This window comes from Lolium rigidum, chromosome 2, assembly GCF_022539505.1.
Source record: "Lolium rigidum isolate FL_2022 chromosome 2, APGP_CSIRO_Lrig_0.1, whole genome shotgun sequence".
In the NCBI taxonomy this organism is placed as follows: domain Eukaryota; kingdom Viridiplantae; phylum Streptophyta; class Magnoliopsida; order Poales; family Poaceae; genus Lolium; species Lolium rigidum.
The window spans coordinates 142,180,314-142,252,402 of NC_061509.1; the positions used below are offsets into that span (position 1 = coordinate 142,180,314).

Consider the following 72,089-nt stretch of genomic DNA (forward strand, 5'->3'; position numbering starts at 1 on the left):
GTTTCTCCATTTTATTGTTACTTGATCTGCAATTGAATTGGTGTTCATATGTTATGTCAAGGATTACCATATTATAATCTTTTATAAGATCAAGCAATTGTTCATTGAGTAAAGTGTTGTTGTGTTGATTATTAGTTCCATTTGATCTAACCCCTTAGATCAAATCATCTCTACCCAAACCAAGGTTTTAACAAATTCACATTGAGGTTTATAGTGCTTGACTTGATGAGCTACTTCAATTCCACCAAGGTCAAGTGAAACTTCGATTCTGTGTAACTGTTTTACTTTAAAGCGCGAAAATTCCCCAGATTTTCTATGCATGAATGCAATGCACACATCTGTTTTCTCTATTTTTTGTAACCCCATTACCTGGGATATTACAGATCCCTAGGCCTTGTTTCCAAATATCGAATCTCCGTTTATTTACTTGTTCTCTCGCATGTTTACTTGCTGCCATATTTATTTCAGATTGTTATTACCACTCATATTCATCCATATCACTTGCATTTTACTATCTCTTCGCCAAACTAGTGCACCTATACATCCGACAAGTGTATTAGGTGTGTTGGGGACACAAGAGACTTCTTGTATCGTAATTGCAGGGTTGCTTAAGAGGGATATCTTTGACCTCTACCTCCCTGAGTTCGATAAACCTTGGGTGATTCACTTAAGGGAAACTTGTTGCTGTTGTACAAACCTCTGCTCTTGGAGGCCCAACACTGTCTACAGGAATAGAAGCGTGCGTAGACATCAAGCTATTTTTTGGCGCCGTTGCCGGGGAGGTAAGGTAAAAGGTATTCACATCCTCCGACTACTAATCTATTTCCTAGCAGTGTTGCTGGTGTGTGAGTGCTCGAAGCTATTTCCTTTAGATCCTACAATTGCATCTTTTTGTTTCTTGTTTTTATTTCACTAGTTAGGCTTAATGGGAAACAACAACAAAATTAGAGATCTTTATGAAATTTATCTTGAGTTAGGACATGAGGTGTTTGAAGAGAAAATTAAAAAACCTATGGAACTTTATATGCATGCTAATGGCAATGTTATTAGTATGAATGCTTTGAACACCATTGTAGCTAATGCTATGGAAAATTCTAAGCTTGGGGAAGCTGGTTTTGATGAGCATGATATTTTTAGTCCCCCAGCATGGAGGAGAAAATTTACTTTGATGATAGTTTACCTCCCATTTATGATGATTATAATGATAGTGGTATTTTGGTGCCACCTACTATGGAGGATAAAGTTTATTATGATTATACCATGCCTGCAATTTATGATGATTACAATGATGGTTGTGATAGTTTGAGTAATGATACTTTTATGCATGTGAATAAGAATGCTTTATGTGATAGTTATATTGTTGAGTTTGTTCATGATGCTACTGAAAGTTATTATGAGAGAGGGAAACATGGTTATATGCATCTTAATAATATTAAGTTTCCCCTCTTTATGTTGAGAATCTTGAAGTTACTCGTGTTTTAACTTTCTATGCTTGTTGCGTTATGCTTACATGACTTGTTTATTTACAAGATTTATTTTCATAGGAAGTGGGTTAGACTTAAATGTGTTTTGAATTTGCTTCTTGAGGCCCCCTTTCGCTTCATTTTCTATCTTCCATGTGAGCATCATTAAAATTACTGAGCCCATCTTAATGGCTATAAAGAAAGCACTTCTTGGGAGATAACCCATGTTTTTATCTTGCTACTGTTTTGTTGTGTCTTGGAAGTTGTTACTACTGTAGCAACCTCTCCTTATCTTTATTTTATTGCATTGTTGTGCCAAGTAATGTCTTTGATAGTAGGGTTGATACTAGATTTGGATTACTGCGCAGAAACAGATTTCTTACTGTCACGAAATTGAGCAGCCCCGTCTGTAGGTAATTCAGAAAAATCTGCCAATTTACATGCGTGATCCTCAGATATGTACGCAACTTTCATTCAATTTGAGCTTTTTCATCTGAGCAAGTTAAGTGCCCCAGAAAAATTTGTCTTTACGGACTGTTCTGTTTTGACAGATTCTGCCTTTTATTTCACATTGCCTCTTTTGCTGTGTTGAATGGATTTCTTTGTTCCATTAACTTCCAGTAGCTTTGAGCAATGTCCAGAAGTGTTAAGAATGATTGTGTCACCTCTGAATATGTGAATTTTTGATTATGCACTAACCCTCTAATGAGTTTGTTTCGAGTTTGGTGTGGAGGAAGTTTTCAAGGATCAAGAGAGGAGGATGATACAATATGATCAAGAAGAGTGAAAAGTATAAGCTTGGGGATTCCCCCGTGGTTCATCCCTGCATATTTCAAGAAGACTCAAGCATCTAAGCTTGGGGATGCCCAAGGCATCCCCTTCTTTATCGACAACTTATCAGGTCACCTCTAGTGAAACTATATTTTTATTCCGTCACATCTTATGTACTTTACTTGGAGCGTCTGTGTGCTTTTATTTTCGTTTTGTTATTTTCATTCTCTGAATAAATTCATGCTTATGTGGGAGAGAGACACGCTCCGCTCGTTCATATGAACACTGGTGTTCTTAGCTTTACTTTTATTGTTCATGGTGAAGGTTGAAACTACTTCGTTCATTGTTATTTGGTTGAAAACAGAAAATGCTTCATGTGGGAATTGGTATATGGTCTTGAATAATTTGATACTTGGCAATTGTTTTGCTCAATAGATCATGTTTAATCTCTTGCATCATGTACTTTGCACCTATTAGTGGAGAACTACTATAGAGCTTGTTGACATTTGGTTTGCATGATTGGTCTCTCTAAAGTCTAGATATTTTCTGGTAAAAGTGTTTGAACAACAAGGAAGATAGTGTAGAGTCTTATAATGCTTGCAATATGTTCTTATGTAAGTTTCTGTTGTATCGGTTCATACTTGTTTGCTTCAAACAACCTTGCTAGCCTAAGCCTTGTATTGAGAGGGAATACTTCTCGTGCATCCAAATCCTTGAGCCAAAAACCATGCCATTTGTGTCCACCATACCTACCTACTACATGGTATTTTTCTGCCATTCCAAAGTAAATTGCTTAAGTGCTACCTTTAAAATTTCATTCCTTTGTCTTTGCAATATATAGCTCATGGGAAAATAGCTTAAAAAACTATTGTGGTATTGAATATGTACTTATGTATCTTATTTCTTATAAGTTGCTTGTTGAGCGGTAACCATGTTCCTGGGGATGCCATCAACTATTTCACCTTTGTTGAATATCATGTGAGTTGCTATGCATGTTCGTCTTGTCTGAAGTAAGGGTGATTTATCATGATCAAATGGTTTGAGTATGCATATTGTTAGAGAAGAACATTGGGCCGCTAACTAAAGCCATGATCCATGGTGGAAGTTTCAGTTTGGACATCAATCCTCAATCTCTTATGAGAATATTATCTGTTGTTAAATGCTCATGCATTAAAGAGGAGTCCATTATCTGTTGTCTATGTTGTCTCGGTATGGATGTCTAAGTTGAGAATAATCAAAAGCGAGAAATCCAATGCGAACTTTCTCCTTAGACCTTTGTACATGCGGCATAGAGGTACCCCTTTGTGACACTTGGTTGAAACATATGTTATGCAATGATAATCCATGTAAATCCAAGCTAATTAGGACAAGGTGCGGGCACTATTGGTAATCTATGCATGAGGCTTGCAACTTATAGGATGTCTTATACATAACACATATGCTTTATTACTACCGTTGACAAAATTGTTTCTATGTTTTCAAAATAAAAGCTCTAGCACAAAAATAGTAATCCATGCTTCCCTCTGCGAAGGGCCTTTCTTTTACTTTTATGTTGAGTCAGTTTACCTACTTCTTTCTATCTTAGAAGCAAACAATTGTGTCAACTGTGTGCATTGATTCTTACATACTTACTTATTTGCATTCATCATATTACTTTGTGTTGACAATTATCCATGAGATATGAATGTTGAAAGTTGAAAGCAATTGCTGAAACTTAATCTTCCTTTGTGTTGCTCCAATGCCTTTACTTTGAATCTGTTGCTTTATGAGTTAACTCTTATGCAAGACTTTTGATGCTTGTCTTGAAAGTACTATTCATGAAAAGTTTTGCTATATGTTATCTATTTGGTTAGCAACTATAGATCATTGCCTTGAGTCACTGCATTCATTTCATATGCTTTACAATAGTATGATCAAGATTATGTAAGTAGCATGTCACTTCAGAAATTATTCTTTTTATCGTTTACCTACTCGAGGGCGAGTAGGAACTAAGCTTGGGGATGCTTGATACGTCTCAAACGTATCTATAATTTCTTATGTTCCATGCTACTTTTATGATGACTAGCACAAAGCCCACGCGCGTTGCTGCGAAAGACAAAAATTGTTGACTTCAAAACAAAAAAAACACATCGGCAAGGACATGATTGCCATACCTTGAATTATTACTTATTGTCTTGTGGAGTGGAACTAAATGCACATGGCTGATTGTGCAGAAAGCATGATATCAGCGATCTACAAACCACCTTAATGTTATGGTAAATCATGCATTTTTTTTAAAAAAAATGCACATGGCTGAACAGGTCAAATATAAGCAAACCCTGAATGCATGACCCTGCTATGCCCAAAGAGATACACTATTATTATTAATTTTAAAATTTTCTGGAAGAACCCCGAGGAGTTTGGTACATCTAAGCTGGTATGATCGTGTCTTAGGTCCTCAAAATTTCATATCATATGTTTCAAACAGAAAAAAAATAGTGTGAACCAATGCTAGACGTCTAGACAGAACAAAATGGAAAAGAAACCATGGGCGTGTTACGCGGTGGGCTTGAGCCACACCCTCAGCGGCCAGATCTTGTGCTTCCTGAGTACATGCAACTTTTCACAGTGCCGCCCTTTATCCTGAAGACCCGATGCCTCGTTTTGCGTGGTACCCATCATCGCAATCGCCGGGATGGTAGCTAACGCGCACGTGGCAAGCCACGGCGACTGTTATCGCACCGCCGCAGGTTGCCGCTGATTCCCGGAGCCCAGCACGTCGTCGGCGTAGTAGACGCAGCCAACCTTCAGCTCTGAGTGCTCTCTCGTCGACAGGCACATTGCGCCGCCTCGCCGACAGTATCGTCTTCCCATCGCCGCTTGTGATCTCTCTTCTCTCCCGTCGTCACATCTGCAAGTCTCTCCCGGACCGGATCAAGCGAGTTCGCCCCATAAGGGTGTGCGTGAGCCTCCCATGGCAAGATCAGGACGGTGAGCAACTGAGCATGCCAGTGACACGCTGCGCCTGTAGGCGCACTACACAATGGAGCCGCCGGAGTAGTAATGGGTTAAGCACCGTCACTTCCACTGGCCGTCGTAACGGCCGACGGGGTGATAGCCCGTGATTTCCCACTCGCAGATGCCGGAGCGAAGCATGCGGATCCTGGTTCCCAACACCTGCAAGCTTGTTAAATGAATCAATGAGAAATCACAAATACATTAGTATATGTTTAATACTTTTTTTGGAGAAAGGGACAATCAATACTTGTTCACGTCAGCGTGTTCTCACATGGGTCCTCACATGGGCTTCTCAGACCTATCAGGGAAGGCAACATTTGGACGGGAGCTGGGCTAATGAAGGGCAGGCGAGAGATTCGTTTTCTTTTATCTTCGCGTTGTGGTGCTGTGTTGGTCACTGATTGATGATCGATTCGAACTTGCATCAGACTAGCAAAAGAGCCCGTGCGTTGCAACGGAAAAAAGTTCGAGAACCTCGATATCCTTTCTTAGTGAGAAACTCAAATTTATCAATAAACATTACCAAACTATTGCATCGATCCATAAAATAAGCATTGTTAATAAAAGAGCCTACATGAAAGTCAATTATGAATTAGTTCATTTAAGGATGGAACTCAAAACATATAACTTTGTTTAACGCAAAACAATTCATGGAAGATTGAATTGTTGTTTAAACAGTGCACAATGAAATAAAAACAACCGAAAAAATATCACTTGAGCATCAGTTTATTACCAGGACCGCTCTTATATTCTGTTATGAGCTGAAGTGCTCGACTTTGTTTGCTGGCATGTGACCTTTTTGTTAGTATTCTTCGGGTTTGATCAAATACAATAACAGGATCAGTCTTGTTGCTTCTTGTGCGAACGCCTTCTTGCTCTGCATCTTCTCTGCCAGTGCACCCGGCTGCCGTGGCCTGAATGTTCAAAGGATTGGAGTTGCTGATAATCAGAGAAGAAAAAAGCTGTTGCTGTAACCTGAATATTCAAAGGACAAGTGACAAAAATAACATAGACGCAACCGCTTGCCGCACAGAGCATAGCCCACGGGCCCCACGGGCAAGGTCCGCCAGGACGTCTCACCCACTGTGCTAGTGCATCCGGCTGGCCAAGAAATACCTCAAAGAACTCGCACTTGCCTGCAGTGACGGAGGTGGAGTGTTGAAGTTTCCATTGGAGTTCTCGAGGACAAACCTCATGTCACAGCCTCATAGGTGCTCTTAGAAAGCTGCAGCCAAGCTTAGATCAAGCATAAACATTTGGTTAGTAGCAGCAACACCTAGCTTGTTATGCTCAATGAATTGATCGACTTGATTCATGCTATGTGATATGGATTGATCAATTACCAGAGAGGGCGTAGGGAATTTCCTCTTCTAGCTCGGAGCAGCCAACAAGATGTATACAGAAAGAGCTGCAATTTACGGACATGCACTGGGTCTGAAGTATACTATGCGTGGACTGCACACGCGCATCTGGTGCGCGGTTCTTCATCTTGTCTTTCGGGAGGAGGTCGTCGAGTCCCGGTCTGGCGTACCTCCCGCCGCCGCAGGGGTCCGGTGCAGTTAAATCTGATTTTAAATCCATACCTTTTAGTTCTTGAGTCACCTTTTGCATATGCTTCAGACGAAGCTCTTGTAGTAAGCTCCCGCCGCCAGGGACTACATGGTGGCTGCGCATGTTCGTTTTTGATCTTTGAATCAAACCGGCTGCCCTCGTATGATAGAGTGCTAGCTAGATCGCTATAACTTAATGGGCCCAAGTTATTGATTCGGCCGATGCATCTCCCCTCTGGAGTCCCAATCTAGCGATCTCTATACATCATGGCAGACGGCTTCGCTTTTCAGTATGTTCGTCTTCACGATTCCGGCGTCGCAATGTCCAAGACTCCCAGGCCAGTCCATACCGCTAATCGAGCTTCACAATGGGGCGTAGTAGAGTAGATGGCGGCTAGGTCGGACTCAAATCCGGCGAACCAAATCGGCAAGCCAAAAATTCATTGCCGCATACTCCCATGGCGCAGAGGTGCTAGGAGGGTGCCAGCGTCGCCAAGCCCTGCACGCGTCCAGATCGGCGGAGTCACGTTGGAACCCTAGATGATCAACATATATATAGCTCTATAGTACGTTTATTTTCCATGAGGGACAGGGGACGGCAGACGAAAACGTGGTACCGACGAAACGGAACCGACGCTCGCACTCGCTCGATGGCTGGACTCTGCGAGAGTTACGGATGACGAGAGTCCGCGTGGAGGCCCAGGACGCGGCGTTCCGAGGCCCACTTCGCACGGCAGATTCTGAGCGGTCGCGAAACGTTATTTTGATGGCATTGGTGCATAATATGTGATTTGGTGGGAGGGTAAAATGGTCCAACAAAAAGTTGGACGAAAAATTTGGCAGAAACCTTAGCTCCTTTATTATTATATATATAGGAAATGTGCCCGTGCGTTGCATCGGGTTGATTTTTATTAAATATTTATGTAGATCATATGGACTTAACAAGTACATTGGAGAAAAAAACACCGGTACTTCTGATAATTTGATATTCTCTTATGCCATTATTAAAAAATGATCTTTTCAGATGAGCCTTGTATCACATCTTTAAAAAGCATATTGCATGGCAGAATAGAAACTTAATAGATACTCAAACCCTTTAGTAGACCATTGGGTGGTCATATTTTATCATATTAATGATGATTGTAATCATGTCTAGCTAATAAGATTAAGCCTAATTGGTCACTGGAAACGAAGCGAAGGACGACAACATAGGAATGCAGTAAAAGAATTATTACCACCTCGGCTGCCAAGCCTAGAAATTTTTCATGATATACAAGACAGACGAACATAAACAACTATGTACAAAACTAAACGAGCGAAGGAAACAACAACGAACGAAGAAACACATTTTTTGCAATCTAATTTGGCTTCTCTTTGTACACGACTCCGTCGACCAGGGCCCCATCTCTCGCACCGGGTGGGAGGCTTTTCCCAAATTCGTTTGATTGATTCCGTCATCGGGCCACCAGTTTGCAGTTCGTCCTTTAATCTGCGCTCACGCAAGCCAGCAGCGTGCAATTTCCTTCCATGTAACTCGCCCACATATTTGCTGCTGCTTGTTGTTCTAAGTCGGCTCGGTTTAATCCAAGAAATTTAGGCATATAAACTGGTGGTAATTGGTACATACGAGCGAGGTGGGACTATTTTAATGACAAACATCTATGCAAACCTCCCTATACTCGTGGCCTGGCCAGCCTAGCGGCCCATAAGAGAGCGGCCGACGAGCGATTCTGAAACGAGAAGTCCAGCCTTCCAGGATAGTCGAGGCCTCTCGGCGCGAGCTCCTCCTGATCTTCTTTCCTCGATGAAGCGCCACAGCAGGGACCTGAGTTTGGCAGCAGATCTCGCCGCTATGGAGCAGAGGAGGGATAGCGTAGAAGCAGCAAAGATGGGGAGGTCCGCGCCGGGGGTGCTGGTTCATTTCGCCAGGACGCGGCTCACGCTCCCCCAGCGCCTTACCTATTAGGCAGAGCTCAGCTCGCCGGCGACTTACCTAGCAGGCCAAGCTCAGCGAGCGACGCACGGCTTGAGCTCCCTTGCCGACGCGCACTGCCGCGTGGACGACGCTCGCTTAGCGAAACGGTATAAACTGAACCGGTACGGGGCAATTGACTGTATTATGCGATTTGGTGGGAGGGTAAAACGGTCCAAAAAAAGTTGGACGAAAATTTTGACAGAAACCTTAGCTCCTTTATTATTAGGTATATAGATTTGAACCGGCATGCAACGGGCCTAGCTCCGACCGTTTTTTTTCTCGCTGGCGAGAAGAACGCGATTCCATCCGGTTTTCCTCTTATGCCTAAAAGGAAAGCAACCATCAACGATCCGATATTTTTGACGTACCGAGACCGATCTTTTTGTTGTACCGAGACTTTTTCACCTAGGGACACCACCGATCGTGGGCCTGGTTATCCGGGGCGATTTAAGTGGAGGTTATATTGGGCCTACATAAAAAATACTCTTTGGTCCGTTTGTGACACCAGGCAGCCACCTATTGCAATTTAATAGTAAAGATACTCACATGTTTTATACACACTTTATGTCATTATTATGCATTTTCCGGAACTAACCTATTAACGAGATGCCGAAGAGTCAGTTGCTGTTTTCTGCTATTTTTGGTTTCAGAAATCCTACAAAGGAAATATTCTCGGAATCGGACGAAATAAAAGCCATACTTCCTATTTTCCACGGAAGGTTCCAGAGCACCGAAGAGGGACCAGAGGGGAGCCAGGGGCCCCACCCCACATGGCGGCGCGGCCAAGGGGGGCGCCCCCCTATGGTGTGGGTCCCCCAGGACCCCTCCGAGGCTGCCCTTCCGCCTATAAAGTCTCTCCGTCGCGAAAACCCTAAGGAGATAAGCCACGATACGGAAAACCTTCCAGAGCCGCCGCCATCGCGAAGTCAAGTTCGGGGGACAGAAGTCTCTGTTCCGGCACGCCGTCGGGACGGGGAATTGCCCCCGGAAGCCATCTCCACCGCCATCTTCATCGCCATCGCTGTTTCCCATGATGAGGAGGGAGTAGTTCTCCCCCGAGGCTGAGGGCTCTACCGGTAGCTATGTGGTTCATATCTCTCTCCCATGGTGTGATCTTTATGTGATCATGAGCTTTGTATCACTATTAATCTATGTGCTACTCTAGTGATGGTATTAAAGTAGTCTATTCCTCCTCCATGATGGAATGTTGACAGTGTGTGCATCATGTAGTACTTGGCGTAGGTTATGATTGTAATCTCTTGTAGATTATGAAGTTAACTATTACTATGATAGTATTGATGCGATCTATTCCCCCTTTCATAGCTGATGGTGACAGTGTGCATGCTATGTTAGTACTCGGTCTAAATTGCAACAGTCTATTATGCACTCTAGAGGTTACTTTAATATGAACACCGGATGTTGTGGAGCTTGTTTACTCCGGCTTGAGGTGTGCTTTTATAGCCCTACACAATGAATGGTGTCTGTTATCCAACAAGAGAGTGTGAGAAAGTAGCACAAGTGAAGAGAAGTTATTTATTTATGTGATCATTGTTGAGAGTGTCCACTGGTGAAAGTAGGATCCCTAGGCCTTGTTTCCAAATATCGAATCTCCGTTTATTTACTGTTCTACTGCATGTTTACTTGCTGCCATATTTATTTCAGATTGTTATTACCACTCATATTCATCCATATCACTTGCATTTTACTATCTCTTCGCCGAACTATTGCACCTATACATCTGACAAGTGTATTAGGTGTGTTGGGGACACAAGAGACTTCTTGTATCGTAATTGCAGGGTTGCTTGAGAGGGATATCTTTGACCTCTACCTCCCTGAGTTCGATAAACCTTGGGTGATTCACTTAAGGAAAACTTGCTGCTGTTCTACAAACCTCTGCTCTTGGAGGCCCAACACTGTGTACATGAATAGAAGCGTGTGTAGACATCAAGATACCCTTACTAACTCCACTGGAATTTGCAAAGCGTCTTCCAAACGCACTGGATTTGCATCGGACAGCTAACTGCATTCAGTCGTGTTGTCCGAAAGGCTATTTCTAGTGCGGGTAAAGATGGTGTTGGATGTCCGAAGACAGTTTCCGCTACACAGGGGTTGTTGCGGGCGTGACGGACGCACCGTGGAGGCGTCGTGGCGAGTCAACCATTTCATTGACACAATGGTTGTTTAATATTATCACAATTTTCATTTCCATTTCATTTCTCCCGCTGCGACTTTCGCTTATCCCGTCCGTGGCCACTCTTTCCCGGCCAAACCTCACCACCGCCGCCACAAACTCGTCCCTCGTGCCCATTGTGCCAAAAGATCCCAAGACAATATTGAAGAAGGCGGCTGATAAGATGGCCAACTAGGTTGCCGACAAGAAGGGTGCGAAGGCGCCGTTCCACATGTAGTGACATCATCCGGAGAACGAGATGCTAAGATCTTTTGGGGTCTCAAAGTTCCGCTCGACCTGCATTGACATGGCATTTTGTTCTCTACGAGTAGGCATGATGTGCTATGCGGCTCTGCACCTGAGCATGTTGTGCTGGGAAGGGGGAGGCTCTGCCCCCCCTAGTCCATACTATTTTTTAATTAACATCATTGAAATGAAAAAAACAGAGTAATCACAATTAAGAAGTACGTGCTTCCATGCATGATGAATGATTTAAAACCCTGAACATGCATTCATATGAGTTGTCCAGAATCTATATAGGCATAGAAGTGTTGTTTAAAATAAAAAAATGAAAGATAGGTCAAATCTGGCATATCCTAGCCTATAGTCGTGGAATCACCATCGGGGCAAAGGAAGATGGGAAGGGTGAGGAAATGAGATATTCATCCGAGATTTGGCAACGGAATGTGAGGAAAATTACCTCAGTCGGGAGGTCACGCTACCCTCGGGAGAAGCTGGATACAATGCCTTCCGCCTAGCCGAGCCTCCTAGCAGCGTTGCCTCCACCAGCGCCGAAAGCGCCCATGCCAGATATGACCCCAAGACCGTAGAAAGTCACGCACATCATTCAGAGAACGAGAATGCTGAGATTTTTCGGAGTCTCAAAGTTCCACCCGAGCTGCATTGCCATGGCATGTTGTGCTTTGTGCTAGGCATGCTGCACTCCACGGCTCTGCAACTGAGCATGTTGTGCTAGGGAGGAAGAGGGGGGCTGCGCCCCCCATCCCTAGTCCATACTATTTTTAAATTAACATCTAATAATTAGATTTAAATTAAAAGGCATAGTAATCACAATTAATAAAGTACATATGTACATGCATGATGAATGGTTTAAAATTCTGAGCATGCATTCATATGAGTTGTCTAGAATTTATATAGGTATAGAACTGTTGTTGAAAATTAAAATGAAAGATAGGTCAAATCTGACGGATCTTAGCCCATAGTCGCGGGAAACACCATCGGGGTCTCTCTCGGTAAACTAGAGCTTCGGGTCTAAAGGGGACAAAAGCGTGGGTTTATCATATTTAGATCATCTACTGTATCCATATATATGTACTCTTCATTTATCTCGAAGTGACCTAGGCAATTTTCCTTCAGATTCAAAATGCCAATATAATGAAGATCAATGTGAAAAGGTTTTGGCGCAAGGTATATTCTAATGTTATGACATTTAAGGTTTAAATTCCTTATGGACATGAGCATCATGTATCCGCAACATAGTCTGGGTTTAGAGTAAACATTGCTTGTTTCTTAGATTACAGCCACTGAAAGGAGGTTCAGAGTGATGGAAAATGAACTTGAGTAACTCATCACTACGGGAACCAGCCGAGGGGCCGACGGCCGGCGGCCGTCGGCACAGCATCACCTGCCGTCGGCCCACGTCTGTGCCGACGGCCGCCGTCGGCACAATATCGCTTCGGCACAGACTGGCTCGCCGTCGGCCCAGCCTTTGCCGTCGGCACAGACGCCAGCCCGACGGTCGAACGACGCCGTCAGCACAGTAGCCGTCGGCACAGTCGACGTGGGGCCGCGGAGCGTCTAACGGCCGTTAGGTCAAGGGAGGTACTGTGCCGACGGCCAAGCCGTCGGCCTAGACACTGCCATCGGATGACCAGCACCTAGCACGCGTCCACGCCCTGCTGCTGTGCCGACGGCCAAGCCGTCGGCCCATCAACTGCCATCGGACGACCACGGGCTGCCAAGCCGTCGGCCCAGGTCCTTCGGCCCAGACGCGCCGCCGCTGGGCACCACCTTCCTGTGCCGATGGCATAGCCGTCGGCACAGCCCCTACCATTTGGCACGTCCAGGGGGCTGTGCCGACGGCTATGACTTGACCATTTGGTTTCCCGCTTCGTTTCCTGGCCCAGCATAGCACGCACAGCATAAATAGCAGTAATATACATTGAAATGCATCACAAATGTTGCACAACACATAATCATCATCAAATGTAGCAACAACATCATCGTGATACAAATATGTGTCATGTAGCACACACAATCATCATACATCGTCGACACATGGCACACACGATCGACGCACACCCGCTAGACACCTAACTAAGGGAAACTAAGATCAGGGGGTCCAACCAAGTTCCCGACTCGTAAATTCAGGCGTCCGGCCTTTGTCGAGGTAGACCGATGTAGAACCATGGCCTGAACCATCGCCAGCAGGAGAAAACCCTGAAGCACCGGGAGAATGGCGGCCGGGGTGCATCGGTGTGCCCTCGCGCGACGAACCAGGAGAGGGTCGGTTCCGCGAATTTCCCATGCCCTACATGTTTGACAAGAGTTGGCATCTTAGACATGCGAAAGGAAAGTGGTGAAAGCAGCTTAGACAATGGTTAGGCACAGGACTTACCGGAGTCCGTGCGTAGTATGTGGCCGGGAAAGCTTCCCTCGATGGGCACACTGGAGTCGGCCCCGGCCTAGCTGGCTCCTCAGCCGGAAGTGCGATCCTCTCTCCAGTCAAGAAGAACGTCCTGACCGTCTGCAAGATAGTTTAGATGTCAAGCGCTGCAGATATAAAAAAGGGGAGGTGGGACTTGTCATGTCTTCGAACCATAAAAGATTGGAACTTACACGACTCGTCGCCTCCTGGTACTCTTCCCAAGCCGCTCTCTTGAGGTCCCACTCTGCTACAACCGTCAAATACTTCTCATAAGCGGCCGCGTAGGCGGCCTCAAAGTTAGCCTACAATTTCCAAGAAAAGGAGTCATGTCAATTTAGCCATTCAGGGATGAATGTTGGAAAGAAGATGGAAATGAGAAAACTTACATCCGTACGACGGTGTTGAGGAGGCGCGACCGGTGGGTCGCCGGTGGTGAGGGTAGACCTGATCTGCGTGAGGGTCCTCTGCGGCTTGATCACCCCACTAAAAAGCTTCGTGCGGCCATGCTCCGCGCCGCTCCCCGCCACCATAATAGTCGTCAAGTCGGTCTCCTGCTCAATAGGATCATCCACCTCCGGATGAAGACCCTTGAACACCGACCAGTACTTCTCCAACTCCTCTTCGGCATAGCCGAAGTACTCGGGCAGCGAGGGCTGGGGCTGGCTCAGATCGGGCTGCTTCAGCTTCATCTTCAGCCACCCTCCCACCTCGGTGAGAGGCTCCCCGAGTTCCGCCTCCTACACAGCAAGATAAATGTTATGTGTATCAAGTAGTAATATGAGGGGAAATAAATGCAAGTTGTTCCATGTATATATGTACCTTGTGCTTCCTGTAGCGCTCAGTGCTGCGGCTTCCCGCACTGTGTGTTCCTCCAGTGCCCCGGTTTGCTTTGTTGCGCGCGCTCTTGGCGTTGAAGTCGGCGTCTTCGCCAACCCACCTCGCTACCAAGGCCTCAAATGCGTCTTCCTTATTCTCGCACCATAGGGGCATAACCTGAAAAACCAAAACTCATTTGAAGAACACATAATGCAATCCCAACTATGCAGCAACATAGAGTCTCATTGAATATTTACTTACCTTCAAGTAATCTTCCTTCGTCAGCTGAGGATCGTCCCTGATATTGTCAGCTTTCTTGACCCTCGTGCCCTGCTCAGCCTTGAAGTGCCCGATGCAGGTATGCTTCCGATTGTACCACTGTTGCCTTGTCAACCTCTGACAAGCCCTAGTCAGTACCGCCTTCCCTTGCTCAACCATATCATCAGGCACCTTATAATGGGTCTTCAATCATGTATAAGAATAATTGTGAGAGAGACATGAGTTAGCATAGTGTGGTCATCAACTATGAAGTAAACTCGAGAAGCATGCTTTACCCAAAACTTGGTGTACACGGCGTCGAGAGTTGTCCCAAAGCCCGGGCAAGGAGCTGCCTCATAGTCCGCCCAAGTCTCGGCTAGCTTCTTCTCGCCGCCGGGGACCGGAGTGTAAAAGCCCGGCCAATACTGCCTAATAAGAGCTCCAATCATGCTCGACGGCTGGCGAACCCCCTTTTCATATGTCCAATTGCTGCAAAATAATCAAAACATTAGTATGCCAATCAGTTATGCACAATAATGAAAACATTAGTACATAGCAAAATGAATCTACATGTTCAAAATTAAACTTACTCTTTTTCGTTCGGGATGATGAGGGCTTTCGCCTCGTGGCTAGTAGGCTCCCTCCTCTCATCAGGGACTTGCGCTTCACCACAAATGCGCAACTTCTTCGGTGCCATCTCCCTCTCCGCCTCCTCGTCCTGCCCCTCCACCTCCATCTCCACCTCCATCTCCACCTCCATCTCCCCCTCAGTAGACTGTGTGTGAGCGGACTGGGAAGCCACGTCGCCAGAAGCAGAGGGTATGTCACCAAGGAAAGGTCCACCTCCACCTCGTCCTCGTCCTCCACCTCCACCTCGTCCTCGTCCTCCACCTCCGCCTCGTCCTCCAGCTCGTCCTCCACCTCCACCTCGTCCTCCACCTCCACCACGTCCTCCACCTCCACCTACACCTCCACCTCCAACTCCACCCGTGTCATCGTCCGCGTAACGCGAGCTGGCACGCGTTGGTCTTCCACTTCTAGTGGTCCCGGTGAACTTCTGTTGGCTCATGCTCTTCAGAATGGAGTTCATGGATTGCTTGCTTCCGCTCATATTGATCAATCACCTGCATTGACAAAGAGTAAACAAGTAAGCATTCATGCCTTAATAAAATGTAGACACTAAGCAAAAAAAACATATGCCTTAAAAAAATGTAGACACGCCTGACTTTGAACCACGCGCTAACTCCTTCACTAATAAATTGGTCTTCCATACCCACTCTTCTGTCATTTCAGTCGAACTAGCACGGCCACTGTACATCCACCCATTATCAGCCATCCTCTTCTTGATTGGGAGACAAACAACAAATAGTACCATGAAATTAAATGCATCATATTTTTATTTATTTTACCAGGCGAAACGCATGCATCAACCTACATCTCTACTAGGTGGGCTCCTAGCAGCCGCCGGATCCGTAGTTGGCTACGTTCTCCATGCTCTACCCCGGTCCAAGTCAGAATTTCGGCAGCACCTCCCCGCTGCTCTCCCGATACACGTCTCGGCAAAAACCCGAGAGGATGTGCATCCGGAGAACAACGGGGAGGCGCCGCCGAAATCCTGACTTGGACCGGAGTAGAACATGGAAAACGTAGACAACTACACATCCGCCGACTGTCCTGTAAATGCCGCAAGCGTTACGGTTGAAAATATGCCGACCACTAATGCATATTTATCCGCGTAACGCTCGCGGACGGGAAGTGACACCTAGGTTACGCAACTTTACTTGAAAAATGAATCTAGTGATGTAAAAAAAATGCGGAGAAGGGGAGGCGAAGTTTTAGCTCACCCTCGGCGGTGGGAGAGAAACGCGGACACGACGACACGGCGGTCACGACGGAGCGGTCGTGGTCACGACGGGGCAGTCACGACGGAGCGGTCACGACGGGCGATCATGGCGGGGCCTAGTTAAAACAACAACAAAATTAGTCAATGCAATAAAGTAAATAGCTTATTGCTATTTCCAACTATATTTTGTTTTCCAACTATTTATATTTCAACAACAAAAAGTAAAACAACAAAAAATACAAATTATTGCTATTTCTATTTCTATTGCTATTTGCAACTATTGCTATTTCTATTTCTATTTGCAAATACAAATACAAATTATTGCTATTTCCAACTATTGCTATTTCTATTTCTATTTGCAATTTGCATTTTTTCTATTTGCTCTATTTTTATTACTAAATCATCTACAACAAATACAAATAAAAAAATGGGGGGAAATGCTCATACAGTGAGGAGGCAGGGGGCGCCCCGGAGGGGGCTCCGGCTTGGCTGGCCGGCGCGGTGGAGCTCGGGCTCGGGAGGCGGGACGAGGTGGCCGGCAGGGTGGAGCTCCGGCTCGGGAGGAGCTCCGGAGGAGGGCGGCAGCGGGGACGGGCTCGGGAGGAGAGGGTGGCGCGAGGTGGGGGCACCGCGGAGGGGGGCGCCGCGGAGGAGGCTGCCGGGGAGGGGGCGTCGGGGGCTACCGGCGAGGTGGCCGGTGGTGGCGCGAGGCGGGGGCGCGGGGGCGGCGCGGTGGCCGGCGGCGGCGCGCGGGGAGGGGGCTGGCGGTGGCGGCGGCGGCGCGCGAGGCGGGGGCGCGGGGGCGGGGGCGGCGCGCGGCGGCGTAGGTGGGCGCGGCGGGCGCGGGGAGTTGGCTGGCGCGGGGAGTTGCGTGCGGGGCGTATGAGCCGGACTTGGTCCGGCTCGGTCTATTAGATGCAGCCCTAGCTGTGCCGACGGCTAGGCCGTCGGCACAGTTTTTTTTTCTGGGAACTTAAAATCTATAATCTATAATCAAGTAAAATATAAAATCTGGGAACTTAAAATCTATAGGCATTTTTTTGGATTTTCATTTTTTTTCTTTTAACTGAAAATAAGAGGGTTTTGTGTTCAAAAATGACTTGCGCTAATTACCGTGCAGAAAATCTATAGGCATTATATATTGAAACGGAGGGAATATTATTATAGGAAGACACACACATTTTGGGGCCATTCCGACCTTTGGATGCTCGATTTCTGACGAAAACCTAATTCTGTTGACCGCGCGATCTACCCCTTTGACTACATCCCACCAGGGGTCCCCTGGTGGGCATATGCCTCTATTTGATCTTGGTTACGTCATAGGTACATGTGATAACAACTATCAACCCATATGACTTCGTTTACTTTGCCAACTGTGCAACACGGGGCCGCCGGGACATGCGGTATGGCCGTACCGGGTGCGCGGTTGCACCCGTCCGCCAACGCGCGAAACGGAAAACATTTAGCACATAAAATAACGCGTCATAGACCTAAAAACATTTTCCCTCCATTTATTGAGCGAAGGAAAGTGTCGCCCCAGTTCAAATCCGGTCAGTTTCCAGCGGATTCGGCGGGACACCGCAGGAAGTGGGAGGGATTCCCAGATGGCTACCGCGCGCATATGGCATGTGATAGGTGGTGCGTAGGAGGTATCCTACCGCTGCGGTCCCGCGCAATACTGAAATGCGCACCATGTAGCTCCTTCACAAAAAAAAGCCCTTCCGGCACCCCGAAAATGGAAAAACTGTCGCCCGTGGTTCGGATTGGAAATCCACGACCGGGGCCTTGCTTCCCATCCTACGGCCCACGCACGTGCCAAATATGGCCTCGTTCCGACAAACTATGTGGTGAAACGGGCCGTTTCCTACTCATTTCCCCTAAAAGCCATAGAACTCCGGACGTGATAGCCCTGTTCGTGAAGGGTTTTTCAAGATAATTGCCGTATCTCAGTTCCGTCTTTTGCAGTGGTTGCTAGGACACATAAAATGACGCCACGCGGCTCCGCGCGATTTTATGACTTCGTTTACTTCGCCAACTGTGCAAAACGGGGCCGCTGGGACATGCGGTATGGCCGTACCGGGCGCGCGGTTGCACCCGTCCGCCAACGCGCGAAACGGAAAAAATTTAGCACATAAAATGACGCGTCATAGACCTAAAAACATTTTTCCCTCCATTTATTGAGCGAAGGAAAGTGTCGCCCCAGTTCAAATCCGGTCAGTTTCCAGTGGATTCGGCGGGACACCGCAGGAAGCGGGAGGGATTCCCAGATGGCTACCGCGCGCATATGGCATGTGATAGGTGGTGCGTAGGAAGTATCCTACCGCTGCGCGGAGGTCCTGCGCAATACTGAAATGCGCACCATGTAGCTGCTTCACAAAAAAAAGCCCTTCCGGCACCCCGAAAATGGAAAAACCATCGCCCGTGGTTCGGATTGGAAATCCGCGACCGAGGCCTTGCTTCCCATCCTAGGGCCCATGCACATGCCAAATATGGCCTCGTTCCGACAAACTATGTGGTGAAACGGGCCGTTTCCTACTCATTTCCCCTAAAAGCCATAGAACTCCGGACGTGATAGCCCTGTTCGTGAAGGGTTTTTCAAGATAATTGCCGTATCCCAGTTCCGTCTTTTGCAGTGGTTACTAGGACACATAAAATTACGCCACGCGGCTCCGCTCGAATTTTTGGCTCCGTTTACTTCGCCAACTGTGCAAAACGGGGTCGCCGGGACATGCGGTATGGCCGTACCGGGCGCGCGGTTGCACCCGTCCGCCAACGCGCGAAACGGAAAACATTTAGCACATAAAATGATGCGTCATAGACCTAAAAACATTTTTCCCTCCATTTAGTGAGCGAAGGAAAGTGTCACCCCAGTTCAAATCCGGTCAGTTTCCAGCGGATTCGGCGGGACACCGCAGGAAGCGGGAGGGATTCCCAGATGGCTACCGCGCGCATATGGCATGTGATAGGTGGTGCGTAGGAGGTATCCTACCGCTGCGCGGAGGTCCCGCGCAATACTGAAATGCGCACCATGTAGCTGCTTCACAAAAAAAAGCCCTTCCGGCACCCCGAAAATGGAAAAACTGTCGCCCGTGGTTCGGACTGGAAATCCGTGACCGGGGCCTTTCTTCCCATCCTAGGGCCCACGCACGTGCCAAATATGGCCTCGTTCCGCCAAACTATGTGGTGAAACGGGCCGTTTCCTACTCATTTCCCCTAAAAGCCATAGAACTCCGGACGTGATAGCCCTGTTCGTGACGGGTTTTTCAAGATAATTGCCGTATCCCAATTCCGTCTTTTGCAGTGGTTACTAGGACACATAAATGACGCCACGCGGCTCCGCTCGAATTTTTGGCTCCGTTTACTTCGCCAACTGTGCAAAACGGGGCCGCCGGGACATGCGGTATGGCCGTACCGGGTGCGCGGTTGCACCCGTCCGCCAACGCGCGAAACGGAAAACATTTAGCACATAAAATGACGCGTCATAGACCTAAAAACATTTGTGCACATATGCTAGGGACATATGCAAGTTTTTAAGCGGTTCCGACGCTCCGGTGATCTGTATCTTCGGAAACCCTAGGGCGGGGACCCCGCGAGATCTACCCCTATAGCTTTCTCCGTGTGATGGTGTAACAATGGATTTTTTTTATTTGCTTTGGTTTGTTTAGGACATATGTACATGGGAAACCATAGGTTGGGCTTACTTTACCATAAAATAGGCTCCGTTTTAGCCGTACCAGGAGTTTGCACATACAGATCCTGGATTTTCACCAAGTGCTGGCCCATGTCTGCGAAAATCGTCAACGCCGGGTACATGCAAGGTTAGCCAAACCCTACATCAGACTTGTGCACATATGCTAGGGACATATGCAAGTTATTAAGCAGTTCCTACGCTCCGGTGATCTGTAGCTTCGGAAACCCTAGGGCGGGGACCCGCAGATCTACCCCTATAGCTTTCTCCGTGTGACGGTGTAACAATGGATTTTTTTTATTTGCTTTGGTTTGTTTAGGACATATGTACATGGGAAACCATAGGTTGGGCTTACTTTACCATAAAATAGGCTCCGTTTTAGCCGTACCGGCGGTTTGCACATACGGATCCCGGATTTTCACCAAGTGCTGGCCCATGTCTGCGAAAATCGTCAACGCCGGGTACATGCAAGGTTAGCCAAACCCTACATCACACTTGTGCACATATGCTAGGGACATATGCAAGTTTTTAAGCGGTTCCGACGCTCCGGTGATCTGTATCTTCGGAAACCCTAGGGCGGGGACCCCGCAGATCTACCCCTATAGCTTTTTTCGTGTGACGGTGTAACAATGGTTTTTTTTATTTGCTTTGGTTTTTTTAGGACATATGTACATGGGAAACCATAGGTTGGGCTTACTTTACCATAAAATAGGCTCCGTTTTAGCCGTACCAGGAGTTTGCACATACAGATCCTGGATTTTCACCAAGTGCTGGCCCATGTCTGCGAAAATCGTCAACGCCGGGTACATGCAAGGTTAGCAAAACTCTACATCACACTTGTGCATATATGCTAGGGACATATGCAAGTTTTTAAGCGGTTCCGACGCTCCGGTGATCTGTATCTTCGAAAACCCTAGGGCGGGGACCCCGCAGATCTACCCCTATAGCTTTCTCCGTGTGACGGTGTAACAATGGATTTTTTTATTTGCTTTGGTTTTTTTAGGACATATGTACATGGGAAACCATAGGTTAGGCTTACTTTATCATAAAATAGGCTCCGTTTTAGCCGTACCAGGAGTTTGCACATACAGATCCTGGATTTTACCCCTACAGTCTATAATCCTGGACCATTTCCACCCTCCGATGCTCGATTTCTGACGACACACAATATTGATACACTTAAGAACTTGAGACCCACACACTATACAATTAAAGCACTTAAAAAACTAGACCCAAGCACGAACCGAAACACTTAAAGAACTACACCCACACACAGGAACCAAAACACTTAAAGAACTACACCCACACAGGAACCAAAACACTTAAAGAACTAGACCCACACACAAACCAAAACATTTAAAGAACTACACCCACACACGAACAAAGAACTTAACAACCGGGTCGACGCATGACCCGCTAGACACACGGACTCGACACACGCACATATTAATCAGAGAAGTCGAAATCTTCGTCCTCGCTGGGGGTGTCCTCTGAAGCGGTAGTTGTGAGGTTTCACGACCACTGTTCATCATCCTCCTCCCATGTCGACGCCTCTCCTTTGGCGTACTCTGCTTCAACCGCGGCCTTCCTCTGCTGCTTTCCCGCCCCCCTCTCTCTCCTGTACGTCTGCTTGCTCTTCCAGAATGCGCGCTCTGCCTCGACGTCTCCGGGATGGTCTCTGCGCCACTGTGCCATGAACTGCTCGTCCGCCTCGGTGGTATCAATCCGCCGCCGGCCGGACTCTGTACCGCCGCGCTTCACTGCGTGAGCGAAGTAGCGGCTCGATGAGAGAGACTACGGGCTTCCGCCAGAGACCTGACCTCCGGGAAGTTCAATTCGTGGCGCGGCCGGCCAAACCTCCAAGCCTCAACGTCGTATGCGCGGGCAGCAGCCTCCTTCGTGTAGAAGGTGCCGAGCCACACACGCACACCACCGGCGGTGATTTCAGACGCGAAATGGCCCGCAGCCCGCCAGCGAACGCCGATGAAGCCCGTGTTGCTACGGCGACGAGGAGCCATCTTGACGGCAGCTGAGCTCAGAGGATTCTGTGGTGTTTTTTGGATGAGAGAGTTGATGAGGAGAGAAATGTTGCTGGTGATGTTAGTGGAGAAGACATGGCTATATATAGGACGACGATGGCTGAAACGGCGGGAAAACTTGGCGGGAGAAAATGGGCGCGAGAAGAATGGCGGGAAAAAAGGGCGGGAGGGAAGGAGCGGGGAAAAATGGAGGGAATGTTGGAGGAAAAATTTGCGGGAAGCTGTGCCGACGGCCTGGCCGTCGGCCTACATAGGAAATGGCGCGAGAAGAATGGCGGGAAAAAGGGCGGGAAGAAGGAAAAATTGGCGGGGAAGCTGTGCCGACGGCCTGGCCGTCGGCCCACATCACGCCGTTTGCCACCTGTTGACGCCGTTGTCTGTGGCTGTCGGTGGCCCCACCATCTGTCCATGTGCCGAGGGTTAGGTTATGTGCCGTCGGGTTTGTGCCGACGGCTAAAGTGTGCCGACGGCGGCCGTCGGCTCTGGGGGTTCTGTGCCAACGGCCAGGCTGTGCTGACGGCCACTTTACTGGGCTGACGGCGAGTGAGGCTGTGCCGACGGCGGCCGTCGGCACAGATTCTGGCCGTCGGCACGTCGGCGGGTTCCCGTAGTTGCATGGACCGGACGATTTGTGTAAATCATCCTGAAAGCATGCAAAACCATTCGATATATGCAAGGAAGATTACACAATGTTGATATATACTGCTATCGAAACCAATACCAGTTCGTTTTTTTTAGGGGAAAGTACCAGTTTTTTTTATTAAGGCTTGTTTAAGTTTTTTTCCATCGATGGATGAGGCCAGTGGCACTGGGCCTGGGAGAGAAAATTGAGCTCTCACTACGGTTAGACATTGCCCAATGGAATACTGGCGCTCATTCAAGATGAGGACTTGTGGGCCTCGGATTCTGGCGAACACGGATGTTTAGCGCTCCCCTGAAAAATTGCGCGTCAGCCTGCGGGAGTCAGTTGCCTAAAAAATAAAAAATAAATCCACCGCAGGAGATAGGAGTGCAGTGTAGGTGGTTTGGCGCTCAGCAAGCTGCAGGCAGCGCTTCGTGCCTTCGTCCTGCCTCGCGGTCTTCAGTTTGGCGGTTTCAGGCGAGCACAGAGAATGATTGTTCCTTTCACGACTATGTTGCGGCGGTGTGGAAGATGGCCGCAAGCAGGGCCAGCTCTAGAATTTCGAAGGTCTAGGACAAACTCTATTAATGGGCCTAAGCCTAACTCAGAACAAAGAAAAAGTCGATTACGTCCATGAATGTCATAAACATGGATAATTTTCTAATAACATCAAATATCTGATAAATTTTCTTGCCTTTGATCCCACCAAGTATCATAGAAGCTACAACACATAAATAATGGACAAATAGCATACAAACAAACCTCCAAGCCTTAAGTAGTCATTCCACGACAAAAATTACTCATAGCTCCTTTCTATGATTCAATCAACCTATCCACTAGTTTCTTGTTGTTTCTTTTCTGACAACCAAATAGATAATTTTTAGGCAACATATTCACAAGACCTGAATGATGTAGCAAAATAGCAAAACTGAAAACCTCCAAAATGAGGCTATCTGATAATTTGAATGATAAGGTTGACTATCTCCACTAACACAATAGGGGCGATGTCCTGGGGCCCGAGCAAAATAGGGGCCCAGATTTTGTACTCAATGCATATAGGACAGAGTAGATGTTGATAATTTTGGTCAAAGCTTACACTTTTTGACTTTAAATAAAATAACCTAATACGCACTATATATTTCAACATAGAGGTAGTATGTTGACGAAACGACTAAAGCTTTATTGATTAATCAAAGAGTTTACAAGGATTCCAACACCACTATGTGGTTCATAAAGCCACAAGTGCGTACCAGCATTTGAAGTTGTCGTCGTGCGAGCTAGACAATGTGGGTCTGTATTAGCTTCCCGTCATTCATGGCTAAAACTACCCTCTAAAAAATGTTGCTTATTTAGCATGATCTCAGCAGTAATCATGCACTGTTGACCTCACTTATGACCTTCTTTGATCTCTTTTGGCGAAGGCAATAACTATGGAGGCGATGGCAATCCGAGAGGGTATTAGACTCACGGCGGAGAAAGGCTATAACCAAGTGATCATAGAAAGTGGCTCTCAGTTGGGGTTGAACCTATGTAATGTGGATGAATATAAACGCTCAGAAATTAGATCTATTTGCCAAGAAATTAGGGAGATTACTAGAACTTTTGACTAGTGTTAGCATTGTTTTTGCTGGGCATGAAGCAAACATGGTTGCCCATCTATGTGCTAAACAAGCTAGTATTGATAGGAAGAGATGCACGTGGACTAACTATAACCCAGGTTTTCTTGTTGATACTCTTTGGAGTGCTTGTAATCCTATCATGGAAAAGTTCTGTTGCGTCTTGCTCACATAAAATAGTATCCGCGACCCTGTACCCCCGTGTTTCGCTCACTAGGACGACACAGGGGGTGTTCCCATCGCGCCACCGCCAAGACCCCCGCTGCGCCCGCTCCTCTTGCCGCCGCTGCTGCCGGGGCGGACCCAGCCGCCGAAGGTGGTTGGAGGTGGAGGTCATCGAGGATGGACGCAATGGTCACAATGGCCGCTATGGCGGGTGCGGCCGGATGATCGTCGTGTAGTGCCCAGGGCGGCGCCCCTGGTCGGGGTGGTGGCGGAGATTATCTTCCGGTGGCGCCATGGCTGGAGTGAAGGTGCAGGCCCGGCAGGTGGTGGTATTGGATACCATAGATCTCGATCTGGGTATCTCCCAGGCTGTCACTCCCGATCTCGATCTTCGCTGTGTGTTGGGCTGGTGATGTCTACGCACGCTTCTATTCTTGTAAACAGTGTTGGGCCTCCAAGTGCAGAGGTTTGTAGATCAGCAACAAATTTACCTTAAGTGGATTACCCAAGGTTTATCGAACTCAGAGAGGTAGGGATCAAAGATATCCCTTTCAAGCAACCCTGCAATTACGATACAAGAAGCCTCTTGTGTCCCCAACACACCCAATACACTTGTCAGGTGTATATGTGCACTAGTTTGACGAAGAGATAGTAAAATGCAAGTGATATGGATGAATATGAGTGGTAATAACAATCTGAAATAACTATAGCAGCAAGTAAACATGCAGTAAAATAGTAAATAAACTGTGATTCGATGCTTTGAAACAAGGCCTAGGGATCATACTTTCACTAGTGGTCACTCTCAACAATGATATCATAAAGGAATATAAATATAACCACTTCACTATGCTACTCTGAACAACTCTCCGGTTGGGTAACGAACACTAATTCACCGTGTAGGGCTGCAAAAGCAAACCTTAAAGATGTAGTCCCAAATACTAATGAACACCCCACGGTGTCACTTTGAGCATTCATAGGAGGTACTAACACACCACAATTTCATAGAGACATCCAACTCAAATAATGATTCAGTGAACAAGTATTCTGTGAAATAAAGCCTAAGAGACCCACACGATGCACACACTGTCACCTTTACACACGTGGGACAAGGAGTCTCCGGAGATCACATAAGTAAAATCCACTTGAATAGAATACCGACATCTAGATTACAAAGCTATCACATAAAGATCACACCATGGGAGAGAGAGATAAACCACATAGCTACCGGTAGAGCCCTCAACCCCGGGGGAGAACTACTCCCTCCTCATCATGGGAGTCAGCAACGGCGATGGAGATGGTGGTGGAGTCGATGGAGATGGCTCCGGGGGCAATTCCCCGTCCCGGCAGGGTGCCGAAACAGAGACTTCTGTCCCCCGGATCTCGTCTGCGACGGCGGCGGAGCTACGAAATTTTTCGTGGATGGAAGCCGATTGATTTAGGGTTTTTGTGTCGGGAGCTTTATATAGGCGAAAGGGCGAGGTAGGTGGAGGCTTGGTGGCCCCAGACCACCCCTAGGCGCGGGCCAGGGCTAGGCCGTGCCTAGGCCTGGTCTGGCCACCTCCTGGCCCTCCTTCGCCTGCCCTCTGGACTCCGTCTTCATTTCAACAAAATAAGAACTTCGGCTTTTATTTCGTCCAATTCCGAGAATATTTTCTGTACAACTTTTCCGAAATACAAAACAACGGAAAATAGGGAAGGCATCTTGTCAATAGGTTAGTGCCGGAAATGTACAAAAGTGCAACGAAGCATGAGCAAAACATATATAAATTGGTGTAAAACAAGCATGGAGCATCAAAAATTATAGATACGTTTGCAACGTATCAGCTGGTTCCGATGGAGGATCGGCCTTGCTTTGTCGTCTCCTTTCCCCTACTAGCCTTGCCCTCTAGGCTGCTGGTAGAGTTTGGTGTGGCGGCTTGCAGGTTTCCAGCGGGTGGCGTGGGGGCTGCTCTCACGGCATGAGTAAATGTGGTGGTCCTAGGATCTCTCGCGCCAAGACGAATATCTACCTTATGCATGTCCGTCTGGATTTGGCTGCACGATGAGTTCCGGAAGGCTCCGCTAGCAAATGGAACAGTGTTCATGTCTAGAGTTTGTTGGATCGGGAGGTATTCGGTCGTGGGCACCCATGCTTTTATTCCGACCGTTTGGTTCTGAAGGGAGCGACGCAAAGCTCTGTTTTGTGTTGCCAGCAACTGACATTTTGGTCCATGGCGAAATCAGTGACATAGAATTTCATGAAGGCCGGATTGGTGGACTAGCAATGGAAGTTCGAGTCTGTGTGATATTGAGGGATTTGCTTGGTATTCCGGGATTCGTAGAAGCAGTATGCAAGTGAGGGTAGCAGCACATGTAAAGTTCAGAATTTTACCTTTCAGGGTGAGAATTCAAGGTTTGCTCTTAATTAGTTGTGCCTGACAGTGGTGTTGTTGAAGGCATTATTTTGAGAGCGGGGACTATCTCCAGGTGAAAACCTAGGATATTTTGATCTTTTGTTCCAGGATGAAAAGTGCCTGACAATGGTGTTGTTGATGGCGCTTGTGCACGGTTCCCTTCTTGGAGGCGTCGCTTGTGGAGAGCATGTATTTCAGGTGTTGTCTTGATTGTGGATGTACTGTTGTTGCTATGCTAGAATACCGTAGCGGGGACTTCTCTTTTCTTAGTTTTCTTTTTCTTTTTTTTTCTGTGTACATCAGTACTACCATTAGGGTATTGCGTTGTTGCAGAGGCTGGGTATAATTGGTATCTATCGATGGTAATATTTTTCCTGTATCAAAAAAATCCTATCAGATAATCAGCTCTATGAATTCGTAAAAAACAAATACCCGGCCAGTTCGGCCCAAATCGAAGTTTTGTCAAGATGTAAAGATTTGAAGGAAAGAAGGCCCGTTATATACGGAAAGATCCTACCCACTGCACATCGACACATGGGCTTGGCTGCCCAATAATAACGTGGGCCCATATATCTTGCTGCTGAAGTTGGACCGGCCCTTCGCCGATCTGACTTCTTAGGGTTTATTATCCTGCCCGGGCGCCGCCCCTGCCCTGACCCTGGTATAACTCGCCGTCCCCAGAAATCTTCGGCGCAGAACACACCGCAACCACCGATCACCAGCGAATACTTGGAAAGCAAGCAAGGCGAAGCCGGCATGGACTCCTTCTCGTCGTCGTCGATGTCGTCCTCCGGCTCGCAGCAAAGCACGGATGCGGTCATGGAGCAGATCAAGGCGCAGCTCGCCCAGGCCTATGCCCAGGAGTTCATGGAGGTGGAATTTCTTCCCCAATCTCCCCCCGCCCCCCCAATCCTTTTATATCTTCAGTAATAGCTCTGATTTGGTCAGTATTGACGGCTAGGCTTCTAGCTACTGGGCATCAGTGATTACTGATTCGCATCTAGCAGGTTTGCTTGAGAAGGAAGCGAATAGTTGGGTTCCTTTTGTTTTCATAGATTCTGCTGCTGCTGCTACTCTGGCGCCGAATATTCCTTGGTTCCCCAATAGCAGGAGTAGTTTCGTTGGGGATTTCTTGTTGTGATGATTGCAAGTTCTCTTTTGACATCGTTTAGGGTTTATTGTCAGATAGGTGTTCTGTTTGGGGGAGATTGCAGATTCTAGCTTTGAGCAAGCAGCAGTCTCTGCAGATTCTAGTTTTGAGCAAGCAGCAGTCTACATTGCTTGGTTGGGGAAATTTGTGCTCTATTTATCGACTTATACTTTAATCGTTTTAGATGGTATCCCATTGTGTTTTTACTAATTATTATAGGATGTATATATTCATCTCTTAGTAATGAGCTCTTTATTTGAGTTTGGGCTCAATCCTTTTGCTCCTCTAATAGCTATAGCTTTAATGTGATTGTTAGCTAGATCAGAGTAGCTTATTTCCATTCCTAAGTACATGATATTAGCTTGGAAAGAACTTGACATGCTATAACTCTTAAGCAATGTTCACTGAAACTGTTGATTTGTAATAACAATCTACATATGTTTTGAATATATGATCTACCAAACAGATCTGCATTGCCCTCAAATTAATTGGAGGGATGTGGGATGGGCTGGTGGTACAACTAGACTCCCAACTGTTTGTATTGTCCTATTTATTTCCCCTAGTCAGTAAGGATCATTGTTGAAAATCTTAGGATTCAAATCTATTAAAAGAACAGATCAATTTTCTTGACTTAGTGCCTTTATCCACTTTATTTAGCATTTATATTCCATATATGTGTTTAATATATGCGTATTTTTTTTTCCTTGAGGCGAGATATATGATGCACATCGGCAATATAGGATACTAGTGTCAATATGGGTATGGCGTTAACAACATTTTCCAAATTCCAATATCACTAATTTGCAATTTGGTTGTATGTATATATTTAGAAAGAAATAGTATAGCAAGAAAAGACACAAAAGGTCCAGCACATGTCAACATTAATAAATGAGATCTTTAAGACAAACATCATGCACTAATCATTACTATAAATAAGTTATTCTGATACTTCTGGCCACGTACTAAGCCATATTTTTCTTTAATGGTACGTGATACCTATCAGTTAGTGTCACACTTCCTGGCAGAAATGTTTGTACCTGAGGTTTACAAATGTCCATGAATCTCTTCGTCTCATGCATAGTTTTTGAAACCAGACCGGTGACCGAACCGGTCAGAATGTTGGTTCATTGGTCCACTGGTTTGCTTGTTAGTTCATCGGTTCAATAGCTGGACCTGTCATTAAAAATAGGATTTTCTACTACTGTGATAGAGAAATAAAGGTTTATGCAGGCTCGAAAAAACAAACTAGGGAAGATAGTTAGTGCGTTGTGGTTGAGGTCACGACTTCAACACTTGCAACCAGGTTTCGAATCCATCCCTCTACCAACATATAATTTTAGTGCAGAGATTTGCAGATTACTGTTGCTGGTTGGACCGTCCTGCAGTTTCTGAACGAAGCTGGCGGTTCAACCGGAAATTTTCTGGTTGACTTCCTTGTCCGGCCATCTTTCACTACAGTCTGGCAGAGGCTCTATTTTTTTTTCTGGTTGGACTCAGGGTCCGCTATAGTTTCTTTAACTAGGGCCTTGTGTTTTCAGTTTGTTTTAATTTGGATTTATATAGATTGTTTTGAGAACCTTTGGTAAAAGTTATTGTTAGGAGAAGCAAATGTTGGTGTTGTTCTATTGTAATCAATGTTGGCAAGTACCAAACCACTATTTAGTTTTAGATTCGTAAGTAGGTACTGAAGATTTTATCTTCTACTAGCCTACCCAAAACGTATTATAATATGGAACATTGGTTTAATTGTTAAGCCAGGTGAGGGGGCAACCCTTTTCTTAACAATATTGCATCCCTCATAACTTAATGTTATCCATACAGTAGAGCTTGAGACAAAGAGTACATGCTTTTTTCTAATGTAATGTGTTGTAGTATTATTTGATTTGAACTATTATTACATTGCACTATGTTCAACGAAGATACACTATTTTTTTTTTTGGAGATATGCTGTGCGATCCGCGGAATGGCGATGTAGCATGTTATATTTTTCTTTTTAATCTAGTGATGATCTGTAGCATTGGTATAAAAAAAAATCCAGCGCCCGGTAGATATTGGGGACTTAAAAACTACTCCCTCTGTTTACTTATATAAGATGTTTTAGCTTTTAGTAGATTCATCATCTATTTTGGGATGTATCTCGACTATTTTTAGTGTGTAGATTCACTTATTATGGTGTGTATCTAGCTCACTTGAAGTGTCTAGGGCTCCTTTGATTTGAAGGATAGGAAAAACATAGGAATAGGAAAGGTATAGGATTGGAATGGCATGTCTACTTGAATCCTATAGGAAGATGAAGTTTGTTTGATTGTAGCAAAGGAATTTTTCCATGAGGTATGAGCTAATGCTTTTTTCCTATAGGAATTACACTACAAGATTCCTATAGGAATTTTTCCTATAGGCTATGTTCCTATGAATCAAACAACATGTATAGGAAATTTTCCCATAGGAACCAAATCCTACACAATTCCTATGCAAATCCTTTGAATCAAAGGAGCCCTAAAACGTCCTATATTTGTGAACAGAGGGAGTACATTGTATTGCTACTCGATAATAGTGAACTCGCTAAGTCGGTGTCTGTTAACTTGCTTAGACATTGGTTCAGTACTTCAGTATACTTAATAACACCTTAAATATATATTTGAGATTGATACAAGCAAATTGTATCTTAACAACCCACATGCTTCTACTTCCCTGAGGTCTTGCTATTGTGTTGACTTTTCAGCATTGTCTTTGCTATCTGTTTTGCCTATCTATTTATTAAGATAAAGGTGGTTAGTTTGAGCTGGTGGCTACCCTGCAACCCGGGTTCGAACTCCATCTTCGCGGGTTTTCGGCTCAAAGCTTCTTCTATAAGAATATGCTCTGGGTGTTGGTGACCGTGAGTCTTGTTTTTTTAAAATCTTTTTATTAAGGTCTTCATGTTACCCTTGTGGCCAGAAGATCTGAGCGAATTATTAATTTCTTGGGAAATGTAATTTTGGTTGAACCAGCACTTCTTAATTTGAAAATGCTTCCACAACAAACAATGCACAAAGTATCAGGAGGGAAGTTTCTAGGTCTGTTGATTTGTCAATGATGTCACATAAGAGATAGTTTGAGAAACATCTTTTTATTTTCCATATTTGTGCATATAAGCAGTAATACATATCGTGCACAGAACAAAAACCATCATATTCGCTGCGAGTTCATTACTTCTTCATTAGCTGTATTGTTTCTTTCTGCTATATGCATAGCACCATGCTAATTGTCTCTTGCAATTTCAGACTCTTGGGACCAAGTGCTTCGCGAAGTGTGTGACCAAGCCAGGAACAAGCTTGACAGGAAGCGAGAGCAGCTGCATATCACGCTGCGTTGAGCGTTACATGGAGGCAACCGGTATCGTCAGCCGTGCTTTGTTCAGCCAGCGCTAAGAAGCCCGGCAGTGTGACGCTCGAGTCACTGGTACTATGGGCCGAGCTTTGTCTAGAGTTTCAAGTCGTCAGAAGGCAGTGACGGCTGCTACTTAATTTGTCGTACACTGTTGATTCCGTCAAAACACTGGAGGTTTTCTATGTGCCACTGTCTTCTAGTATTGCGAATGGAACTGGATGTATTGAGTGGTGCAGATCTTTTAGCTAAGCTCGGGATTTTCTCGTGCAGATGCTGCTATATTTTGTGCATGGTTACTCATGACTATCCACGAGCTACTGTGTTGAATAACAGATATTTATTTGAACACAACAGGGCCCGCCCTTCTTGCATCAAGTTTTGGTGAGGATGAAGTTATAATGAATAAAAACGAGGATGTGGAGATTTAGGGGGGCTGCTTTTGCAGCTGGTTCCGGTAAAGATGGCGCCATGGAGGCTGCCAGCCATCGGTCACAACTGCTGATGCCAAGGCCACTACACGGAAAGCAACCGAGAAAAGCCTAATTTGGATCATCAGTCCCTTCCAAAATAGGAAACCAGCCGAGCTTATTCTTGGAGATGTTGGCAACAAGTTCTCGGAGAGGTGGGAGCTCGTTGCAGCCAGCAGCTAGAACCCTATCGCCATAGGATCCACTGTTGGAACGTGGATACGACACACTCCAGACGAGCATAGCGCCCAACACCAGAAACACTAAACCTACCCTAGACTAAGCAGTATTTACAAGGCTAATCTGAGCTCCTCTCCCGCCTCTACCCGTGATTCAAATGATCTACTCCCTCCGATCCCAAAAAAGAGTCGGAACGCTAATACACATTGATTTTACAATTAAGCCCTTGTAAAATCAGAAAAGCCATTCCGCGTCCTACGAATTTCAGAACAGGCAAGCGATCTGATCCTCCATATCGAGCGCCGCCTTCAGCGGCTGCTTCGGCTCCGTGCCGGCACCATACGGGTCCGCCATGTCTAGGAAGGCGGAGATGCGGGAGGCCAGGGCCTCGACGCCGGCCCAGCAGGTATGGCTTCGCGGAGGAGGGATGCAGCAACGGGGGCACCGGATCTAGTGTGTCTGGCATCACAGCAATCAGATCCATCCTCGCCGACGCCGGATCCGGCGATTTGTCGCCGGCGTGGACCCAGAGGTCTGCCTTTTTGCGGTGGGGAGGTCGGCGAGCCATGGATGGTCGAGGGGAGAAGAGAGAGTAAGCGGGGGAGGGTTGCTGGTTGCTGGGTGCGAAACTGCGAATGCGGGGTGCGGGCTGACCCGACGAGATGTGGTGTGCGGGTTGATTGGAAAATAAGTGCGATGGCTTTTTTGCAAAACTTACCGTCCGACACTTTTTCCGGATCGGAGGGAGTATTAGTTTAGACATGAGATCTGCTTTTGCCAATTTTGCCTTGTCCAGCTCGAAGACATCTCACACTTACTCGTGGGCTGCCCCCGCTTCTGCCCCATGTGGTGTGCTGTCGCGCCCTCAATGCGTATCCAGGCCGACGCTAATGAGCGGACTCTTCTCGACGCCCTCTCCAATTTTGCCTTGTCCAGCTAGAAGACATCTCACACTTACTCGTGGGCTGCCCCCGCTTCTGCCCCATGTGGTGTGCCGTCGCGCCCTCAATGTGTATCCAGGCCGACGCTAATGAGCGGACTCTTCTCGACGCCCTCTCCGAAAGCCTGCCTCCCATGCACCCGATGGCACATAACACCGTCGTGCTTGCCCTCATGTGGTTCATCTGGAAGTCTCACAACAAAATGGTTTTTGACGTGGATCTCGTGTCTACTCCCAGTGTGCTCGCTTTGTTGGTCGATCACCCCCCGACTTTGGATCATCCGCGCCCCGTCTCGTGTTAACATGGACCCCATGTTAGCTTGGAGTCGGTCTGTTTATTAGACTATTTAACTATGTACTCCCATCTCTTGCGACCCCCCTCCCCCCTTCCACCTGAACTTCTATTTGTTGGGTGTGGTACCCCGCACCAGACCCAAGCTGTTGGTTGCTACCCCCTGGTGTCACATCCGTGTACCCCTTACGCTATTAATGAAAAATATGTTTAGGTGGACGATCCCCCCCCCCCCCCCCCCATTGATTCCTAAAAAAGAGGACTGATAAAATGTTCGTGCATAGTTGCCACGGAAAAACAAAACACCTATCAATAAATCGACTTGTCAACTTTGTAATTTAGATAATCTATCGGTTTACATGATGCTTCTACATAGAGAATCTGAGGAGGAACAACTATTGCTCGGTGAGAATTGAGAAGTCATCAAAGACCTGAGATTGAGTGATGCATCATGAGAAGACCCAATCAGGGGTGGATTCCTTTGCTTAGGGAATCTCCAACGGGGTGACGCATTTCAGATGTGCAAAATGATCACGCGTCCGTTTGCATTGGGCCGCGGATACGAAATTAGTCGTTTTTACCGCGCGTCCATTTAAGTCGGGGTGCCTCCAGTGGGGCGACACATTTGGCCCGGGGACATGAATTGGGATGTTTTAAACAACAAAATAAACAAGGTTTAAAGTAGTCTCAGTTATTACATCCTAATTCTTAAAAGTTTACATAAAAATAAGATGATATTGACCTCTACGCATTGTCTTCATGGCCAGCCAATGCTCACTGATGCTCAATCAGATCCGTTTGTAGGCGTTTGGACATGTTCTCGTCAGTGACTTCAACATTCATATGCAGATAATGATGATGCTCCAGGAATTGACGCAACAGGTCACCCTGGAAATTCTATTGGTGCTCATTGCGGTCATCAGGACGCTCTTTCTCAACGATCATGTTGTGCATGATCATGCAACAGTTCATGACCTCATGCATGGTCTCCAGAGACCATGTTCTTGCTGGGTGACGAAAAATTGCCCACCGAGCTTGGAGCACACCAAATCCCCGCTCCACATCTTTCCTGCAAGCCTTTTGCATCTTGGCAAACCTCCTTGTGTTTTCCGAGTTTGGATTACGGTCAGTTTTCACCAGTGTGATCCAGTTAGGGGAGATGCCATCAACAAGATAATATGGCTTGTCATATTCATTTCCATTGATCTGGTAGCTTACCTGGGGAGTTTTGCCTTGCATAAGCCTGTTGAAAAACGATGATCGGTGCAACACATTGATGTCGTTGTTGGAACCAGACATGCCAAAGAATGAATGGCAAATCAATAAATCTTGAGATATCACTGCTTCAAAAAATGAGTGCATCCCTTCGCATGGCCGATGTACTGACCCTGCCATCCAAATGTATAGTTCTTCCACTCCGAGTGCATGCAATCTATGCTACCAATCATGTCTGGAAACCCTCTAGACTCGTTGATAGACAACAGCCCCCAGCCACCTAGTATCCTCAACTGTTGGCTCCCTCAAGTAATATTCTCCGAACACGGCAATCACGGCTCGGCAAAAGCGATAAATTGACTCAAGGTAGGTGCTCTCACCCATTCAAAGATACTCATCGAATATATCAGCATCCATTCCATAGGAAAGCATGCGAATAGCTGTGGAATATTTTTGATACGAGGTGTAGCCTAGCGCACATGTTGCATCGAGCATGCATTGGAAGTACGGGTCGTAGTCTCTAACGCCCGTAGAATGACCATGAACAGGTCCCTTGACATCCTGTACCGGCGCCGGAACATTTTTTCCGGGAACACCGGATCAGTGCGGTGGAAGAGTAGTCCTTGTGGAGCCGGATGTGCCCTTCCACTATGTTGCGTGACATGTTTTTTGAGCGGCTCTTCACAGAGCCTCGGTGCACCGGCATCTAGCTGGCATTGTGCTCGTGGATGATGGAGGCCGCAGAGCCATGTTTTGCGCCGTATGATCGGACTCTTCGTCGGAAGAGAAGTCAATGACCTCAGCGCAGAACTTGTCCAACATCTTCCACATTTCCATCTGCGTGGGTAGCAACCGTTGATCAATGGTCCCCCACAATAGCGACCAAAAGATGAGTAAGAAAACTATATGCACAATTGACCGAACAGGTCCTGGGCGGGAAGGTCGGGCGACGTAACCGAAAGATGTTTGGGCCCCAAACACGCAACAGATGCGCCCCAGAACCTACCCCAACTCACATCCTGTTCTCTGGCGCGGCAAGGCCCGAGCAGATGACATGTACTGCGGCGGTGTTGCGGGGTAGGGTTGTTGGAGATATGCCCAAGAGGCAATAATAAAAGTGGTTATTATATATCTTTATGTTTATGATAAATGTTTATATACCATGCTATAATTGTATTAACCGAAACATTGATACATGTGTGATATGTAAACAACAAAGAGTCCCTAGTATGCCTCTTAACTAGCTTGTTGATTAATAGATGATTAGTTTCATAATCATGAACATTGGATGTTATTAATAACAAGGTTATATCATTATATGAATGATGTAATAGACACACCCAATTAAGCGTAGCATAAGATCACGTCATTAAGTTATTTGCTATAAGCTTTCGATACATAGTTACCTAATCCTTATGACCATGAGATCATGTAAATCACTTATACCGGAAAGGTACTTTGATTACATCAAACGCCACTGTGTAAATGGGTGGTTATAAAGGTGGGATTAATTATCCGGAAAGTATGAGTTGAGGCATATGGATCAACAGTGGGATTTGTCCATCCCGATGACGGATAGATATACTCTGGGGCCTCTCGGTGGAATGTCGTCTAATGTATTGCAAGAATATGAATAAGTTCATAAGAGACCACATACCACGGTACGAGTAAAGAGTACTTGTCGGAGACGAGGTTGAACAAGGTATAGAGTGATACCGATGATCAAACCTCGGACAAGTAAAATATCGCGTGACAAAGGGAATTGGTATCGTATGTGAATGGTTCATTCGATCACTAAAGTCATCATTGAATATGTGGGAGCCATTATGGATCTCCAGATCCCGCTATTGGTTATTGGTCGGAGAGAGTTCTCACCCATGTCCGCATAGTTCACGAACCGTAGGGTGACACACTTAAGGTTTGATGTTGTAATGGTAGAACTTGAATATGGAATGGAGTTCGAAGTATTGTTCGAAGTCTCGGATGGGATCCCGGACGTCACGAGGAGTTCCAGAATGGTCCGGAGAATAAGATTCATATATAGGAAGTCATTTTATAAGTTTGAAAATGATCCGGTGATTTTACGGAAGGTTCTAGAAGGTTCTATAAAAGTCCGGAAGGAATCACTAAGGAAGGAGGAGTCCCGGAGGGACTCCACCTCCCCATGGCCGGCCAACCCTAGAGGGGGGAGTCCAAGGTGGACTCCACCTAAGGGGGCCGGCCACCCCCCACATGGAAGGGGGAATCCCACTTGAGGTGGGAGTCCCACCTTGGGTAGGTTTCCCTACTACATGGAAGGTTCTTGTGTTGGGGTCTTATTCGAAGACTTGTAGTCCAACACTTGGGGATCCACCTATATAACGAGGGGCATAGGGGAGGGGGCCGGCCACCAAAAAAACCACAAGCTGGCCGCACCCCTTGAGGCCGGCCACCCCCTCTCCCAAACCCTAGCCGCCCCCTCTCTCCTCCACCTCTCCCGCACGCTTAGCGAAGCTCCGCCGGAGTTCTCCATCGCCACCGCCACCACGCCGTCGTGCTGCCGGATTCAAGGAGGAGCTACTACTTCCGCTGCCCGCCGGAACGGGGAGAAGGACGTCGTCTTCATCAACACCGAACGTGTGACCGAGTACGGAGGTGCTACCCGATCGTGGCACCGTGATCAAGATCTTCTACGCGCTTTTGCAAGCGGCAAGTGATCGTCTACCGCAGCAATAAGAGCCTACTCTTATAGGCTTTGGAAATCTTCAAGGGTGAGTCTCGATAATCCCCTCGTTGCTCCCGTCTTCTAGATTGCATCTTGGCTTGGATTGCGTTCTCGCGGTAGGAATTTTTTTTGTTTTCTATGCAACGAATCCCTACAGTGGTATCAGAGACGTGTCTATGCATAGATGGTTGCACGAGTAGAACACAATGGTTTGTGAGCGTTGATGCTTTTGTTGTCTTTAGTTTGAGTACTTTGCATCTTTGTGGCATAGTGGGATGAAGCGGCTCGGACTAACTTTACATGACCGCGTTCATGAGACTTGTTCCTCGTTTGACATGCAACTTGTATTGCATAAGAGGATTTGCGGGTGTCTCGTCTCTCCTACTATAGTGAAGATTCAATTTACTCTTCTATTGACAACATTAGTATCACCGTTGTGGTTCATGTTCGTAGGTAGATTAGATCTCTCTCGAAAACCCTAAACCATGTAAAATATGCAAACCAAGTTAGAGACGTCTAACTTGTTTTTGCAGGGTTTGGTGATGTGATATGGCCATAATGTGATGATGAATATGTATGAGATGATCATTATTGTATTGTGGCAACCGGCAGGAGCCTTATGGTTGTCTTTAAATTTCATGTTGAGTAATATTTCAAAGTAGTTGTAATATTTGCTACATGAGGTGAACAACCATGAAGACGGCGCCATGGACCTTGACGCTACGCCGACGATGATGGAGATCATGCCCGTTGATGATGGAGATCATGTCCGTGCTTTGGAGATGAAGATCAAAGGCGCAAAGACAAAAGGGCCATCTCATATCACATATGAACTGCATGTGATGTTAATCCTTTTATGCATCTTTTTTTGCTTAGATCGCGACGGTAGCATTATAAGATGATCCCTCTCACTAAAATATCAAGATAATAAAGTGTTCATCCTTAGTAGCACCGTTGCCAAGACTTGTCGTTTCGAAGCATCTCGTGATGATCGGGTGTGATAGAATCAACAAGTGCATACAACGGGTGCAAGCCAGCTTTGCACATGCGGATACTAAGGTGGCCTTGACGAGCCTAGCATGTACAGACATGGTCTCGGAACACGTGATACCGAAAGGTAGAGCATGAATCATATGATTGATATGATGAACACTTTGAGTGTTCGCCATTGAAATTACATCTTGTCTCGTGATGATCGGACTTAGGTGTGGTGGATTTGGTTCGTGTGATCACTAAGACAATTGGAGGGATATTGTTTTGAGTGGGAGTTCACCTAGATTTTTAATTATGTTGAATTAAAATTTGAACTCAATTTGTCATAAACTTAGTCTAAACTATTGCAAATATATGTTGTAGATATGGCGTCCCCAATCAATTTTAACCAGCTTCCTAGAGAAAGAAAAGCTTAAGAGCAACGGTAGCAACTTCACCGACCGGTTCCGTCATGTGAGGATCTTCCTCGCCGGCGGAAATCTGCAATATGTGCTTGATGCACCGCTAGGTGACCCTCCTACGTGAACTGAAACCGATGAAGTAAAGAATGTTTACGAGACTCGGAAAGCTCGGTACTCTCAAGTTCGGTGTGCCATCCTGTGCGATCCGGAAGCCGATCTTCAAAAACGTTTTGAGCACCACGATCCTCATGAGTTGGTCAATGAGCTGAAAGCTATATTTGAGACTCATGCGGCCGTGGAATGCTATGAAGCATCGAAACACTTGTTCAGCCTGTATGATGGAAGAAGGCAGCTCCGTTAGTGAGCACATGCTCGTTATGACCGGGCATGCGAAGAAACTCGGTGACTTGGGAATAGTGATTCCTAATAGATCAGGGATTAATCGTGTCCTTCAATCACCGCCACCTAGTTACAAGAACTTTGTGATGAACTACAACATGCGTAACATGAACAAGGAGTTACCCGAACTCTTTGGCATGCTAAAAGCTGCAGAGATTGAGATCAAGAAAGAGCACCAAGTGTTGATGGTCAACAAGACCACCAGTTTCAAGAAACAGGGCAAGTCTAAGGGAAAATTCAAGAAGGGTGGCAAGAAAGCTGCCACGCCTCCTTATGAAACCTAAGAACGGGCCTGCCTGATGCTGAGTGCTATTACTGCAAGGAGAAGGGACACTGGAAGCGTAATTGCTCCAAGTATCTGGCTGATCTGAAGAGCGGCCTTGTCAAGAAGAAGAAAGAAGGTATATCCGATATACATGTTATAGATGTTTATCTCACTCGGTTCTCGTACTAGTACCTGGGTATTTGATACTGGTTCGGTTGCTCATATTTGTAACTCGAAACAGGAACTAAAGAATAAACGAAGACTACTGGAGGATGAAGTGACAATGCGCGTTGGAAATGGATCCAAAGTCGATGTGATTGCTGTCGGCACACTTCCTCTACATCTACCTTCGAGATTAGTTTTAAGCCTAAATAATTGTTATTTTGTACCCGCGTTGAGCATGAACATTATATCTGGATCTTGTTTAATGCAAGACGGTTATTCATTCAAGTCTGAGAATAATGGTTGTTCTATTTTTATGAATAATATCTTTTATGGTCGAGCACCAGAAAAGAATGGCTTATTTCTGTTAGATCTCGATAGTAGTGATACACATATACATAACATTGATGCTAAGCGAATTAAATTGAATGATAATTCTACTTATATGTGGCACTGTCGTCTTGGTCATATTGGAGTGAAACGCATGAAGAAACTCCATACCGATGGATTACTTGAATCACTTGACTTTGAGTCACTTGATAGATGTGAAGCATGTCTGATGGGAAAAATGACTAAGACTCGATTTTCTGGCATGATGGAGCGAGCTACTGACTTATTGGAAATCATACATATCGATGTGTGCGGACCAATGAGTGTAGCATCGCGCGGTGGTTATCGTTATGTTCTAAATTTCACAGATGATCTGAGTAGATATGGGTATATCTATTTCATGAAACATAAATCCGAAACTTTCGAGAAGTTTAAGGAATTCCAAAGTGAAGTAGAAAATCAACGTAACAAGAAGATTACATTTCTACGATCTGATCGTGGAGGTGAATATCTGAGTTATGAGTTTGGCATGCATTTAAAGAAATGTGGAATACTTTCACAATTGACACCGCCGGGAACACCACAACGAAACGGTGTGTCCGAACGTCGTAATCGAACTCTCTTAGATATAGTTCGTTCTATGATGTCTCTTACTGATTTGGCGTTATCATTTTGGAGTTATGCATTAGAGACAGCCGCATTCACTTTAAATAGAGCACCATCAAAATCCGTTGAAACGACACCGTATGAATTATGGCTCAATAAGAAACCTAAGCTGTCGTTCCTTAAAGTTTGGGGTTGCGAAGCCTATGTAAAGAAGTTACAACCGGACAAGCTAGAACCCAAAGCGGAGAAATGCGTCTTCATAGGATACCCTAAGGAAACTATAGGTTACACTTTCTATCACAGATCCGAAGGCAAAATCTTTGTTGCTAAGAACGGAACCTTTCTTGAGAAAGAATTTCTCACTAAAGAAGTGACTGGAAGAAAAGTAGAACTCGATGAGATTGATGAATCTTTACTCGTTGATCGAGTAGCGCGAGTACCGGAAGTTGTACTCGTACCGCCTACACCGGCAACAGAGGAAGCTAATGATAATGATCATGAAACTTTGAAAGAGGAAACTACTGAACCTCGCAGATCGACAAGGGAACATGCCACTCCTGATTGGTATGATCCTTGTCTAAATGTCATGATTGTGGACAACAATGATGAAGACCCTGCGACGTATGAAGAAGCGATGATGAGCCCGGATTCCAACAAATGGCAAGAAGCCATGAAATCCGAAATGGGATCCATGTATGATAACAAAGTATGGAATTTGGTAGACTTACCCGATAGCCGCAAGGCAGTCGAGAATAAATGGATCTTCAAGAGAAAAACAGATGCTGATGGTAATATTACTGTCTATAAAGCTCGACTTGTCGCAAAGGGTTTCCAACAAATTCAAGGAGTTGACTACGATGAGACTTTCTCACCTGTAGCGAAGTTAAAATCTGTGAGGATTTTGTTAGCAATAGCTGCATTTTTCGATTATGAGATTTGGCAGATGGATGTCAAAACAACGTTCCTTAATGGAGACATTGAGGAAGAGTTGTATATGGTACAACCCAAAGGTTTTGTCGATCCTAAAAATGTTGACAAAGTATGCAAACTTCAGCGTTCAATCTATGGACTGAAGCAAGCATCGAGAAGTTGGAACCGACGCTTTGATAAGGTGATCAAAGACTTCAGGTTTATACAGTGTTGTGGAGAGGCCTGTATTTACAAGAAAGTGAGTGGGAGCTCTGTAGCATTCCTGATATTATATGTGGATGACATATTATTGATTGAGAATGATATAGAACTATTAAGCAGTGTAAAAGGTTATTTGAATAATAGTTTTTCAATGAAAGACCTTGGTGAAGCATCGTATATATTAGGCATCAAGATTTATAGAGATAGATCAAGACGTCTAATAGGGCTATCACAGAGTACATACCTGGACAAGATTCTAAAGAAGTTTAGAATGGACGAAAGTAAGAAAGAGTTCTTACCTATGTTACCAGGCAAGGTATTGAGTAAGACTCAAGGATCGGCTACGACAGAAGAAAGAGAAAGGATGAGTCAGATCCCCTATGCCTCGGCAGTAGGCTCTATTATGTATGCCATGCTATGTACTAGACCGGATATAGCACATGCTGTTAGTTTGACTAGCAGATATCAAAGTGATCCAGGGATGGAACACTGGACAGCGGTCAAGAATATCCTGAAGTACTTGAAAAGAACTAAGGATATGTTTCTTTGTTATGGAGGTGACCAAGAGCTCATTGTAACCAGTTACACCGATGCAAGTTGGAACACTGATCCTGATGACTCTAAGTCACAGTCTGGGTACGCGTTTATATTGAATGGTGCTGCGATAGGCTGGGCAAGCTCGAAGCAGTGCACGGTGGCGAAGTCTTCAACAGAATCAGAGTACATAGCGGCTTCAGAGGCTTCATCAGAAGCGGTATGGATGAAGAGGTTCATTGTAGAGCTTGGTGTGGTTCCTAGTGCATTGGACCCACTAGTCATCTACTGTGACAACATGGGTGCCATCGCCAATGCACAAGAACCAAGGTCACACAAGAGGCCGAAGCATATCAAGCTGCGTTACCACTCGATTCGCGAGTACATCGAAGATGGAGAAGTAAATATTTGCAAAGTACACACTGATCTGAATGTAGCAGATCCGTTGACTAAAGCTCTCCCTAGGGCAAAGCATGACCAACACCAGAATGCCATGGGTGTTAGGTACATTACAATATAATCTAGATTATTGGCTCTAGTGCAAGTGGGAGACTGTTGGAGATATGCCCAAGAGGCAATAATAAAAGTGGTTATTATATATCTTTATGTTTATGATAAATGTTTATATACCATGCTATAATTGTATTAACCGAAACATTGATACATGTGTGATATGTAAACAACAAAGAGTCCCTAGTATGCCTCTTAACTAGCTTGTTGATTAATAGATGATTAGTTTCATAATCATGAACATTGGATGTTATTAATAACAAGGTTATATCATTATATGAATGATGTAATGGACACACCCAATTAAGCGTAGCATAAGATCACGTCATTAAGTTATTTGCTATAAGCTTTCGATACATAGTTACCTAATCCTTATGACCATGAGATCATGTAAATCACTTATACCGGAAAGGTACTTTGATTACATCAAACGCCACTGCATAAATGGGTGGTTATAAAGGTGGGATTAAGTATCCGGAAAGTATGAGTTGAGGCATATGGATCAACAGTGGGATTTGTCCATCCCGATGACGGATAGATATACTCTGGGCCCTCTCGGTGGAATGTCGTCTAATGTATTGCAAGCATATGAATAAGTTCATAAGAGACCACATACCACGGTACGAGTAAAGAGTACTTTTCAGGAGACGAGGTTGAACAAGGTATAGAGTGATACCGATGATCAAACCCCGGACAAGTAAAATATCGCGTGACAAAGGGAATTGGTATCGTATGTGAATGGTTCATTCGATCACTAAAGTCATCGTTGAATATGTGGGAGCCATTATGGATCTCTAGATCCCGCTATTGGTTATTGGTCGGAGAGAGTTCTCACCCATGTCTGCATAGTTCACGAACCGTAGGGTGACATGTAATGTCCCAGGTTTAGAGACGATCGAGGGGTAAATTTTAGAAAGGGATGTGCATTGCATTGTAAATTACGGGGAAATTTCGCGCTTTTAAAACAAAACTGCATCGAAGGGGAACATGTTTCTCTCTCGACATCCTACAGGGTTAGGGTTTCGAGAGTGCGATGAACTTGTTCTTACTTAACTAGATTAGGGTTTTGAGAAGAGAGAAGAGAAGATGCATCACAATCTTAAGTTGCATGATTGAATTCTAAATTAAGTTGTATGATTGAATTCAAACCATATTTGAATTTGAAATTCAAATTCAAACATTAAATAAATAACCATAATTCAATTATGAGGAAATTCATCTATTCAAACATCAATAATATACATTATGAACAATTCAAATAAGAAGACAAGCTCATTAGAGAAAAACTTGAGCTTTATTGATTAACACACATTATACAATGTCTTTGCATTATTCACAAATGAAATAAAGGAATATTACAACATATTACAAGAATTGGACAAGAATAGAAAAAGAAAAAGAAAAGGAAATTACAATTCAATGATCTATCCTAACACTACAAGCTAAACTCCATTTAGTCTTGTACTTGATGATCTTCATGATCATTGGAGCAACAGATTGATCCCTGCACATAATCACAACAAAAGAAGAGTTATGCCAAGTGGCATAGCCACTTGGCAGGTTAGAAAGAAATGGAAATGGTGGATATGCTCACAGCTCTGTCGAGCTGATCCACTCTCAGCCAAGAACCAAGCCAAGTACAAAGCACTTGACACACACACAGCCAGCCTGCTCACCAGGCAGTGTGCATGCTCAACAGCACACACAGGCCAGTGAGTCACCACAAGCTGCAGGCCAAGCTGTCGACCAACAGAGCAAAGCCAGGATCATATAAAACCCTTTTCCACCTCCAGAACCAGCAAACCATCGACAGGCTTCACTGGTAAGTCACCAGAATTTAAGAACACAGCAAGAACAGCAAGAACAGGAAGAACAGCCACTGCTGTTCAACCATTCCACAATCACCAGAAACAAACCAAGCATCAAAGCTTGCAAGGAGGAGCAGGGCAAGCACACCAATTCATCATTGAAGCAATCCTCTACACCAACCATAATTCTTGGAGCTGGAGTGAGGTATACCAGAAAAACATGAGCAACCATGGTTTTGCTCATAATTAAGCATGTGCATATGTCACAAAAGCAAAAGAGGGTAGAAACCCTATTTGTATCATCACTTGGCTACTAGCCATTTGGTACAAGCAAAGAGGGGAGAGGCTAATAGGAAATCATCCAAGGGAACACTAGTTATGTCATATCAGTGGCACAACTAAGGAAATCCAGCGAAGGATGGATTCACAGCTAGCCTAGCCCAAATCACCTAGCACCTACAGCTAGTAATACCATCAGACAGATAGGCAACCTGTGCCTATTTCTTTTGTCAACAGTAAAGCTCACTGGAAATCCAACAAAGGATTGTCCAGTGATGCATTAATCAAGCCACGGCCGACCAACGGGGGTGGGAGCTTCCTGAACGAGCAAGATTTGTCGTTGAGGCCACCTCAACCACTGAAACAGCCCCAAATCAAAAGCCTTGCACATTTATCATCACCAGAAGGGTTCAAATAATGGACTAGGGTACACAACCAAGGGTTGGCATCCATCTAGCCTGTCACAATTAACAAGATGATCATAACTGCAAGCAGTTCACATCATTTATCCATTTAGCCAAGCCAGTCAACACAGATAAATGAAATACACAAGCAATAGATTCACCAGAGCCTTGCAGATGATCCACTGGATCATTGCAAGCATCAACTGATGCTTGAGCAAGCACCATCACACACAGGCCAAGCCTGTGTGATGCACACACAGCACAGGGTGAGCACCAGATAGCCACAGAAGGAAGCACAACAGTTAACCATCAAGCAAATGATGATCAGATGATCATCAGAGCTTGCTAGCTCATGCTACTGGTTGCTATAAGCCAAGCATAGCATCAGAAATGAGCCAGCTACTGAAGAATTACACCCAAACCATAACTATATCACAGATAATTAAATCAATCATATACAGGAGCAAACCATCCAAGGATGGTGAGATCTTGTAGCAAGCATGCTCAACAGGGCATTAATATGAACAACAGCACAAGGGGTTAGCCAATTAGAGGCACTGGCACTTGCATAATGCAAGGATTATGCATAATAATCAAGCCAGGGGCAAAGAAATGCACACACAGGAGAGGCATGATACACATAGCAACAGCATGAACAACTTAATTGAGCATAAGCATCACAGTATGCTCATGAGCAAGAGCTCATGAGTTACAACAGCAAGACATAGAGAAGAGCAGCACAAGCACAACAGCTAGAATCCATGGCGCATATGGCAGCAACAACTAGCACATCATAGCAGCACCAGAACTAGCCTGGCGCAGAGAATATAGGCGCAGGAGCAGCAGCAGCACAACCAAATGGATGCCAGGGCATCCAGAGAAGGAGAAGAGGTAGAACAGGTAACAGAGGAAGAAGGAGGAGGGGAGCACTTACAGGTGATGCGGGCGAAGAAGCACGGCCGTGGCGGCCACAGCGGCACACGCCGGGCGAACGGCGGCGCCAGCCAGGCCAGGCCGCGGCAGAGCCGCAGCTCCAGCACCACCTCGGCGAGGCTCGCGGTGGCGACATGGCGCTAGGGGCACCAGGAAGAAGAACCATGACGTCTCCATCGCACGGCGGCGGCGAACACCGAGAGCCAGGCGTACTGGAGGGTCGAGGGCGAGCGAACGAGGGCGCTAGCGTCAGATCAACGCGGACCACCATGTCCGCCGTCGAGAGGCGGATCAGATCCACCTAATCTCGTCGGCGACGACGGCCTAAGTTGGCCGGAGAAATTCCGAGAAGGGGGCGGCGACGAGAAATCGCCAGAGCTCGAAAGGGTTAGGGTTCGCGAGCGCGTGGGGGAAGAAAGGGGTCGGTGCGACCGACCGAGCCCAAGTGGCTCGGGTTAGGGTTAACCCGCTGGGCCACCCTGACAGGTGGGCCGAGGGGCAAAATAGAAATTTCACATTTTTAAATAAACCAGAAACTTTGAAAATAAATAGAAAATGTTTAAAAGCTCTAAAAAAATAATTTAAAATATGAAAATTGATCAGCATAAAATTCTCTATCTAAATAAAATATCAAAGAGAAATTTTGAAGACAATTAAGAATAAGTCTTAATTTGATGATTTAAATAATGATTTAAATCACACATATTATTTTCAATAATGAAAATAAGTCCATTAATGCAATTGGACTTTAAAAACACCTTGACAATATTACAAGGTTGTATTTACCCTAAATTAAGTATCTCCAAATTGTTCTTAGTATTAACCTCTTACATGAAATAATAATGTCATCGGAAGGGGGAACAAACCCTAAAACTGGAATCATGCATAATTGCTTCTTTAACCGTTGCCCTTATCGGACAATGATGCTATTTTTCGTAAACGAGAGGACAAGGGTCAGTCCACACCATCCAACTGCAAAACTTTGCAGTGTTCAGGCAAGTTCATCACTTGCTCATGTCATTTGAGTATCTTTATCAAATTAGTTGCAAAGTACTATGATTATCACTATTGCATAAAAACCAAAACCACTCTTTTCATAACTATGAATATGACTAGGTGGTGGGCAATGGAACCATGGATTGTGTTGATATGGTGGAGGTTCCATTGCAAGGGTTTATATCCATATAGGATTAAACAACAAATGTCGTCCAGTGATTCTTGTGCTGTAATACCCTTGTTAACCATAAGATCCGGAGTGGGACGGAGTAGTCAAAAGTGTTTCCACCTCTCGTTCATCAACGGACGCGCTTTACCGTAGACACTTGTATCTGTCAGGGCAAGCGGTTGGCTGGGGAAGCCTTAAGTCCCCACGGCATAGTCCGTAGACACTTGTCGCTCGAAGAGCAAGCGGTTGGCGGGGAAGCCTTAAGTCCTCACGGTATTGCGGTCTATGATGGGTTGCAGCTACCGGCGAAGGAGTTTGGTTAACGAGTCCCAAACTGTTGTCGTGGTCGGGGTCCACCCGTGAGTGGGAATAATGGGACCGGTGAGGACCCGTGGTCGGGGCATGCAACAAAGGGTGGGTGTTCGAGGTAGCGGAGGAACATGATTGGCTAGACCTTATACCGGGCCTCACACCGAAGGAAGTGTGGACGGGAAAGCTGCCCGGTTGGCACCAAGGTTAAGATCTCTTATGGGTAAAGCAACACACCTCTGCAGAGTGTAAAGAACCGTGACTCGTCACTCCTCGTTCCGGGATATGGAACTCGCGAACGCGGCCGGAAAGGAGCTCTATGAAGTTCTAGTAAACCGATGAAGGTCGACGGACATAGCTCTTTGAAATAAAAGCAATCTCTTGAAGAAATGTTTATCAAAACCTGCATTGGTATTAGACTTTCTGGTCTAATATCGTAGCTAGTGCATTAAACACCTCTTATCTATAATGAACTTGTTGAGTACGCTCGTACTCATCCCACTCTTAAATCCCTTGCTTAGATTGTCTGAATCGTCTGGAGGAGGACTACGACAACCCTGAAGGAGCCGAGATCATCGGCTATGAAGAACCAGACCTCTCTGGAGGTATTGAAGGCGTAGACTACCTCATAGTCTACGGAACCGGGGAGGCTTCCGGAGGAGATCAAGCCTAAACATATCGAGTAGTAGTAGTAGCCGAGCAGCGTGAACTCTTAATACTTAGCTGCTCAAGAGAATAAATGTATAACTTAGTGAAACTTCTATATTGTAAGTTGAGTTGGGTTCGCCTCGAACCCAGGAGTATCCCTCTTAGGACCCAAGAGGAGCTCCGAGACGATATGTGTAATATGCTTGTAATAATAAATGAATGAGTTATGGACCTGCTATGTTCTGTTGTACTACTCTGAGGGATGGAATATTTGCGGAATGGTACTTCGTGAATGTTATATCAACGACTGGCATACTACAACATACAGTGGTATGCAGGGTCACCACATGACACACTTAAGGTTTGATGTTGTAATGGTAGAACTTGAATATGGAATGGAGTTCGAAGTATTGTTCGAAGTCTCGGATGGGATCCCGGACATCACGAGGAGTTCCGGAATGGTCCGGACAATAAGATTCATATATAGGAAGTCATTTTATAAGTTTGAAAATGATCCGGTGATTTTACGGAAGGTTCTAGAAGGTTCTATAAAAGTCCGGAAGGAATCACTAATGAAGGAGGAGTCCCGGAGGGACTCCACCTCCCCATGGCCGGCCAACCCTAGAGGGGGGAGTCCAAGGTGGACTCCACCTAAGGGGGCCGGCCACCCCCCCACATGGAAGGGGGGAATCCCACTTGAGGTGGGAGTCCCACCTTGGGTAGGTTTCCCTACTACATGGAAGGTTCTTGTGTTGGGGTCTTATTCGAAGACTTGTAGTCCAACACTTGGGGATCCACCTATATAATGAGGGGCATAGGGGAGGGGGCCGTCCACCAAAAAAACCACAAGCTGGCCGCACCCCTTGAGGCCGGCCACCCCCTCTCCCAAACCCTAGCCGCCCCCTCTCTCCTCCACCTCCCCCGCACGCTTAGCGAAGCTCCACCGGAGTTCTCCATCGCCACCGCCACCATGCCGTCGTGCTGCCGGATTCAAGGAGGAGCTACTGCTTCCGCTGCCCGCTGGAACGGGGAGAAGGACGTCGTCTTCATCAACACCGAACGTGTGACCGAGTACGGAGGTGCTGCCCGATCGTGGCACCGTGATCAAGATCTTCTACGCACTTTTGCAAGCGGCAAGTGATCGTCTACCGCAGCAATAAGAGCCTACTCTTATAGGCTTTGGAAATCTTCAAGGGTGAGTCTCGATCATCCCCTCGTTGCTCCCGTCTTCTAGATTGCATCTTGGCTTGGATTGCGTTCTCGCGGTAGGAATTTTTTTTTGTTTTCTATGCAACGAATCCCTACAAGGGTTGGGATGGTCGCGTCGCACAAGGCCAACAAAAAAGGGAAAGAGGAAGCAAATTCGCGCTGTCGATTTTGCTGTTCTGGACGTGCAGGGCCAAGTAAGAAAAGGAGGACGCTTAGCGCGACCTTGTAGTATCTGCAGATACGCAAACGTGTCGCATATTTGGGCCGCGTTTGCGTCTCCGCGGACGGTTTGGTCACTATATATCGCCCCGCTGGAACAATCTACAGACGCATTTTGCGACTGGTGTGGTCCCAAACTATCTCGTTGACCCATTGGAGATGCCCTTAGAGCATCTCCAGCAGTTGGGGCTCCCCAGGCCGAAATCCGGTGCAATTTAGCGCCGGATGGATGTATTTTTTTTGGCCTGGGGAGGCCCATTTTCCCAGCGGCGAGCCCACGATGAATGAAAGTTTTTGACTAAATACGGCGAATTCAGACAAAACTAGACGAAACTCATTCAAACATAAACGAAATTTAATGATATTTAACATATATAGGCGAGTTCGTACATATATAGACCGAATTCATACATATATTTGAATTCGGCGGCAGGAAAACTTAAACTTAAACTAATAGCGGCCTTCTACATGCCGAAATGGTGGTAGAAGGCCGTGTAGTCGCCGCCGTCTTCATCGTCGCTGGAGTTCCCGGCGTCCTCGGGCGGCGGCGCCTCGTACCAGCGGCTAACACCCTAGCCAGGGTCGCCGGCGTGTGGCGGCGTCGGCCGGTAGAGCTCGTTATCGCTGCTCTCCTCCAGTTTGATCAGCGGCGCGGTCCTAGGCGCGGTGTTCGTTGCCGAGGCCGGTGCGGCGGGTTGGAAGGCTAGTTGCTACGCGGCGGCCAGGTCTAGCAGCCGACGCTGCTGCTCCGCCTCCTGCCGCTCCCAGTCCCGCTTGGACCAGTCAAGCGCGGCGTCGATGGGGAGCGTGTTGTCGGCGGGCACCAATTCGTTGAGCGACCTGGCGATCGCCTCCGCCAACGCGGCGTCCTCGGCGCGCTTGGCCTCCTTCTCGGCGAGCTGGTTGGCGGCGGTGGCGGCGGCCTCCTTCTTCGAGGACTTCCTCTTCCACCCGCGCGATGGAGAAGATGGCTGGTCGCGGATGATGAGGGCGCCGCTACTGCGCCCTCTGTTCGGCGGTGGAGACGTCGCCTCCTGCTTGACGTGGTAGCGCGGTGTCGCCGGCGGAGGCTGACGTGGGCATTACCCTTCGAGTAACCAGTGTTGCCCTATCCGGTATTGATTAATTGGAGGCCCATGAAGATACCTGAAGGCGTGGTGGGCCGTTAGGTCGGCGTACCAGAAGATTCCTTGACGGACAAGACAAGGAAGTAAACAAACAAGGAAAGATTGGATCTAAACTACTGTAAATCTAGTCGTATTCGGTTAGACCTCTTGAGACCTGGCCTCCTATATAAAGGCCAGGAGAGGGGCTGCCGAAGAACACAATCAATCTTAGCAATCTTAGCCAGGAAAAGCTTAGAGCTAGGTAACCCTAGCAATAGCAATCTCGACTAGATCTCAGCCGAACTATTCGGCACCCCATTGTAACCCATTGTCTTCATAATCAAAGAACGAGACAGGCGGGACGTAAGGGTTTTACCTCATCGAGGGCCCCGAACCTGGGTAAATCGCTCTCCCCGCTTGTCCGTAAACCGATGTCTCGTGTCGGCCTACGGGATTCCATCAACCCTAAGCCCCTATCGGAGGGCATTGGCGAGGAGTACCCTCGACAATTGGCGCCGTCTGTGGGAAGCCTGTCGGCACAAGATCGGACATCGGCTGAACCCGTCATGTCATCAGCAACTTCATCAGCACCATCATCGCCTCATCTTGGAAGCCCGATCCGTTTTGGCTCCTACGAGTTCGCCCCGCACAGCGAATCATCTCGCTCGACCTTCTCTGGTCTACAAGGCAACATGGAGATGGCTTTCGGGAGCGTCCACTACAATGTCAACTCAGAAGGAATTCTTCGGTTGCTGGAATCTCCTATCTCCAAATCGACGAGTCCAAGCGCATCGTCGACACCCGACCTATCGGCTGGCCTGACAAGCCCGTCGAGTCCGTCCGCGCCGTCGACTCCTCGTTCAGCATCTTCCATGTCGGTCGGATCTGATGACCCCGTGCCCTCGGAGCTGACCTCGTACTACTGCATGAACTGCGACACCAGGCACGGACTAGGGTCAAGCGACACGCCATTCATCTGCAACGCCTACTATTCGTCGGGAGAGGACAGCATTGGCAGCATCGCCCGAGGAGACTCCCGAAGAGTGGCGCTCCTCCAAGTTTACGTCGCTAATAGGGGAGACGGAGATCGCACCCCCCGCTCCAGCAGGCGGACTAGTTTTGAGAATAGCGCCAGCAATGACAATAGCGACCACACCATTACAGAAGAGGAATGGGCAGCGGCCAAGGCAGCCGTACTCAACAACACACCGCTTTCGGCGGGAACCACGGTTGGCACACTCAATGCTTACCGCTCCATATTGGAGAAAAATCGGGAGCGCCTGTCTAAGGAGCAAGCCACCCTCGAGAGACGCCTATCTGCGGCAGACCGGTCCAGCGAGCGACGAAGGGGCTCGCAGGGGAGTGCCTCTCGAAGTACCCACGGAGGAGGCAAACATCGATCGAGAATGTCCAGGCTTTCGGAAGATGACGCAAGGGAGATAACATCAAACCTGACCAAATCTTTCATGACCACAGACACCGCGGGCATGCCACGGCCAAAACCCGTCGCGGGAGCCACAGCCAATCTCGCAGCATACCTCATTAACCAGCGTCCCGAAGGATCCATGGCTCAGGCCCACCGCGGCGCTTTGGAAAGTCTTGCGATATTGGGACATAATCTAGTTCCACCGAAAGAAAAGACCCTGCAGGCCAGCGGTTCAAAACATCGCGCGAGAGATGCTCGGGATGAAATTACACAGAGCAGGATCGACAAGGCGAGGCGACGACGCGCCACCAGGGAAGAATTTGACAGTGATTCTTCAGATGAGACCCAGGAGAACGACGACGAGCTTAGAGGAGCCGATTGTTTGAGTTACAAAATTTGGGAGGCGATGCCGCCCAAGAAGTTCAAACCCACACCTACCGACGCCGCCAAATATGATGGGCAGCAGGAGCCAAGATCCTGGATAGAGGACTATCTGCAGACAGTAATTCTGCAAAAAGGGAATCAGATAGCAGCGATGCAATGCCTGCAGCTTTACCTAAAGGATTCAGCACGAGCCTGGCTCAGAGGACTGCCAAAAGGTTCCATCAAGTCATGGGACGACCTAGTAGAAGCCTTCATTGCCAACTTTCAAGCAACCTACAAAAGGCCCGTCTGGATCGAGGAGTTACGGCATTGTCAGCAAAAGCAGAAGGAGTCGATGCGCGCATATATCGGGAGGTTCACCAAACTCCTAAATGCTGCGGAAGACGTATCTGTCGACAGAGCAATTGATGCTTTCAGTGACGGCATCCGACGTGAAAGCTATATAGAAGAACTTAGGCGCAAGAAGCCGAAAACCATAACCAAGTTAATGGAAATCGCCAACAGCTGGGCCGATGGCGAAGACAACGTCCGAAAGCCACGACAGCGCAGTGACGACGAAGAGGATGACCAGCCGAAGCATGATTCGGGTGGTCGAAGGGATCGGAACAAGAGAAGGAAGAACCGCAGTTACGATGACAATAACTTGGTGGCCGCAGGTTACTCTGATCGGCAGGATGATCGGTACGACGACAGGCGAGACGATCGACAGGACGGTAATCGAAACAACTCTGGGAACCGTGGTAACTATAAACCACGACAACATAGAACTCCCGAATTGCCTTACGCTGAACAGATCAACGCCCCTTGCTACCTGCATTCGTATACTGATTCCAAGGATGGTAAAGTAAAGTCTAGCCACCTGCTCAGGGACTGTCGGCAGTTCCTCGATATGCATAAACTCATCCAGCAGGCAGGCCAGCAACAGCTACCACCACCACCACCACCACCCCCGTCACAACATCAAGTCCAGCAAGCTCAACCTCATCAACCCAACGAGGCGTTTCCACCACCACGTGGGCAAATGAGTATGATCCACAGGACAGGTGTTTCAAGGAGAGAGATGAAGAAGCTCACCCGAGAAATCAACCTGGCAGAAAGTGTTATGGCGAACATTCCTGAATATGTCGAGTGGTCGTCTCAGGAAATCACGTTTAGTCGAATGGACCACCCGATGACTATACCAAAACCAGGGCACGCCACCCTAGTGGTCGAAGCACAGATAGGAGGGTTCAAGATGAGCAAAGTCTTTATGGATGGAGGAAGTGGACTCAACTTGATATTCCTTGACACAATTCAAAGTATGGGGATCACCATGAGAATGTTGGAAGACTCAGACACCCGCTTCCATGGGATACTCCCTACTTCACCAGCATACTCTCTTGGCAAGGCATACCTGAACGTCGTCTTCGGCAAACCCGACAATTTCAGGAAGGAGAAGATCGAGTTTGCAGTCGTGAACTGGGAATCATAGTATCACGCCATACTCGGGAGACCAGCTTATGCCAAGTTCATGGCTGTGCCGCACTATGCATACCTCAAGCTGAAGATGCCAGGGAACAACGGGTCAAACATCACAGTCTACGGAAGCTTCTCGCGCTCGGACAATTGTGATCGTGACTTCCAAAGGATTGCTGCAAAGTTTGGGCTACGGCGAGAGATTGTCGATCCCCCGCCCAAATTGACGATACAAGAAATCAAGGAGGAAAAACTCGACAGGGAAACCAAGAAGAAGCCAACTCCTGAAGCCCCAGCAGCAAAAGCATCGGCGGAAAAAGTTTCGGCAGTGGCCAAAGCAGAAGATATAGGAGGCGGCAAGATGCTAACAATCGCTGCCCAGGCACATGGCGAAATCAATAGCGCTGCAGCAACCACCAGCATGACGAAGAAATCGGAAGATGCTTCTGAAGAAGAGAAGAACCCCTTCCTTGATAAAACACTCCCTTAGTTTTTAATTTTTTTCCCTTTACTTTACACAGGGCCTCTTGTTTTCGCCCTCTAGTTTCGTATTTACCCTATCAATAAGCACTTAAGTTTCGATTCTTGTTAAAGTATTGCAGTAATCTAAAGCATCTATGACCGTGCCACCGCCAAGTAACGGCATAATGTAACGCGCGGCAGAAGATAGCGCCCAGGGCAAAAGCCTCTACGAGCACTGCAAAGAAGAATGAGGACATTAATCCTTCCCTCTGCTTCAGATGCCTCTACGAGTGCCGTATAAAGCAAGAGTTTGGAAAACCTATACACAACCCACGCTCGGTATTTTACTTATGGAAATATCAGAGAGCAACGGGCTCATCGGCAGAATCATTACACCCAAAATATTTGGGAATGACTGTCGAAATTTACAATCGGTTGAAAGCAAAGTTGCGCATACAACAGGTTTAGCAAAACCTGCAACACGAGCTGATCACTCATAATGATTTGCTGACCAACTAATACACATACATCCAACGGGCAATTAAGCTTTGCTCCTTTGAATATTTGCCAACGGCATGGTAAAAGAACATATTCATGTATCAACCAGATAAAAAGTTTTGGCTCAACAATCCTAACACTCGGATGGACTAGCCAATATATTTACAAAAGTAACTTTACACCTTCACATCACCCTTGCGGAGTTTCCCTTTCCTCAGGTACCTTTGACTCCTCCTCAAGCCTGTCGACAATTATATGGGCGGGTGCTAAAACCTTCGGATACAGCTCTTCAAAATCACCAGTTGCATTGGCGATAGATAACAAGCAAGCCGAAGGATAATGAGCAAGCACAAGGGCAAGCGTACACTTGGCCCCTGCAAAAACTTGAGATCTTACTAGCTCCCGAACCTTCTTGGCATTTCCAAACTCAGACATCAAAGTCAAAAGAGTAGGGGGAACTGCATTCAAAGGAAACATTGTCTTCCAAACTACCCTCATAGCTTTGTAGCACTTGTCGAAGAACTGGTGGACCTGTTGCACTCGATCCTGAAATTTGATGACAGCCGAGGCCTTCGAGTGTTCCCGCCAGAAAATCTCTTCGGATGAGGAAAGCTGAGTCAAAGCATGCACTCGCTCGTGTATCCGCTTGTTCTCTTCCGCATGGTTCAAAGCTATGACTGGCAAAAGAATCAGTAAAGACTCAGACAAGAAGTTGTTAAGCAAACAGGCAAAGGGATCAGGAAACTTACAGTTTAAACTTTCGGTAGCCTTGTGCAGCTCGCCAAGAATGTACCGCTCCACGTCGGCTGCAATTTCGCTCTTTTTATTGACAATGGCAGCTAAGGCATAAGTGCTGCGTAAGTCCTTTTCCATCTGCGTGACCCGGTCCTTCATACGCTGGATCCGATCACTTTCAGGAAGGGCACCCGACGAGTCGTCAACAAACGAGGGCACTGGGAAGACCTGCAGAAAATACCGTTATAAAGGGATGATGGATATGGTACAGCCGAACATCCAAAATAACTCCCATCGGGAGAAGTGCAAGAAAGCGATATCATAACAAAAGTGTGCTAACAACACTGCTAGCACGGAGTTTATTACAAGCATAAGTTTTGCGGCAGAACAATGTTTCGTATCAGCTCAAGGCACAAGTTTGTTACAAGAATCAAGGGAGTTGGGTCTGAGTCGATAAACTGGGTCCAGCCGACGACTTCCTTGATGAAACCAGTTCAAGGAGCTGACGGGCACAAGTAAGAGCAGAAGCCTTAAAGGTGCTCAAATCAACAAGCTGCCCGTCTCGCTCTTTTGGAAGCCCCTTAGTCATTTCCTCGATGTCACCCTTAAAGCCGTAACCCATCATAAGTTGGAAGGCAAGGACAGCACCAAAAGTGCGCGATGTACGCTTGAATACCTCGATAACCTCCTTGGTGTCAACCACGAAGGTATCGATCAGCTGTCCCAGGGTCTTCTCTTTCTTGATCTTGGGGAAGATCATCGAGTGCATCCGCGCTAAGGCACCCTTCCCCTTCACAAGAAGCTCTTGTGTAAGCTGGTGAGAAGCAATAATCGTTGATACAGCATTCGCCGGGGAGTTATTTGGAACTCTTTCCAGGGCATCGACAGGGATGTTCGCTGCTTCTACAGTGGAAAGGAAGGAAAAAATTCAGTCATTGACAAAAAGTTCGAATCCATAAGTACGTCATTCGACAGAAGTATGACAGAAATTACCAAGCAAGGCCAAAGAAGACTGACGAAGGACTTCATCCTTTTCGGCTGCCCGAGCTTCAGCCGCTAGCCTGGATGCTTCCTCCTCCTTTAGCTTCTCTTTCAGCCTGACTAGTTCCTCCTTCAGAGAATCGATCTCTTGGCGAGCCGCGGCAGCTATCTTGACTGCGCCATCCAATTTCGAGGAAGAGGATTCGACTTCCTCTTGTAGCCGAGCCTTGTCAGCTTCTAGAGAAGTGAATCGGGAGGCGAAAACCTCCAGAGAAGAAATAACTCCTCGCAGGTCCTTAAGAGAGAAAGAAAAACAATTAAACAAGGCGCGCTCCAAGAAATCTGTATTGCAATCAGAAGGGGACTTACAGAAAAAGGAGTCGCGGTGGCAGCAGTTGGAGAAATATCCTTCCCTTTGGAAAGGGAAGAAGCAGTCGATGCTTGAGCCATGGGGACGGCCTTAGGAGCCGAAGCTTCGGAAGCCACCACGACCGGCGAGGCAGCATCAGATTTGGCCTTTTTAGGCGGGGGCTCGATAAAGCCCTCGTCGCTGCAAAGGTGAATGATCGACTATGATTATATAAGGGGTGTGAAAAGTAAAAAGGCAGAGTATAACTTTTGGAAAGAAACTACTTACATGTCGAAGAGATCATCTTCATCGGCAAAGCCGCCGGTTGATCTCTTCGCAGGCGAAGCTCTGGCCCCTTCCGCAGCTGCACCAACAAAAGTATCACGATCAGTGTCGACATTACGCACTGATCCATCTGCGACACAAGTGTTATCGGCTGAGGAGGGAAGGTCAGTGTGGGCAACTTCGAGATCCATCGGACCATTATATTCATCCTCTAGACCCGTTTGCTCGGTGATGTGAAAATCTACGGGGATTGAGGAGCCTCTCCCCTCAGAAGTATCATCCGGTGAATCACATGTATTTTCAGAAGCCATGGGGATCTGGCGAAGAAAAATGACAAGTAAAAACATAGGTAATTATGTCGGCTAAGGAAAAAGGCATAGTAGAGATGTGAAGAAAGAAAAATACCCCTGATGGTGGATGATCAACGTCAAGGGGAGCATAAGAAGAGATCAGCGGAATCGAATCTTCCTGGTTAAAGGAAGTAAGGCGACGGACTTCATCAAGCAACTCCTTTTCTGATAGATCGGCAGCATTAATCCTGGTTTCATCCTTTGGACCTGAGTACAACCACATCGGGTGAACTCTGGCCATGACTGGCTGGACTCGGCGCTTCAGGAATACTGCTGCCACCTCTGTACCAATCATAGTTTGGCCGTCGGCCTCTTTGATTCGAAGGAATTTGGCAAATAATTCTTCGGCTGAAGCCCTTTCGTCGGCTGAAAGAATATTCTTCCAAGAGTTCTTGGGCTTGGCTTCAGAAACATCGGCGTAGCAAGGGAGCCGACACTCGGGTGACGAGGAGTCCTTGACGTAAAACCATTTCAGCCTCCATCCTTGCACGGACTCTCTCATTGGGAAATTAAAGTAATTGACCTCTGAGCGAGCGACAAAACCTACTCCTCCGGTGACAAAGTACCCATTACTACTGCTGTATCTCTTCACATAGAAGATCTTCTTCCACAGCCCGAAATGAGGTTCAATACCCAGAAACGCCTCGCACAGGGTGATGAACACAGCAACATGGAGGATTGAGTTGGGGGTAAGTTGCCATAATTGGATTTCGTATGTCCGCAAAAGATGGAGGAGGAATCCATGAGTGGGAAGCGAAAGGCCTCGGTGAAGGAAAGATAAGAACATGACAGAAAATCCAGCAGTAGGATCAGGCCGAGAAATCGCACCTGGAAGGATCACATCTCCCGCATCGGAGGATATCAATCCTAGGCTTTGGGACCTCTTCTCGTCACGCTTGGTGACGGTTGATGCTACCCAGTCCCCAGGTTTGACCATTGAGCTTGACGGCGCTGGCGGCGCCGGAGCTGGGGAGGGCGCTCGGAGCGCTCCCCTTCGGAAGAGAAGAGGAGGACTTGGCGGCGGCACCTCCGCTGGTGGAGCTAGCGGCGGCGGCAGGATTCTTCTTCTTCACCATCGTGGGATCCGAGGAAAATTGGAAAAGCTGTGGTGGCGGCGCGACAATGGCGAAGGAAGGAAGAAGGGGAAGAATGAGGAGATACTGCGGAACCGTGGAGAAGATTAGGAATTTTTCGCCCTTTGGAGATTTTGAGGAGAAGTTAAGAGTTAAGTAAGCACGTGGCGCTTGAGGAAGGGGAGGAACCGGCGGCCCACTACGTCCACGATTGTGCGAAAATCGAGGAGCCACCTCGATCGTTACGCGTGTAGTGGTTAAGCCCTAAAAAACTGATTGCACAGAGCTAGGGCAAGCCTGTCAGGTCAAGACCCGTCAAATCAGCCTGCAGCAGTTACACGTCAACAATGACGTCATAAACTAGAAGCATTCGAAGGAAGCATGAAAAATCATCGGATAAAGGACTTGAGTCTACGCACGGATTACAAGCATCCGAACCTAGACTCGGGGGCTACTCCCGTCGGGAGCACTGACGTGCACCCGATAAAGAAGACTCGACGAATAAGCGATCGAAGGAAGAAGGTTTGAGTCCGTACCCAGACTCGATAAATACTCCCATCGGGAGGACATGGTGCACACCCGTTAAAAGTTTTTTGCACTCCAGGATCATGCCCGGGGACTTGATTCTGTGTAGGGTAACGTTGTTTTGCCATCGGCAGTTAACTAACAAAAGTTGGGCACGTTACTCATTATCCTTTGCGTAAAGAAAGTATATCTGATGACCTATGAAGATCTACGACAAATTCGGGAGAGGAAAGTATTCGAGTAGAACAACTTGAGTCTACGCACGGATTGCAAGCATCCGTACCTAGACTCGGGGGCTACTCCCATCGGGAGCGCTGACGCGCACCCGATAAAAGAAGGTGAAGCAGACTCAAGATGAACAAGGACAATGAAGGAGAAGAATATCAGGAGAAGACATGCATTAAGTCTCTACCCGAATAATCTTCGGCTAGACACTCGGGGGCTACTGACGTGGGTATTACCCTTCGAGTAACCAGTGTTGCCCTATCCGGTATTGATTAATTGGAGGCCCATGAAGATACCTGAAGGCGTGGTGGGCCGTTAGGTCGGCGTACCAGAAGATTCCTTGACAGACAAGACAAGGAAGTAAACAAACAAGGAAAGATTGGATCTAAACTACTGTAAATCTAGTCGTATTCGGTTAGACCTCTTGAGACCTGGCCTCCTATATAAAGGCCAGGAGAGGGGCTGCCGAAGAACACAATCAATCTTAGCAATCTTAGCCAGGAAAAGCTTAGAGCTAGGTAACCCTAGCAATAGCAATCTCGACTAGATCTCAGCCGAACTATTCGGCACCCCATTGTAACCCATTGTCTTCATAATCAAAGAACAGACAGGCAGGACGTAAGGGTTTTACCTCATCGAGGGCCCCGAACCTGGGTAAATCGCTCTCCCCGCTTGTCTGTAAACCGATGTCTCGTGTCAGCCCACAGGATTCCATCAACCCTAAGCCCCTATCGGAGGGAATTGGTGAGGAGTACCCTCGACAGAGGCGCCGATCCGCCGGACCTGGACGCGGACCTTGACCCTGACGAGGAGGGGGCGCCATCCTCCTCGGCGTTCAGGAACTACCTGTCGACGCGACACGGTAGCCGCTTCCGGCGACGGCACCCCCAAAACTGGGGAGTTTCCACCCTCGATGTGGCGAGCACATTGGCGAGGGTGCGGCCAGGCGCGCTCCACCACCGGCGGTGGCCGGCGTCGTTGTTCCTAGCCGGAGGAGGAGGGACGTCGTAGGCGGCGAGTTCACGCTCATACCTGCGCCGGAAGAAGTCCGTCCAGGCGTCGTAGTTGTCTAGCCAGTAGCGTTGCTCCGCGCGCTGCTCGTCACTGAGAGTGACGAGCACAGCGTCGATCTCCGCCTCCAGGGCGGAGCGTGTTGTCGGCGGCGGCGGGATCGGGACGCCGCCCGCGCTGAGTCGCCATCCTCCCGGCGCGCGGAAGTCTTGCGGCGCCGGGTAGCCCGCCATGTGGAGGAGCCGCCCCTCCCATTGGTGAAGGGAGCGGCGGCCGAAGCCGTTGTTGGACACGCCGTCGTTCGCCGAGCTCGAGAGCGGGGAAGATTGGGGAAGATTGAGGGAGACGGCGGCGTGGTGAATGCGGCCAGGCGCGGTAGTTCGGCGATAAATAGAGGTCGACGCACACGCGTGAAACCGAGACGACGACATTAACTCGCCGCGTGGAAGCTACACGTCCGGTGAAGACTGACTGACGGCAGGCTTTTACAGCGCGCGAAAGACGATGCGATGAGGACGACGATTGGCCTCTCTCGCTGACAAGTTGGGGCCACCAGCCGCGCGGGAAGTTTTCTCGGCGTTTCCCGCGCTTTCGTTTCGTCCGGAGTCCCCGAGCGTTCCCCGGGGGACCGGGGATGACCTGACCTCCCGGATGGATGAAAGTCCAAATCCGAACGAAAACGAGCGTCCGGAGACGCTATTAGTCCGTTTTCGTTCATCTGGATGGATGAAAAACGCTCCTGGAGTCTCCAGGGAGACCGTCGGGGAGACGGCTGGAGATGTTGTTAGGATCATCGAACCTTTATAAGTTTGACCGTTGAACCAACTGACGGTTTCGCCCGTTCTTCGGTGCGCTGCATCCTGAACACAGACCGCATCACCGTCAAGTGTTCAACCCTCGTGCCAAGGCTGCTCGAGGCAAGCGTTGAAAATTTCCTCACCTAAGCCGCCCTCCATTTAGCTCGTGTCACTCCTGGACTCGTGGTGAACAATCGCCCACCGCCACCGGCAAGTCCACCCCCAAATCCACCCCAAAATCCTCCACCATGGACCACCACAAGCTGCCGCCATCCACGGCGGCGGCCGGCGCGGACACGGCGCCGAACCCGCACGCCTTCACCTGCGAGCTCCCGCACTCGATCTACGCGCTCGCCTTCTCCCCCGCCGCGCCGGTCCTCGCCGCCGGCAGCTTCCTCGAGGACCTCCACAACCGGGTCTCCATCCTCACCTTCGACCCCGCCCACCCCTCCGCCGCCTCCTTCCGCGCCATCCCCGCCCTCTCCTTCGACCACCCCTACCCGCCCACCAAGCTCCAGTTCAACCCGCGCGCGGCCTCAACCCCGCTCCTCGCCTCCTCCTCCGACGCGCTCCGCCTCTGGCACGCCCCGCTCGACGACCTCTCCGCCGCCGCCCCGCCCACCGAGCTCCGCTCGGTCCTCGACAACCGCAAGGCCTCGGCCTCCGAGTTCTCCGCGCCCCTCACCTCCTTCGACTGGAACGAGATCGAGCCGCGCCGCATCGGCACCGCCTCCATCGACACCACCTGCACCGTGTGGGACGTCGAGCGCGGCGTCGTCGAGACGCAGCTCATCGCGCACGACAAGGCCGTGCACGACATCGCCTGGGGCGAGGCCGGCGTCTTCGCCTCCGTCTCCGCCGACGGCTCCGTCCGCGTCTTCGACCTCCGCGACAAGGAGCACTCCACCATCGTCTACGAGAGCCCGCGCCCCGACACGCCGCTCCTCAGGCTCGCATGGAACCGATTCGACCTGCGATACATGGCCGCCCTGCTCATGGACAGCAGCGCCGTCGTCGTGCTCGACATACGCGCGCCTGGGGTGCCCGTCGCCGAGCTGCACCGCCACGCCGGCTGCGTCAACGCGGTCGCGTGGGCGCCGCAGGCCCCCAGGCACCTATGCTCCGGAGGGGACGATGGGCAGGCGCTCATCTGGGAGCTGCCCGAGACGCCAGCCGCTGTGCCTGCTGAGGGGATCGATCCGGTTCTCGTTTATGATGCTGGCGCGGAGATTAACCAGCTGCAGTGGGTGGCCGGACACCCTGACTGGATGGGAATTGCCATTGAGAACAAGGTCCAGCTTCTCCGGGTCTGACAACAAGCAGGTTGGTCCCTTTTGTAATTTTTGGTTTCGCAGCTCTAATTCATTTTTGGCCCACTTATTAGAACGAACACTATGTCTCATCCTTAATGCTAACTGAACAAAGATTATGGATCTAGCTTCACCTGGATTGTCAAATCACTTAGAGCATCCCCACTCGTTGGCGCTCCCCACGCCCAAATCCGGCGAAATTTTTGTCCGGATTGGAGGAAGATTTGGCGTGGGGGGCAGTATATTTCCAGTCGTGTGCTCCCCAAGCGGGCGTTTCTCGGGGAAAAAGAGGACGGCTCGGGGAATCCGGACGAAAGAGGAGACACGTGGGCGTGGGCGGTTGGTTTAGCTTCATCCGGAGTCCCCGAGCGCTCCCCGGGGGCCGGGGATGGCATGGGAGTCCGGACGAAAATAGGCTCAAATCCGGATCAAAACGAGGAACCGGGGGCCTGACTGGGCCGTTTTTCGCCGTCCGGATGAAAAAAAGTGGCCGTGGGGGGCTCTGCGGGGAGACGAGTGGAGATGCTCTTAGCACATACAAGACCTATATATGAATCCCTCATTCACTCACCATTGCACTGTTTAGTTGTGCCACTGTCATCTGCACTTCTCTCTGTCTTACTCAGTGCCGAAAACAGGGACAAAAGGGGCGGTATGGCTGTTTCTGTTAATGACTTGAAATTTGGGGAAGAAGAACCGACTGCCTCTTCAACATTTAACAACATGAAATCCATGCCGCTTCTGAGTCCTGACTGTTCAGGTTGGAAGGCATAGATTTGGGAACAAGACATTTCATGGAGGTTCTGAATTGCTAATGGTTCACGAGCCCTAGGTTGTTAATGTATTTTGACCAACACATCTGATAAGATGTTCCTCAAGTGCCCTTCTGTATCCTCCCCCCCACCACTATTAATGCAAAAATGCGGAAATCTGTTACTATCCTTGACAAATAATTAACTACCTGGCAGGCTGGCACATCAGATTCTGGTTATGATTGTTTGTCTAACTTTGCTTATGAAAAAAACATATGATTCAATGAGAAATCTGCTGTATACTTTAATTTGATGGGTGCATACTAATAATGCCTAATCGACAACCATAAGATGCTACATGTGACATACATAAACTCAAATGATGAGAACCAATCTGTTGCACTATAAAACTACTCTCAACAAGATATACTCGACTTCAGCTCCAAAGAGAAGAACTAGTTTATGTAATGAACTCTCATACAAGTAAAATCCAATCTGAAATTCTCCGAGCAACGCAACATAATATCTACTACCTCAGGTCTGATTTAATTGACGTGGCTCTACCTACACGTACATGCTAACTTTGCTTCAACTCCGCGTCAATCTATTCCGGCCGGAGGGAGTAGATGTTTGTACCTCCAACTATTCTTCCAACTCTAAAGGCAAACTGTTTATTCATTTCAGATCAGAACACAGCATGAGAAGTAGACATATCATGTGCGTATCAGTTGTCTATCCTTCCATACTAAGATGTTTTTTTTCCAATCTTTGATTGTTGATATTTTTTTCTGCTTAAATGTCCCTGTAGATGTATTTTCTTTAAGATTCTTAGTTCTGGGAATGGCCCATCTTGTTCTCGTACGGTAACCAATCATATACCTGTTTGCGCACTAAGTTCTTTACAACTGATTTGGACATCTGCCAACTCGTATCTGATACGAATTGCATTTCATTTATCTCTACAATGTTATATCTGTGGATACAGCATACTGCCAAAGTGAGCCGTTGTCTTGTTGACCTACATCACTAGAATGTAACCGTGGCAAATGGTTGTTTTTAACGGGAAACATCAGCCAAACGTTACTGGAAGATTACTCTTTGAGCTGCCAATTATAATCTCAATGTTCTGCAATGTTCTCCCGTATTATGTTTGCAAGATTGATATCTGACATATCTTATGCGAAAACTTACCTTGCATGCAGAACAATTCTGAAGACACTCAATTCAATGGGAGCCGTGGGATTTCAATCTATCTGTTCACACGTGTCTAGTTGTGGCAAACTCTTAGCATATTTGGTACACCATTAACATGGAAGAAGTCATCCTGCCCGCTCTCTCTGGTGAGTTGTATTTTGCTACCAACGAATGATCATGTTGTCTGTATGGACCTGACTACTGTGAGTAGATTGATCTCACTGTGAACATGGAGATATAGTCTATAGCATCTTTTACTGTTAGCAAAGGGATTTGGAGGTTGGCTCTAGTCTTGTAGTCACTCATTGTTAGAGTCTCCCTCTTATCTTCATTATTCTGTTTTTCTTCTTCGATTAACACACTTTCCTGTAATCCTTGTGGTCCGCCGATCATACTCTGGTTGTATATTGTGAAACCACACTTTTGAGATAAATTCCTGTAATCCAAGTATCAGTTCAAATATGTTTTTCAAAATTTTGGAAGTTTGACTTTACTTTGAGAAAAGCGACAACTTGCTGAACGAGAGGGGTATTCAGGTACGTTGCTCTCCTTAGGGTTTTATAGCTGAAAGACAAAATGTAGCCTAAGTGAACTGCCGGTTTGACAAAACAAGGTAAACATAGTGCATTCAATTGGAAAGTGAGAGCTCACAAGTTATAAGTGATAGCCTCAGCTTGTGCTGTACGTTGGATGATCAAATTGTTATTACTAAATCTTTCATGTTTTTACAATGCAAAAGGAAGAACAACATTCATCCATTGGGCCGAACTCCATGGACCTGTAGTAGCAAATTACCACATGTGTCATGTGTGTATGCAAAGTTATAACCCATTTGCTCGTGAGCACCTAGGATATGGGCTGAATTTCATCGGGTTGTGAGCTTAAGAGCATCTCCAGTCGCGTCCCCTAAAGGGATTTGGGGCGCGCCGGACAAAAAAAGCGTTCCAGCCGCGTCCCCCAAAGCCCTTTTTTGTCCGGCGCGCCCCTATACGGTGTCCGGGCGCCCGAGCCCGTCCCCCGTCCCACGTGGGCGCTCCGGGGATGCCGGACACAACGAAAGCGAGGCCAACCGACGCGGGCCGACCCGTCGGCGGCACAGGGGAAAATTCGTCTCACACTCCCGCCAAATCCCGCCGCTCCCGCCAAATCGCGCCTATACCGCCGCGCACAGGCCTCCCCAAAACATGTCCCGCCGCCGATTCATTTCTCCTATCCCGCCGATTTCTTTCTCCCTCCCCGCCGTCCACCCGCCGCCGCTACCCTCTCCCCATTCCATGGCGCCGCCGACAGCCCCCAAAAAGATGGCGAAGAAAGCGGCCAAGAAGCCGCCGGGCAATGCGACGATAGGGGCGAAAGCGCCGTTCGCGAGCCGCGGAAGGCGCCGGCTGCGAAGAAAAAGCTCGAAGGAATGACCGAAGATCAATGGCAGCAAGATTGCCTGCGCCGGAAGCTATCGACGGCGGAGCGGAAAGGACGGAGGGCGGTGGAGCCGGAGAAGAAGGCTCGGGCGGCGCGCCGGCACCAGCACGTAATGGCCGGGTGTATCGCCGCCACCAACGCGAGCCCATGGAGTACGTCCATGCCGGTGTACGTTCCCGGAGTGATCTCTCCGTCGCAAGCCGCCTTCTACAACGACGGCCCCTCCGCCACTCCCGGGTGCGTGACGCCTAACTTGTCGCCGCACTACCAGGATGCGCTGCCGCACGGCGGCTTTAACCCCAACAACCTCTACTCCCCGGCGTACGAGCAGCGCGAGCCAGGACTTTGATCGCGACGAGGTCGTCGTGCTCGACGGGCCTGCGTCGACTCAGGACACGACGCCGTCGACCAACCCCTTCTTCTAATTTGCATGCACCACCGGTCTGTAATACGATCGCGCGCCCAGTACTTTGATCGATCGCCGCTACTCTGATCGCGACGAATCGGCGGGAACGATCTCTTTTGAATGTATCTATTTGAATTTCTGATTGGGGCCGGCGTTTGGGGGACGCGGCTGGGGAGCGACGTTCCCCAAAGGCGGCACGAACAAAACACGTCCCCCAAACGCTCGATCCGGCGCGGTTTGGGGGACGGTTTGGGGGACGCGACTGGAGATGCTCTAAGACTGCAAGCCGTGGAGTTTCACATTCGTCCATTTTTTTTTGTTTTGACAAGAATGCCTTTCCTGAGAAGGGGCAGTAAGTTGAAATTCATCATAAGTCGATCGAAAATTAAGTGATTTATGCACATAGGTTGCAAGAGCTATTTTTACTATTACACATGGCATGCACATGAGTTGTGATTACACTATACACTTGGCATAACCTGACACGACCACGTGGCTGCTCTGCTGGCCCACCTCGAGTTGCCCAGAGTGCATGTCCCTTTGCCGAGTGCCAGTGAGAGCATCTCCAGCCGCGTCCCCCAAAGCGTCCCCCAAACCGCGCCGGATTGAGCGTTTGGGGGACGTGTTTTGTTCGTGCCGCCTTTGGGGGACGTCGCTCCCCAGCCGCGTCCCCAAACGCCGCCCCCAAATGAATATTGGTGCACGAAAATAAAGGTTTTCATTCAATTTTGATTATATATTACAAAGTTTGAATGAAAACGGCTAGATTTCATCTAAACATAGACTACTGACCGCCCGGTGGTGTGTTCGACGGCCCCGCCCCATCGTCGCCTCCCCTACGCCGCAGCTCCTCCTACGCGCGCCTCCTCTCCTTGCGTTCGGCGGTGGCCAGACGGTGCCGCTCCCGCCGCGCGTCCTCCTCCGCCCTCCCCTGCTGGGCCGCCTGGAGGGAGAGCTCGACGGCGCGACGAATCCGCGCCTCTTCGCGGGCACGGGCGTCGTCCCGGAGCTTCTTCTCCGACTCGAAGGACTCGACGAGCGCGCGTTACTGATCGGCCGTCTCGTCCGGGTGCGGCCCGTCGTCGTCGGACCACTCGAACTCGTCGTCGTCGTCCTCCACCTCGGTCTCCTCCGCCTCGGCCTCCTCCTCCTCCATTGGCGCCTCCTCCTCCACATCTGTTGGCGCCTCCATCATCGCCGCCGCCAACACGGCGTCCTCCGCCGCCAACTGGTCCGCCCGCCTCCCCCATAACGCCCTCAGCGCCGCCTCCCGCTGATGACGCTCCTCCGCCGTCAGCTGCCGCTAGCGCTCGATCGACTCCTGCCGCCGGCGCTCTATCGACTCCCGCCGTTCACGGTACAGCGCCTCCCGCTCACCGCGCTGGCGCTGGCGCTCGTCAGCCCACCGCTGCTCCATCTCCGCCCGGTACCGGCACCGTCGCGCCTCCTGTCTCGTCGAGGCGTCAGACGCCGCAACGATGGCGTCCTGCTGCTCCTGCCACGCTGCTGCCGCCGCGGCCTCGTGTAACGGCCCAGGGTAGGACCCCTATTAGATTTTGTTTGTTCTTTTTCTTTTGTGCATCATCATGGCATATGCATCATATCATCCATGTGTTACTAAATAAAATTATTTTATAAAGCTAAACTATTTTGTTATCTCTCCCTCCACCTTTACATTCAAAATCCAATTTTGCTAGAACTATTTTAAACCAGTTTGGAAAATAAAAGAGAAAGAGTTTTCAGAATAAAAAGGAAAACCCCTAACCTCCCTGGGCCTCTCTTTTCTTTCTGTCCCGTCCTCTTTCTCCCTCTCTGGGCCACTACCTTCCCCTCTCTCCTCCTGGCCTTTTCCCTTCTCCCCGGCGGCCCAAGTCAGCCCCGGCCCGCCGAGCCCAACCCATCCCCACCGAACCGGTACACCACCGTCCTTCGTTGTCGTCTTCCCCATCGAGAGATCACGCAGGGCGCGTGAGCTGTGGTCCTCCCTCCCCTTTCCAACCACCACGCCTTCACCTGCTTCCCCCCTCTCTTAATCCCTCTTCAACAAACCCTAGCCTCACCTCCTCCTCCCTCTGCGCCGCCAGCAACCTCTCCCTCTCTTCTTTTTCTTCCACCACCGAAACCACCTTGCAGCAACCACCGCCGCGCCGTCGTTCCAGGCCACCCCTCACCGTTCTGAGGGCACCGTCGGGTGCGCCTCGCCGCCCTCTTTCTCCTGGTACAAGGAATCATAGGGGGAGCCCTCCAATCACCGCCAACTTAGCGGTTTCTTCTCCGACCCCGGCAGCCTTCTCCGTCAATTCCGGCCATCTCCGTCCTCCTCCGACCCTTCTAAGCACGGCATCAGATTCCTGGTGAGCACGTGCATCTCCCATGCCTCTTCTCGCTTCCTACCTTCCCCTCTAGCTTGCTATCCGCGTTGACCGCCTCCGGCCACCCGCAGATGTCGTCGCCGGCGCCGCCACGGTGTTTCCCTAGCTCCGAAACCGCCACGGGAAGACTCCCCTTCGTCTCCCGCTTCGAACCCGCTCCCTCTCGCTTCCAGGGAGTCCCTACGATGCCGATGCACGCCGCGTCTGGGCGCCGGTGACCACCGCCGATGGAACGCGCATGGCATCACCATCCGTCGAGCACTTGGTGTGCAGTGCGCGCATGCTTCGCCACGTCGGCACGCCAGCGTGTCAGCGGGCCCACCCGTCAGCCTCACGTGTTCGGTGAGAAATCCCCACCCCCTCAGATCTGTAACTTTGCATCCGGGCCCCTGCCTGTTTTGTTTTATCAACCCGTAGCCCCTGCTCCATGCCCTTTACAACATAACCCCCGGTACCTTGTGAAATCAACCCGGGGTCCTCCCCCCTGTATGAATATGATTTTTGGGTCCTTCCCTATTTAATAAAACCTGTTTTATGTTTTAAATTAACAATAAAACTTAATCTGTTAATAACTTTTAATCTGTAATTCAAAATAAAAAGTGTTCTATATGAAAATTGATCAGAAAAATGAGAGGAACATTAATATGCCATCCATGCTTGCTGTTGCATCATGCATCATACAATTTCGTGCTAGTTGCATTACCACCTAATATGTAACATATGGAATATGTGGGATATTATATAAATATTGTACCGGTTCCATTTAACTTTGATGTAGCTCACCCCTGCAATGTTTGCTATGCTAATCCACCCTTAAATTTGTCGGTAGAAAATGCAACTCCAACCTTAATTTGATTGTTCGGGGTTCCGACTCGATTAATAAGGATAAGTTGCATCGCATCATGTTTGCCATGTCATGCATATCTTATCATGATCATGCTATCTTATCATGATCATGCTGATTCTTCCTTCGTAGTAGTAAGACTTGCATACGTTGTTTGTCCAGCATTTGCTTCTTCTCGGATAGGATCGCGAAGTGGTGATGTGAGATACGACGAGTTCTCCGACAAGTTCTTCTGCAGCTTTCCACAGGCGAGCCCCCTCTCTTCACTTATTTTACTCTCTCCCTCGCATTGCTATCCTTATGTTGCGCTTCTTTATCGAGTCACGTGTCCTATTCCACTTGTTTACCATAATAATCCTATATGTATCATTCCTTACCCATAGCCGTTGCTTGATGTTTGAGCCTTGCGAGTCGTAGGCGTGTTTAGGCTTTGTTGTTTATCTCGATCCGTTATCGGGATATGTTGGGTTGTTGGGAGGTTGTCACATGCTATATCATTTGTTGGAGATTCACATGCTCTATTTAATTGTTAACAACTAAAATTGTAAGCGAGAGGCATACGTGAGCCCCTTTGCGAAAGCATCGGAACTTTGACTCGCTAATGTCCCCTAGGACCCGAGTTCTTGTTATACGTTCCGAGATTGAGCTCTCTACCCATGCGTGGGGACGATTATTGGGACCCCCCTCACCCATTACCTTTTCTCAAGTCGGTTGAAAAGGGGGCCACAACCTTGGTTTTATTTGCCTATGCCATGTATGCCATGCTTTACTTACTTGTTGCCTTCGGGTGTTTACTTCCTGTTGCCTTCGGGTGTTTATATTGCATGTCTGTACCCCGCGGGACGTTTAGCGAAGCGTGTGGTTTGCACGCCTAGCCGCCGACGCAAACCCCGAGTCCGTCTCGGAGTACGGCCGGACTTCGTCACGGGTAGCTTAGTCGGGTGGCCCCCTAGACTTTCTTGTTGAGCTGGGAACGGTCTTGTTGTGAGACATCCACCTGTCGTAAGTGGGTCGAGCATGCGTATGGTTACATTTGGGCAACCCCTGCGAGGGTGTACATCTTATCGATAAGCCGTGTCCGCGGTTATGGACGACTTGGAATTGTATAGCTTGATCATAGAACAACTTACACCGTTATCTTGTTGCTAATAATCTGCTAATAACTTGCGTACTAATATGGCATTACTACAACCGATACCCAATAAAATTTGTCCACCGTTGAGTGCCTTTTACATTGCCTCTTCGCAATTGTTGGAGGGGATATGTGTAATCGGCTGGGTTATGTTTGTGTAGTATTTTTATCTGTCACCTTGTGCGCTCTCTTATCTTATCTGATTAGACGGATGTTGTAGCGTGTCTCTATTGGTTATAGTTTTGCTGCCGCTAAACCTACCATATAGCCCCCGGCGATATATATATTATACTCGCCCGGCGAGCATAGCCATTTCTAGTCTCGCTAAGTACGTGCCGGAGTTCGTTCCTTGGTACTTACTCTCGCCTTTTCCCCTTTCTCTTTTGCTTCCTCCCTCTTGTCGGCAACCGATGGCCCAACTTTGACAGGTACAAGATGACGACGTTAGCAAGGTTACCCTTCCGGCTTGGCCTGGGCGGGGTTATGGGCGCCATCGGTTATCTTCAGGACTCTTAGTCCAATTTGTATCTTGTCCGTACTCGGACGCATTCGATCTTCACGTATGATTTGGATCTTTGTATTGTATATTTGTATCTTGACTCGTTGGAGTCGTTGTTGTAATATGTGTATCTTGTGGGCTCTATTGTAATCCTGTTGTAATGTTACCGCTCGTGTTAATTCCTCTGGCATCACGTGTGTGATTCGTCGCGCACGTCGTGTCGGAGGGCGTCTCTGAATCGATATCGTGCGGATTTCGGCGGGATCGCTGGAATCCTCAGGATACCGGTTCCGGGGCGTCACAAGTTGGTATCAGAGCTCAGGTTGACGGTACCCCACTAGTCCAGCCTGTAGGATAACCTTGCCAATGGTCGATAAGTTTAGAGTGTCAAAACTATTTTCTAAAATTCGTTGGATAGATCTGATTAGCTCTGATTTTTCTCCTTATCTATATTCTTTCTCCTCTTACCTCTGCGAGTTTTGAGTCTTCTCTCTTATCTGTTTCTCCGAGTCTTAGGTTCCGACGTGGGTTGAACGATCTCTGCCTTAGCCTAATAGGATCGATCCTTGAAAACCTTTCGACATAAGAACATCACCGATGGCTAACCTTTGTCTTCTCCGTTGACATCCTCTTTGTTTCTGTGATCTTCTTCCATTCTTTGTGCTTTGGCCCGTCGAATCTTCGCCGACAACGGTTGTCAAGATCGCCAATCTGAATTCCAGGAATGGATTGTATGATTCTCTTATTCATGTACAGAGTAATACTTTGAGTGCGGGATGGAGTCGCGACCATACCGACTACTCTTATTATTCGCTCATGCTACTTGAATGGGTGGATCAATGT

The 72,089-nt window shown here is 47.8% G+C and overlaps 2 protein-coding genes across 3 annotated transcripts; both read left to right on the forward strand.

Moving 5' to 3' along the window:
• Positions 1 to 27,665: 27,665 nt before the first annotated feature.
• LOC124687371 (mitochondrial import inner membrane translocase subunit Tim13-like) lies at positions 27,666 to 31,832 on the forward strand. The gene is made up of 2 exons (XM_047221161.1): positions 27,666 to 27,907; positions 31,448 to 31,832. The coding sequence occupies exons 1-2, from the start codon at positions 27,791 to 27,793 to the stop codon at positions 31,592 to 31,594; spliced, it is 264 nt and encodes an 87-aa protein (XP_047077117.1). The 5' UTR covers positions 27,666 to 27,790; the 3' UTR covers positions 31,595 to 31,832.
• A 29,680-nt stretch (positions 31,833 to 61,512) lies between these two features.
• LOC124687372 (protein TRANSPARENT TESTA GLABRA 1-like) lies at positions 61,513 to 65,036 on the forward strand. Of its 2 annotated transcripts, none has more exons than XM_047221163.1 (2): positions 61,513 to 62,635; positions 64,593 to 65,036. In XM_047221163.1, the coding sequence occupies exon 1, from the start codon at positions 61,567 to 61,569 to the stop codon at positions 62,629 to 62,631; it is 1,065 nt and encodes a 354-aa protein (XP_047077119.1). In that variant the 5' UTR covers positions 61,513 to 61,566; the 3' UTR covers positions 62,632 to 62,635; positions 64,593 to 65,036. The 2 variants fall into 2 exon arrangements, with proteins under 2 accessions (XP_047077119.1, XP_047077118.1); XM_047221162.1 differs by having other exon boundaries at positions 61,525 to 62,641; positions 64,583 to 65,036.
• Positions 65,037 to 72,089: the final 7,053 nt, after the last annotated feature.

What these genes read in the sequence shown, in the direction of transcription:
- LOC124687371 (XM_047221161.1), top strand. Translation starts at nt 27,791, where the DNA reads ATGGACTCCTTCTCGTCGTCGTCGATGTCGTCCTCCGGCTCGCAGCAA. An exon ending in ATGCCCAGGAGTTCATGGAG is followed by an intron (nt 27,908 to 31,447) that starts GTGGAATTTCTT and finishes TTGCAATTTCAG; the next exon opens with ACTCTTGGGACCAAGTGCTT.
- LOC124687372 (XM_047221163.1), top strand. Translation starts at nt 61,567, where the DNA reads ATGGACCACCACAAGCTGCCGCCATCCACGGCGGCGGCCGGCGCGGAC.